This window comes from Oncorhynchus tshawytscha, linkage group LG10 (genome assembly GCF_018296145.1).
Source record: "Oncorhynchus tshawytscha isolate Ot180627B linkage group LG10, Otsh_v2.0, whole genome shotgun sequence".
Taxonomy (NCBI): Eukaryota; Metazoa; Chordata; class Actinopteri; order Salmoniformes; family Salmonidae; genus Oncorhynchus; species Oncorhynchus tshawytscha.
In genome coordinates, this window is record NC_056438.1 from 16,464,550 (window position 1) to 16,536,638 (window position 72,089).

The 72,089-nt window shown below is 45.4% G+C and overlaps 1 protein-coding gene and 1 pseudogene across 2 annotated transcripts; both read left to right on the forward strand.

Moving 5' to 3' along the window:
* Positions 1 to 26,055: 26,055 nt before the first annotated feature.
* LOC121847423 lies at positions 26,056 to 38,782 on the forward strand (annotated as a pseudogene).
* Positions 38,783 to 61,199: 22,417 nt separating this feature from the next.
* LOC112259882 lies at positions 61,200 to 70,128 on the forward strand. Of its 2 annotated transcripts, none has more exons than XM_042328215.1 (5): positions 61,200 to 61,608; positions 61,754 to 62,050; positions 63,654 to 63,914; positions 64,133 to 64,290; positions 69,068 to 70,126. In XM_042328215.1, exons 1-5 carry the CDS (start codon positions 61,560 to 61,562, stop codon positions 69,482 to 69,484), a joined length of 1,182 nt encoding a protein of 393 aa, XP_042184149.1. In that variant the 5' UTR covers positions 61,200 to 61,559; the 3' UTR covers positions 69,485 to 70,126. The 2 variants fall into 2 exon arrangements, with proteins under 2 accessions (XP_042184149.1, XP_042184150.1); XM_042328216.1 differs by having other exon boundaries at positions 61,201 to 61,608; positions 63,817 to 63,914; positions 69,068 to 70,128.
* The last annotated feature ends 1,961 nt before the right edge of the window (positions 70,129 to 72,089 follow it).

The following is a 72,089-nucleotide window of genomic DNA, read 5'->3' on the forward strand; positions in this document are numbered from 1 at the left end:
CCTGTCCTCTCCCTGTCCTTTCCCTATTCTCCCTGTCCTCTCCCTGTCCTTTCCCTATTCTCTCCTGTTCTCTCCCTGTCCTCTCCCCCTATTCTCTCCTGTCCTCTCCCTGTTCTCTCCCTGTCTCTCCCTGTCCTCTCCCTGTTCTCTCCCTATTCTCTCCCTGTCCTCTCCCTGTTCTCTCCCTATTCTCTCCCTGTCCTCTCCCTGTCCTCTCCTGTCCTTTCCCTATTCTCTACTGTCCTCTCCCTGTCCTTTCCCTATTCTCTACTGTCCTCTCCCTGTCCTTTCCCTATTCTCTCCTGTTCTCTCCCTGTCCTCTCCCTATTCTCTCCTGTCCTCTCCCTATTCTCTCCCTGTCCTCTCCCTGTCCTCTCCCTGTCCTCTCCCTGTTTCTCCCTATTCTCTCCCTGTCCTCTCCCTGTTCTCTCCCTGTTCTCTCCCTGTCCTCTCCCTGTCCTCTCCCTGTCCTTTCCCTATTCTCTACTGTCCTCTCCTGTCCTTTCCCTATTCTCTCCTGTTCTCTCCTGTCCTCTCCCTATTCTCTCCTGTCCTCTCCCTATTCTCTCCCTGTTCTCTCCCTATTCTCTCCCTGTCCTCTCCCTGTCCTCTCCATGTTCTCTCCCTATTCTCTCCCTGTTCTCTCCCTATTCTCTCCCTGTCCTCTCCCTATTCTCTCCCTGTCCTCTCCCTGTCCTCTCCCTGTTCTCTCCCTATTCTCTCCCTGTTCTCTCCCTATTCTCTCCCTGTCCTCTCCCTATTCTCTCCCTGTTCTCTCCCTGTTCTCTCCCTGTCCTCTCCCTGTTCTCTCCCTATTCTCTCCCTGTCCTCTCCCTGTTCTCTCCCTGTTCTCTCCTGTCCTCTCCCTATTCTCTCCCTGTTCTCTCCCTGTTCTCTCCCTGTTCTCTCCCTGTTCTCTCCCTATTCTCTCCCTGTTCTCTCCCTGTCCTCTCCCTGTTCTCTCCCTGTTCTCTCCCTATTCTCTCCTGTTCTCTCCCTGTCCTCTCCCTATTCTCTCCTGTTCTCTCCCTGTCCTCTCCCTATTCTCTCCCTGTTCTCTCCCTGTTCTCTCCCTGTCCTCTCCCTATTCTCTCCCTGTTCTCTCCTGTCCTCTCCCTATTCTCTACTGTCCTCTCCCTGTCCTTCCCTATTCTCTCCTGTTCTCTCCCTGTCCTCTCCCTGTCCTCTCCCTGTTCTCTCCCTGCCCTCTCCCTGTCCTCTCCCTATTCTCTCCTGTTCTCTCCCTGTCCTCTCCCTATTCTCTACTGTCCTCTCCCTGTCCTTTCCCTATTCTCTCCTGTTCTCTCCCTGTCCTCTCCCTGTCCTCTCCTGTTCTCTCCCTGTCCTCTCCCTATTCTCTCCTGTTCTCTCCCTGTCCTCTCCCTATTCTCTCCTGTTCTCTCCCTGTCCTCTCCTATTCTCTCCTGTTCTCTCCCTGTCCTCTCCCTATTCTCTCCTGTTCTCTCCCTGTCCTCTCCCTATTCTCTCCTGTTCTCTCCCTGTCCTCTCCTATTCTCCCTGTTCTCTCCCTGTCCTCTCCCTATTCTCTCCTGTTCTCTCCCTGTCCTCTCCCTATTCTCTCCTGTTCTCTCCCTGTCCTCTCCCTATTCTCTCCTGTTCTCTCCTGTCCTCTCCCTGTTCTCTCCCTGTTCTCTCCCTGTCCTCTCCCTGTCCTTTCCCTATTCTCTCCTGTTCTCTCCCTGTCCTCTCCCTGTCCTCTCCCTGTTCTCTCCCTGTCCTCTCCCTATTTCTCTCCTGTTCTCTCCCTGTCCTCTCCCTATTCTCTCCTGTTCTCTCCCTGTCCTCTCCCTATTCTCTCCCTATTCTCTCCCTGTCTCTCCCTATTCTCTCCTGTTCTCTCCCTGTCCTCTCCCTGTTCTCTCCCTGTTCTCTCCCTGTCCTCTCCCTATTCTCTCCCTATTCTCTCCTGTTCTCTCCCTGTCCTCTCCCTGTTCTCTCCCTGTCCTCTCCCTGTCCTTCCCTATTCTCTCCTGTTCTCTCCCTGTCCTCTCCCTGTCCTCTCCCTGTCCTTTCCCTATTCTCTCCTGTTCTCTCCCTGTTCTCTCCCTGTCCTCTCCCTGTCCTCTCCCTGTCCTCTCCCTGTCCTCTCCCTGTCCTCTCCCTGTCCTTTCCCTGTCCTCTCCTGTTCTCTCCCTGTCCTCTCCCTGTCCTCTCCCTGTCCTCTCCCTGTTCTCTCCCTGTCCTCTCACTATTCTCTCCTGTTCTCTCCCTGTCCTCTCCCTATTCTCTCCTGTTCTCTCCTGTCCTCTCCCTATTCTCTCCCTGTTCTCTCCCTGTTCTCTCCCTATTCTCTCCCTGTTCTCTCCCTGTTCTCTCCCTGTTCTCTCCCTGTTCTCTCCCTGTTCTCTCCCTGTTCTCTCCTGTTCTCTCCTATTCTCTCCCTGTTCTCTCCCTATTCTCTCCCTATTCTCTCCCTGTTCTCTCCCTGTTCTCTCCCTATTCTCTCCCTGTTCTCTCCCTATTCTCTCCTATTCTCTCCCTGTTCTCTCCTATTCTCTCCCTATTCTCTCCCTATTCTCTCCCTGTTCTCTCCCTATTCTCTCCCTGTTCTCTCCCTATTCTCTCCTATTCTCTCCCTGTTCTCTCCTGTTCTCTCCTGTTCTCTCCCTATTCTCTCCCTGTTCTCTCCCTATTCTCTCCCTATTCTCTCCCTGTTCTCTCCTGTTCTCTCCCTATTCTCTCCTGTTCTCTCCCTATTCTCTCCCTATTCTCTCCCTGTTCTCTCCCTATTCTCTCCCTATTCTCTCCCTGTTCTCTCCTGTTCTCTCCTATTCTCTCCCTGTTCTCTCCCTGTTCTCTCCCTGTTCTCTCCCTATTCTCTCCTATTCTCTCCCTATTGTATTCTCCCTGTTCTCTCCCTATTCTCTCCCTATTCTCTCCTATTCTCTCCCTGTTCTCTCCTATTCTCTCCTGTTCTCTCCTGTTCTCTCCCTGTTCTCTCCCTATTCTCTCCCTATTCTCTCCCTATTCTCTCCCTGTTCTCTCCCTATTCTCTCCCTATTCTCTCCTGTTCTCTCCCTATTCTCTCCTATTCTCTCCCTATTCTCTCCCTATTCTCTCCTGTTCTCTCCCTATTCTCTCCTGTTCTCTCCCTATTCTCTCCCTGTTCTCTCCCTATTCTCTCCCTGTTCTCTCCCTATTCTCTCCTATTCTCTCCCTGTTCTCTCCCTGTTCTCTCCCTGTTCTCTCCTATTCTCTCCCTATTCTCTCCCTATTCTCTCCCTATTCTCTCCCTGTCCTCTCCCTATTCTCTCCCTGTTCTCTCCCTGTTCTCTCCCTATTCTCTCCCTGTCCTCTCCCTGTTCTCTCCCTGTCCTCTCCTGTTCTCTCCCTATTCTCTCCCTGTTCTCTCCCTGTTCTCTCCCTGTCCTCTCCCTATTCTCTCCCTGTTCTCTCCTGTCCACTCTCCTGTCCTCTCCCTGTTCTCTCCCTATTCTCTCCATGTCCTCTCCCTGTTCTCTCCCTGTTCTCTCCCTGTCCTCTCCTGTTCTCTCCCTATTCTCTCCCTGTCCTCTCCTGTTCTCTCCCTATTCTCTCCCTGTCCTCTCCCTGTTCTCTCCCTATTCTCTCCCTGTCCTCTCCTGTTCTCTCCTATTCTCTCCCTGTCCTCTCCTGTTCTCTCCCTATTCTCTCCCTGTCCTCTCCTGTTCTCTCCTATTCTCTCCCTGTTCTCTCCCTATTCTCTCCTGTTCTCTCCCTATTCTCTCCCTGTTCTCTCCCTATTCTCTCCCTGTTCTCTCCCTGTTCTCTCCTATTCTCTCCCTATTCTCTCCCTATTCTCTCCCTGTCCTCTCCCTGTCCTCTCCCTATTCTCTCCCTGTTCTCTCCCTGTTCTCTCCCTATTCTCTCCCTGTCCTCTCCCTGTTCTCTCCCTGTCCTCTCCCTGTTCTCTCTCTATTCTCTCCCTGTTCTCTCCTGTCCTCTCCCTGTCCTCTCCCTATTCTCTCCCTGTTCTCTCCCTGTCCACTCCTGTCCTCTCCCTGTTCTCTCCCTATTCTCTCCCTGTCCTCTCCCTGTTCTCTCCCTGTTCTCTCCTGTCCTCTCCCTGTTCTCTCCCTATTCTCTCCCTGTCCTCTCCCTGTTCTCTCCCTATTCTCTCCCTGTCCTCTCCCTGTTCTCTCCTATTCTCTCCTGTTCTCTCCCTGTCCTCTCCCTATTCTCTCCTATTCTCTCCCTGTTCTCTCCCTGTTCTCTCCCTGTTCTCTCCCTGTTCTCTCCCTGTCCTCTCCCTGTTCTCTCCCTGTCCTCTCCTATTCTCTCCTGTTCTCTCCCTGTCCTCTCCCTGTTCTCTCCCTATTCTCTCCCTGTCCTCTCCCTGTTCTCTCCTGTTCTCTCCCTGTCCTCTCCCTGTCCTCTCCCTGTTCTCTCCCTGTTCTCTCCCTGTCCTCTCCCTGTTCTCTCCTGTTCTCTCCTGTCCTCTCCCTGTCCTCTCCTGTTCTCTCCCTGTCCTCTCCCTATTCTCTCCCTGTTCTCTCCCTGTCCTCTCCCTGTTCTCTCCCTGTCCTCTCCTATTCTCTCCCTGTTCTCTCCTGTCCTCTCCCTGTTCTCTCCTATTCTCTCCCTATTCTCTCCCTGTTCTCTCCTGTCCTCTCCCTGTTCTCTCCCTATTCTCTCCCTGTCCTCTCCCTGTTCTCTCCCTGTTCTCTCCCTGTCCTCTCCCTGTTCTCTCCCTGTCCTCTCCCTGTTCTCTCCCTGTTCTCTCCCTATTCTCTCCCTATTCTCTCCCTGTCCTCTCCCTGTTCTCTCCCTGTCCTCTCCCTGTTCTCTCCCTATTCTCTCCCTGTTCTCTCCCTGTCCTCTCCCTTCTCTCCCTATTCTCTCCCTGTTCTCTCCCTGTTCTCTCCCTGTTCTCTCCCTGTTCTCTCCCTGTTCTCTCCCTGTCCTCTCCCTGTTCTCTCCCTGTCCTCTCCCTATTCTCTCCCTGTTCTCTCCCTGTTCTCTCCCTGTTCTCTCCCTGTCCTCTCCCTGTTCTCTCCCTGTCCTCTCCCTATTCTCTCCTGTTCTCTCCCTGTCCTCTCCCTGTCCTCTCCCTGTCCTCTCCCTGTCCTTTCCCTATTTTCTACTGTCCTCTCCCTGTCCTTTCCCTATTCTCTCCTGTTCTCTCCCTGTCCTCTCCCTGTCCTCTCCCTGTTCTCTCCCTGTTCTCTCCCTGTCCTCTCCCTGTACTCTCCTGTTCTCTCCCTGTCCTCTCCCTGTTCTCTCCCTGTCCTCTCCCTGTTCTCTCCCTGTTCTCTCCCTGTTCTCTCCCTGTTCTCTCCCTGTCCTCTCCCTGTTCTCTCCCTGTCCTCTCCCTGTTCTCTCCCTATTCTCTCCCTGTCCTCTCCCTGTTCTCTCCCTATTCTCTCCCTATTCTCTCCCTATTCTCTCCCTGTCCTCTCCCTATTCTCTCCCTGTTCTCTCCCTGTTCTCTCCCTATTCTCTCCCTGTCCTCTCCCTATTCTCTCCTGTTCTCTCCCTATTCTCTCCTATTCTCTCCCTGTTCTCTCCCTATTCTCTCCCTATTCTCTCCCTATTCTCTCCCTGTTCTCTCCCTATTCTCTCCCTGTTCTCTCCCTATTCTCTCCCTGTTCTCTCCCTATTCTCTCCCTGTTCTCTCCCTGTTCTCTCCTATTCTCTCCTATTCAATCCTATTCTCTCCTGTCCTCTCCCTATTCTCTCCCTGTTCTCTCCTGTTCTCTCCCTATTCTCTCCCTGTCCTCTCCCTGTTCTCTCCCTGTCCTCTCCCTGTTCTCTCCCTATTCTCTCCCTGTTCTCTCCCTGTTCTCTCCCTGTCCTCTCCCTATTCTCTCCCTGTTCTCTCCTGTCCTCTCCCTGTCCTCTCCCTGTTCTCTCCCTATTCTCTCCCTGTCCTCTCCCTGTTCTCTCCCTATTCTCTCCCTGTCCTCTCCCTGTTCTCTCCCTATTCTCTCCCTGTCCTCTCCCTGTTCTCTCCCTATTCTCTCCCTGTCCTCTCCCTGTTCTCTCCCTATTCTCTCCCTGTTCTCTCCTGTCCTCTCCCTATTCTCTCCCTGTTCTCTCCCTGTTCTCTCCCTGTTCTCTCCCTGTTCTCTCCCTGTCCTCTCCCTATTCTCTCCTATTCTCTCCCTGTCCTCTCCCTATTCTCTCCCTGTTCTCTCCCTATTCTCTCCCTATTCTCTCCCTGTTCTCTCCCTATTCTCTCCCTATCTCTCCCTATTCTCTCCTGTTCTCTCCCTATTCTCTCCTGTTCTCTCCCTATTCTCTCCCTGTTCTCTCCCTATTCTCTCCCTGTTCTCTCCCTATTCTCTCCTATTCTCTCCCTATTCTCTCCTGTCCTCTCCCTATTCTCTCCCCTGTTCTCTCCTGTTCTCTCCCTATTCTCTCCTGTCCTCTCCCTGTTCTCTCCCTGTCCTCTCCCTGTTCTCTCCTATTCTCTCCCTGTTCTCTCCCTGTCCTCTCCCTATTCTCTCCCTGTTCTCTCCTGTCCTCTCCCTGTTCTCTCCCTGTTCTCTCCCTATTCTCTCTCCTGTCCTCTCCCTGTTCTCTCCCTATTCTCTCCCTGTCCTCTCCCTGTTCTCTCCCTGTTCTCTCCCTGTTCTCTCCTGTCCTCTCCCTATTCTCTCCCTGTTCTCTCCCTGTTCTCTCCCTGTCCTCTCCCTGATCTCTCCCTGTCCTCTCCCTATTCTCTCCTGTTCTCTCCCTGTTCTCCTGTTCTCTCCCTATTCTCTCCCTGTCCTCTCCCTGTTCTCTCCCTGTTCTCTCCCTGTTCTCTCCCTGTCCTCTCCCTATTCTCTCCTGTCCTCTCCCTGTCCTCTCCCTGTTCTCTCCCTGTTCTCTCCCTGTCCTCTCCCTTGTTCTCTCCCTGTTCTCTCCCTGTCCTCTCCCTGTTCTCTCCCTGTTCTCTCCCTGTCCTCTCCCTGTTCTCTCCCTATTCTGTCCTATTCTCTCCCTATTCTCTCCTGTCCTCTCCTGTCCTCTCCTGTTCTCTCCCTATTCTCTCCTGTTCTCTCCCTGTTCTCTCCTGTTCTCTCCCTATTCTCTCCCTGTTCTCTCCCTGTCCTCTCCCTGTCCTCTCCCTGTTCTCTCCCTGTTCTCTCCCTGTTCTCTCCTGTTCTCTCCCTGTTCTCTCCTGTCCTCTCCCTATTCTCTCCCTGTCCTCTCCCTGTTCTCTCCCTATTCTCTCCCTGTTCTCTCCCTGTTTTCTCCCTATTCTCTCCCTGTCCTCTCCCTGTTCTCTCCTGTTCTCTCCCTATTCTCTCCTGTCCTCTCCCTGTTCTCTCCCTGTCTCTCTCCTGTTCTCTCCCTGTCCTCTCCCTATTCTCTCCTGTCCTCTCCCTGTCCTTTCCCTATTCTCTACTGTCCTCTCCTGTCCTTTCCCTATTCTCTCCTGTTCTCTCCCTGTCCTCTCCCTGTTCTCTCCCTGTTCTCTCCCTGTCCTCTCCCTATTCTCTCCCTGTCCTCTCCCTATTCTCTCCCTGTCCTCTCCCTATTCTCTCCCTGTCCTCTCCCTATTCTCTCCCTGTTCTCTCCCTATTCTCTACTGTCCTCTCCCTGTCATCTCCCTATTCTCTACTGTTCTCCCCCTGTCATCTCCCTATTCTCTACTGTTCTCTCCCTGTCATCTCCCTATTCTCTACTGTTCTCTCCCTATTCTCTACTGTCCTCTCCCTGTCCTCTCCCTATTCTCTACTGTTCTCTCCCTATTCTCTACTGTTCTCTCCCTGTCCTCTCCCTATTCTCTACTGTTCTCTCCCTGTCATCTCCCTATTCTCTACTGTTCTCTCCCTATTCTCTACTGTTCTCTCCCTATTCTCCTGTCCTCTCCCTATTCTCTACTGTTCTCTCCCTATTCTCTACTGTTCTCTCCCTATTCTCTACTGTTCTCTCCCCTGTCCTCTCCCTATTCTCTACTGTTCTCTCCCTGTCATCTCCCTATTCTCTACTGTTCTCTCCCTATTCTCTACTGTTCTCTCCCTATTCTCTACTGTCCTCTCCCTATTCTCTACTGTTCTCTCCCTATTCTCTACTGTTCTCTCCCTGTTCTCTCCCTGTCCTCTCCCTATTCTCTACTGTTCTCTCCCTATTCTCTACTGTTCTCTCCCTATTCTCTTCTGTTCTCTCCCTATTCTCTACTGTTCTCTCCCTATTCTCTACTGTCCTCTCCCTGTCCTCTCCCTATTCTCTACTGTCCTCTCCCTGTCCTCTCCCTATTCTCTACTGTCCTCTCCCTGTTCTCTCCCTATTCTCTACTGTCCTCTCCCTGTCATCTCCCTATTCTCTACTGTCCTCTCCCTGTTCTCTCCCTATTCTCTACTGTCCTCTCCCTGTCCTCTCCCTATTCTCTACTGTCCTCTCCCTGTTCTCTCCCTATTCTCTACTGTCCTCTCCCTGTCATCTCCCTATTCTCTACTGTTCTCTCCCTATTCTCTACTGTCCTCTCCCTGTCCTCTCCCTATTCTCTACTGTTCTCTCCCTGTCATCTCCCTATTCTCTCCTGTTCTCTCCCTGTCCTTTCCCTATTCTCTCCTGTTCTCTCCTTATCTCTCCTGATCTCTCCCTATTCTCTCCTGTTCTCTCCTTATCTCTCCTGATCTCTCCCTATTCTCTCCTGTTCTCTCCTTATCTCTCCTGATCTCTCCCTATTCTCTCCTGTCCTCTCCCTGTCCTTTCCCTATTCTCTCCTGTTCTCTCCTTATCTCTCCTGATCTCTCCCTATTCTCTCCTGTCCTCTCCCTGTCCTTTCCCTATTCTCTCCTGTTCTCTCCTTATCTCTCCTGATCTCTCCCTATTCTCTCCTGTTCTTGCCGTCAATTGCTGACCCCTGTAACATAGTTTTCTTAAAACAGAGACACGTGCGCTAAGCATTCTAAAAATCTCGCACTGCGGAGAGAGGGAACATTCAGATTTAAGTCAAAACTGTAACTCGGCCACTCAGAAACATTCACTCTCTTCTTGGTAAGGAACTCCAGTGTATATTTGGCCTTGTGTTTTAGGTTATTGTCCTGCTGGAAGGTGAGTTGTTCTCCCAGTGTCTGGTGGAAAACAGACTGAACCAGGTTTTGCTCTAGGATTTTCCCAGTGGTTCCGTTTCTTTATTATACTGAAAAACTCCCCAGTCCTTAATGATTACAAGCATACACATAACATGCTGCAGCCACCACTATGCTTGAAAATATGGAGAGTGGTACTCATTTGCCCCAAACATAACATATTCAGGACAAAAACTTAATTGCTTTTCAATATTACTTTCGTACCTTGTTGCAAACAGGATGCAATTGAGTTAGGAAGGACGCTTGTATCTTTGTAGTGACTGCGTGTATTGATACACCATCCAAAGTGTAATTAATAACTTCACTACGATCAAAGAGCTATTCAGTGCCCATTTTTCAGTGCCTATCTACCAATAGGTGCCCTTCTTTGCGAGACATTGGAAAACCTCCCAGGTCTTTGTAGTTAAATCTGTGCTTGAAATTCACTGCTCGACTGAGGGACCTTACAGATCATTTTTATGTGTGGGGTACAGAGCTGAGGTATCATTCAAAAATCATGTTAAACACTATTATTGCAACTATCCATGCAACTTACTATGTGACTAAGGGCTTGAATACTTATTGACTCAAGACATTGCAGCTTTTTATTTTGTAATAATTTGTAAACATTTCGAAAAAAAAAATATTGCACATAATTCCACTTTGACATTAAAATCTAAATTTAAACAATTTTAAATTCAGGCTGTAGCACAACAAAATATGGAAAAAGTCAAGGGGTTTGAATCATTTCTGAAGGCGGTGTATATTTGTCGTTATGCACCATCCCCACCAGGCTGTAACCTTGGACAAGGACTCTCCCCTGGACACACACACACACACACACACACACACATGCACGCACGCGCGCACACACACACACACCTTCAGGTGCCCGTGCACAGATGAGGGAACAACTCTCAGCGGGACCGGAGACTACAGGATGGAACATCACGCGCTGGCGGGTGGGTGGGTCTGTGAGATTGATGTTCGTGTGAAAAAGGTCCAGCAAATATCGTGCAACTCAGGTTTATTCATGCATCTGCCTCCCACCATGGTCGCTCCACTGGGGCGGCTGTAAATCCAGCTCCCGCCAAAACAAACTTCACATGGGGTCTTTCATCAAGTTATCCTTTTATATTTTCCAATTAACCTGATTCTATAAGATAAGTTATAGGCATTGATATTAACTGTAACAAGACATGGAGGTTATAGCTTTTTCATTGTTCTGGGTAGACCTAACTGTCCAGTGATCTTGTTTTTCTTCTTCAATCATTATTCAGGACAGTTCCTGTGATGTCTGTCGCGGCGGGAGCACGTGTATAGCGTTTCTCTCCTTGCAGGCGGACATGGCATGGCCTCACAGAGCGAAGCCGACATTATTCAGTCAAACTGTTGGCCAACTTTGCCGACGCAAAATTGCGAGGAGCCAAGTCCAGAATAAAGTGTCTGTTGTTCATTCTGATTTGTAAATAGGCTACCTCCACGCGTTCTAACAGTGAAATAACTTCCAGGCGTGTATCTTAACCATCAGACATTTACATGAGAAAGTTGACAATGGCTGAACAGTCGGGGAACCCTTAACAAGGGACCCATTTACAGTGAACAGGGTGAGAGAGAGAGAGAGAGAGAGAGAGAGAGAGAGAGAGGAGAGAGAGAGAGAGAGAGAGAGAGAGAGAGAGAGAGAGAGAGAGAGAGAGAGAGAGAGAGAGAGAGAGAGCGAGGGAGAGAGAGAGAGAGGGAGAGAGAGAGAGAGAGAGAGAGAGAGAGAGAGAGAGAGGAGAGAGAGAGGGAGAGAGAGAGAGAGATAGAGAGAGAAAGGGTGGGAGGAGAAGCTGGGAGGAGAGTTGAATTAATGAATTAAAATGTCCTGGGTCCAGTTGAGTGACTGAACAGGCTACTTTTTCATTTATAAGGAGAGACAAGTGTAAACTTGAGAGAAGAGGACAATTCAACTTCTACATGAACCTGCGAACCATCACAGCTCGAGATGCAACGGGGGACATTGCAACTATTTTATTACATAATAACTCTGTAATGTTCAACCGGAACCGGTACAGACTGACACTTCAGTCTTAGAGAAACCATTGATTTGCCTTTGGTAAATTCGGGATTAGATTCGTAGGCTACAGAAACTTGTTGATTTTAACAGTTTGTAAAAATGGTTTTATTGTCAGGCATGTTAGAATTATAATGGCAATATCTCAAACTACAATCAGGATGGAAATCTGTAGACAATGAAAGTTGGGTGTCTCGTGCTCATGCGTGTGAGAGAACTGTCAACAAGTGCGCATTCCTCCAATCCATGACGTCGCACTGAGTAAAAAGTCAACAAATAGGCAAATTGATCATAACATACATTTTTTAAATGTGTTTTGGGGGATACAAACACTTTTAAAAGTCTCAAAATTGCATTCAACAATTGCAACAAAAGGTAAGTGATGACACACACATTCTAATTCATGTGCCTACATTCAGTTTGCTTTCATTAGCTTACTAGATCATCAACAATGATTTGATTATTGTTATCTTACAGAATACGTATGAGTTGTTAGCAGCAAAGCTAATTGGTGATTGTTCACCTGAGAGACGGCAGGGAGTTACATCGATCTGGTGGAATATAAAAGGGCCAGAGCTTGATTAAAAGTTACACCTATTAAGTTACAAAAGAGAACAGGATGAGAACGCTATTTAGCTTAGTACGCAAAGAGGACAAGGGCAGAGAGCACAGGTGCCCCCCACACACAGAGAACAGGATGAGAACGCTATTTGGCTTAGTACGCAAAGAGGACATGGGCACAGAGCACAGGTGCCCCCTACACACAGAGAACAGGATGAGAACGCTATTTCGCTTAGTACGCAAAGAGGACAAGGGCAGAGAGCACAGGTGCCCCCACACACAGAGAACAGGATGAGAACGCTATTTGGCTTAGTACGCAAAGAGGACATGGGCACAGAGCACAGGTGCCCCCACACACAGAAAACAGGATGAGAACGCTATTTGGCTTAGTACGCAAAGAGGACATGGGCACAGAGCACAGGTGCCCCCACACACAGAGAACAGGATGAGAACGCTATTTAGCTTAGTACGCAAAGAGGACAGGGGCAGAGAGCACAGGTGCCCCCTACACACAGAGAACAGGATGAGAACGCTATTTGGCTTAGTACGCAAAGAGGACATGGGCACAGAGCACAGGTGCCCCCCACACACAGAGAACAGGATGAGAACGCTATTTAGCTTAGTACGCAAAGAGGACATGGGCACAGAGCACAGGTGCCCCCTACACACAGAGAACAGGATGAGAACGCTATTTGGCTTAGTACGCAAAGAGGACATGGGCACAGAGCACAGGTGCCCCCCACACACAGAGAACAGGATGAGAACGCTATTTGGCTTAGTACGCAAAGAGGACATGGGCAGAGAGTACAGGTGCCCCCTACACACAGAGAACAGGATGAGAACGCTATTTGGCTTAGTACGCAAAGAGGACATGGGCACAGAGCACAGGTGCCCCCACACACAGAGAACAGGATGAGAACGCTATTTGCCTTATTACGCAAAGAGGACATGAGCACAGAGCACAGGTGCCCCCACACACAGAGAACAGGATGAGAACGCTATTTGCCTTAGTACGCAAAGAGGACATGGGCAGAGAGCACAGGTGCCCCCACACACAGAGAACAGGATGAGAACGCTATTTGGCTTAGTACGCAAAGAGGACATGAGCACAGAGCACAGGTGCCCCCACACACAGAGAACAGGTGCCCCCACACACAGAGAACAGGATGAGTAGCCTATCAGTGCTTTTACAGTACTGGTTGCTGCCCACTGTGCGTGTGGCACTAATAAGTGGAGCTGGAGTTTGTGGACACCTGTATGTGACTAAAATGACCGTTTAGATTAGAGATGCTGGAATCATGTTTCTTCCTTTCCCCCACCCCCCATCACACCTTGTAAAATAATAGTGGGACATCATCTCAAGGGAAGTTTTCTTGTGACCGTTATTACGTTTTCAACACACTCTGCATTTTCAATCAATAAAAATGTAAGTATTTAGTAACAGTACTTGATTAGAATTGTATCATTTTGATTTAATTGTAACCTTGATTATTCATTCTCTTCTGGTTCCACTTTACATGAAGTACAAATGATAAAGGCTGTAAAATTGCAAAAGGCTTCATAAGTACGACATAAATGCTACACATATCATCTATAAGCACATGTCAAACTCTATAAATGGTGTATAAAGGGTGACATAACCATTCCCACTGTAGGCTGAATTGCCAAAGACATAAGGCATTATGCATGTTTATACACCCTTTATAGAGTATGACATAAACGTATAGATGATTTGTGAAGTATTTAAGTAGTGTTTACGAAGCCTTTACGTCCACTGTAAAATAAATCCTGTTGTTTTTTGTTAACTTACTGGCACCTGTAACTTACTGTAAAAATAAGTACAGTACGTTAATGTACTTTTACGGTCTCTTTGGAAATTACAGTAACATACAGTACCTTTATTACGGTAATGTACAGGTAGCTGGCTGCAACTAAACTCCCGTAAAAACTTATAGACATATTTTTACAGTGTATGCTGTATAAAAGCTTTAGAATCTGTAACGGTTTTCTAGTGGTGATGAAAGAGAGTCGGACCAAACTGCAGCGTGTCGATTGCGATCCATGTTTAATATAACAAAGAAACACGAACTTACAAAAAAACAATAAACGAAACCGAAACAGCCTATCTGGTGCAAACTAACAACGAGTACACATAGGACACTAAGGACAATCACCCACGACAAACTCAAAGAATATGGCTGCCTAAATATGGTTCCCAATCAGAGACAACGATAAGCACCTGCCTCTGATTGAGAACCACTCCAGACAGCCATAGACCTTGCTAGACAACCCACTAAGCTACAATCCCAATACCACCACCAAAACCCCAAGACAAACACACCACAATTACAAAAACCCCATGCCACACCCTGGCCTGACCAAATACATAAAGATAAACACAAAATACTTTGACCAGGGCGTGACAGAACCCCCCTAAGGTGCGGACTCCCGAACGCACCTCAAAACAATAGGGAGGGTCCGGGTGGGCGTCTGTCCATGGTGGCGGCTCCGGCGCGGGGACGTGGACCCCACTCCTTTAATGTCTTAGTCCCCTCTCCCTTCGTCCCTGGATAGTCCACCCTCGCCGCCGACCATGGCCTAGTAGTCCTCACCCAGAAACCCACTGGACTGAGGAACAGATCGGGACTGAAGGACAGCTCGGGACCGAGGCAGCTCGGGACTGAGGGGAAGCTCGGGAGTGAGAGAAAGCTCAGGAGTGAGAGAAAGCTCAGGAGTGAGAGAAAGCTCAGGAGTGAGAGAAAGCTCAGGAGTGAGAGGAAGCTCAGGAGTGAGAGGAAGCTCAGGAGTGAGAGGAAGCTCAGGAGTGAGAGGAAGCTCAGGCAGGTAGATAGATCTACCAGATCCTGGCTGGCTGGTGGTTTCAGCAGATCCTGGCTGACTGGCAGATCCTGGCTGACTGGCAGATCTGGAAGAGTCTGGTTGACTGGCAGGTCTGGAAGAGTCTGGTTGACTGGCAGATCTGGAAGAGTCTGGCTGACTGGAAGAGTCTGGCTGACTGGCAGACCGGCGGCGCCGGGCAGACCGGCGGCGCTAAGCAGACTGGCGACGCTGGGCAGACTGGCGACGCTGGGCAGACTGGCGGCGCTGGGCAGACTGGCGACGCTGGGCAGACTGGCGACGCTGGGCAGACACGACGCTGGGCAGACTGGCGGTGCTGGGCAGACTGGCGATGCTGGGCAGACTGGCGATGCTGGGCAGACTGGCGATGCTGGGCAGACTGGCGATGCTGGGCAGACTGATGGCGCTGGGCAGACTGGCGATGCTGGGCAGACTGGGGGCACTGGCGGCGCTGGGCAGAATGGCGGCACTAGCTGCTCCATATAGGCTGACAGCTCTGGCGGCTTCTTACAGACTGACCGCTCTGGCGGCTCCGTGCTGACTGGCAGCTCCTTGCAGACTGGCAGCTCCTTGCAGACTGGCAGCTCCTTACAGACTGACAGCTCCGTGCAGACTGACAGCTCCGTGCAGACTGACAGCTCCATGCAGACTGGCTGCTCCATGCAGACTGGCTGCTCCATGCAGACTGACAGCTCTGGCTGCTTCATGCAGACTGACAGCTCTGGCTGCTCCATGTAGACTGGCTGCTTCATGCAGACTGGCAGCTCGGGCTGCTTCATGTAGACTGACAGCTCTGGCTGCTCCATGCGGACTGACAGCTCTGGCTGCTCCATGTAGACTGACTGCTTCATGCAGACTGGCAGCTCGGGCTGCTTCATGTAGACTGACAGCTCTGGCTCCTCCATGCAGACTGACAGCTCTGACTGCTCCATGCAGACTGACAGCTCTGGCTGCTTCATGCAGACTGGCAGCTCTGGCTGCTCTATGTAGACTGGCTGCTTCATGCAGACTGGCAGCTCGGGCTGCTTCATGTAGACTGACAGCTCTGGCTGCTCCATGCGGACTGACAGCTCTGGCTGCTCCATGCAGACTGACAGCTCTGGCTGCTCCATGCGGACTGACAGCTCTGGCTGCTCCATGCGGACTGACAGCTCTGGCTGCTCCATGTAGACTGGCTGCTTCATGCAGACTGGCAGCTCGGGCTGCTTCATGTAGACTGACAGCTCTGGCTGCTCCATGTAGACTGGCTGCTTCATGCAGACTGGCAGCTCGGGCTGCTCATGTAGACTGACAGCTCTGGCTGCTCCATGCAGACTGACAGCTCTGACTGCTCCATGCAGACTGACAGCTCTGACTGCTCCATGCAGACTGACAGCTCTGGCTGCTTCATGCAGACTGGCAGCTCTGGCTGCGCTGAACAGGCGGGAGACTCCTGCAGCGCTGTGTCGGAGGAAGGCTCTGGCTGCGCTAAACAGGCGGAAGACTCCGGCAGCGCTGGAGATGAGGAAAGCTCTAACAGCGCTAGATAGGCGTGAGACTCTGGCAGCGCAGGAGAGGAGAAAGGCTCTGGCTGCGCTAAACAGGCGGGAGGCTCCGGCAGCGCTGTAGAGGAGGAAGGCTCTGGCTGCGCTGAACAGGCGGGAGGCTCCGGCAGCGCTGTAGAGGAGAAAGGCTCTGGCTGCGCTGAACAGGCGGGAGGCTCCGGCAGCGCTGTAGAGGAGGAAGGCTCTGGCTGCGTTAAACAGGCGGGAGACTCCAGCAGCGCAGGAGAGGAGAAAAGCGCTGGCTGCGCTGAACAGGCGAGGCACACTGAAGGCCTGGTGCGTGGTGCTGGAACTGGTGGTACTGGATCGAGGACACGCACAGGAAGCCTGGTGCGGGGAGCTGCTACCGGAGGGCTGGGGTGTGGAGGTGGTACTGGATAGACCGGACCGTGCAGGCGCACTGGAGCTCTTGAGCACCGAGCCTGCCCAACCTTACCTGGTTGAATGCTCTCGGTTGCCCTGCCAGTGCGGCGAGGTGGAATAGCCTGCACTGGGCTATGCAGGCGAACCGGAAACACCGAGCGCAAGGCTGGTGCCATGTAAGCCGGCCCAAGGAGACGCACTGGGGACCAGATGCGTAGAGCCGGCTTCATGGCATTTGGCTCGACGCTCAATCTAGCCCGGCCGATACGCGGAGCTGGAATATACCGAACCGGGCTGTGCACCCGTACTGGAGACACCGTGCGCTCCACAGCATAACACGGTGCCTGCCCGGTCTCTCCAGCCCTCCGGTAAGCACAGGGAGCTTGCGCAGGTCTCCTACCTGGCATAGCCATACTCCCTGTGAGCCCCCAAGAAATTTTTGGGGCTGACTCTCGGGCTTCCATCCGCTCTGCCGTGCTAGCTCCTCATAATGCCGCCTCTCTGCTTTTGCTGCCTCCAGCTCGGCTTTGGGGCGACAATAATCTCCAGGCTCATTCCAGGGTCCTTTACCGTCCAATTCCTCCTCCCATGTCCATAACTCCAGGTGGTGCAACCTCTCCCACTGTAGCTGCTGCTGCTCCTGCTGCTGCTGCCTCTGTTGCCTCTTCTCCTGTTGCTCCTTTGGGCGGCTACACTCCCCTGGTTTAGCCCAGGGTCCTCTCCCGTCGAAGATCTCCTCCCATGACCAGAAATCCTTGGTGAGCATCTCCTTTTCGGCTGCTCCTGCCTGTTGACACGCCGCTTGGTCCGTTGGTGGTGGGTGATTCTGTAACGGTTTTCTAGTGGTGATGAAAGAGAGTCGGACCAAACTGCAGCGTGTCGATTGCGATCCATGTTTAATATAACAAAGAAACACAAACTTACAAAAAAACAATAAACGAAACCGAAACAGCCTATCTGGTGCAAACTAACAACGAGTACACATAGGACACTAAGGACAATCACCCACGACAAACTCAAAGAATATGGCTGCCTAAATATGGTTCCCAATCAGAGACAACGATAAGCACCTGCCTCTGATTGAGAACCACTCCAGACAGCCATAGACCTTGCTAGACAACCCACTAAGCTACAATCCCAATACCACCACCAAAACCCCAAGACAAACACACCACAATTACAAAAACCCCATGCCACACCCTGGCCTGACCAAATACATAAAGATAAACACAAAATACTTTGACCAGGGCGTGACAGAATCTGTACTTTGTTTAAATCAAATGGCATTTTATTGGTCACATACACATGGTTAGCAGATGTTATTGGTCACATACACATGGTTAGCAGATGTTATTGGTCACATACACACGGTTAGCAGATGTTATTGGTCACATACACATGGTTAGCAGATGTTATTGGTCACATACACACGGTTAGCAGATGTTATTGGTCACATACACATGGTTAGCAGATGTTATTGGTCACATACACACGGTTAGCAGATGTTATTGGTCACATACACACGGTTAGCAGATGTTATTGGTCACATACACATGGTTAGCAGATGTTATTGGTCACATACACATGGTTAGCAGATGTTATTGGTCACATACACATGGTTAGCAGATGTTATTGGTCACATACACATGGTTAGCAGATGTTATTGGTCACATACACATGGTTAGCAGATGTTATTGGTCACATACACATGGTTAGCAGATGTTATTGGTCACATACACACGGTTAGCAGATGTTATTGGTCACATACACATGGTTAGCAGATGTTATTGGTCACATACACATGGTTAGCAGATGTTATTGGTCACATACACACGGTTAGCAGATGTTATTGGTCACATACACATGGTTAGCAGATGTTATTGGTCACATACACACGGTTAGCAGATGTTATTGGTCACATACACACGGTTAGCAGATGTTATTGGTCACATACACATGGTTAGCAGATGTTATTGGTCACATACACATGGTTAGCAGATGTTATTGGTCACATACACACGGTTAGCAGATGTTATTGGTCACATACACACGGTTAGCAGATGTTATTGGTCACATACACACGGTTAGCAGATGTTATTGGTCACATACACACGGTTAGCAGAGATGTTATTGGTCACATACACACGGTTAGCAGATGTTATTGGTCACATACACATGGTTAGCAGATGTTATTGGTCACATACACACGGTTAGCAGATGTTATTGGTCACATACACACGGTTAGCAGATGTTATTGGTCACATACACATGGTTAGCAGATGTTATTGGTCACATACACATGGTTAGCAGATGTTATTGGTCACATACACATGGTTAGCAGATGTTATTGGTCACATACACACGGTTAGCAGATGTTATTGGTCACATACACACGGTTAGCAGATGTTATTGGTCACATACACACGGTTAGCAGATGTTATTGGTCACATACACACGGTTAGCAGATGTTATTGGTCACATACACACGGTTAGCAGATGTTATTGGTCACATACACACGGTTAGCAGATGTTATTGGTCACATACACACGGTTAGCAGATGTTATTGGTCACATACACACGGTTAGCAGATGTTATTGGTCACATACACACGGTTAGCAGATGTTATTGGTCACATACACACGGTTAGCAGATGTTATTGGTCACATACACACGGTTAGCAGATGTTATTGGTCACATACACACGGTTAGCAGATGTTATTGGTCACATACACACGGTTAGCAGATGTTATTGGTCACATACACACGGTTAGCAGATGTTATTGGTCACATACACACGGTTAGCAGATGTTATTGGTCACATACACACGGTTAGCAGATGTTATTGGTCACATACACATGGTACACATGGTTACAGATGTTATTGGTCACATACACACGGTTAGCAGATGTTATTGGTCACATACACACGGTTAGCAGATGTTATTGGTCACATACACACGGTTAGCAGATGTTATTGGTCACATACACACGGTTAGCAGATGTTATTGGTCACACGGTTAGCAGATGTTATTGGTCACATACACATGGTTAGCAGATGTTATTGGTCACATACACACGGTTAGCAGATGTTATTGGTCACATACACACGGTTAGCAGATGTTATTGGTCACATACACACGGTTAGCAGATGTTATTGGTCACATACACACGGTTAGCAGATGTTATTGGTCACATACACATGGTTAGCAGATGTTATTGGTCACATACACATGGTTAGCAGATGTTATTGGTCACATACACATGGTTAGCAGATGTTATTGGTCACATACACACGGTTAGCAGATGTTATTGGTCACATACACACGGTTAGCAGATGTTATTGGTCACATACACATGGTTAGCAGATGTTATTGGTCACATACACATGGTTAGCAGATGTTATTGGTCACATACACACGGTTAGCAGATGTTATTGGTCACATACACATGGTTAGCAGATGTTATTGGTCACATACACATGGTTAGCAGATGTTATTGGTCACATACACACGGTTAGCAGATGTTATTGGGAGTGTAGTGAAATGCTTGTGCTTCTAGTTCCGACAGTGCAGCAATATCACAATATCTAACATGTAATCTAACAACTACCCAATACACAAACATCGAAGTAAAGGAATGGAATACAAATATATACATATAAATATATGGGTGAGCAACGACAGAGCGGCATAGGAAAGATGCAATAGATGGTATGAAATACAGTATGTACATATGAGATGAGTAATGCAACATATGTAAACATTATTAGAGTGGCCAATGATTTCAAGTTCAAAGTGGGACCTCAGTTCCTCTCGGTCTAAAACTGCAGAAGAATGAAGGAGTAAAAACACGTGGCTGTAGACTGTATTCGTGTTGATAAGGGTTCTAACACACACCTGTAGGAAGGCAACCTGACCCGGGACACATTGAGGACGATCACCATGGATACTGGGCGGGTGCCGACAAAATGACCTCTGGCACCAACTCTGGCACTATAACATCAATCTCCTCTCTGGCACAATGATTAGCGTTTAAATTGGACATTCCAGAACACTCCCTGGCTGCTGTTTACAAGTCAAGTCTACAATGTGTAAAATGGACCCTAAAGAGATGTCAAAATTGAAGTTGGGATGCATTAAACGAGTTAGATACAGTTCAGCTGTTTGGTTTACTCCCTCTGCTCTTGTTGTTGAAAGGCTGGCACGGGTCTACTAAAACGATTCAATGTATCTTGAATGTAGGGAACACACAGTTTGTGTAAGTAGTGAGGCCTAGGTAGCCTAGCGGTTAAGAGCTAGTAACCGAAAGGTTGCTGGTTCGAATCCCCCAGCCGACTAGGTGAACAATCTGTCAATCTGACCTTGAGCATGGCACTTAACGGTCTGGATAAGAGCGCCTGCTAAAACGTAAATGTCCCTGAGTTACCCCGTACAGGTACAGTGTGCAAGATGGGCTTGCTTCTCAACTGTCAATTTGTGGGTAGTTTGAGTACCAGGAACACAAATAGTTTGGTTAATGAAGAAGTTGTGCCAGTGCTTGTTTGCAGAGGCTGTGTGGGGATTTGTACACCTTATACTGTTCATGTGTAATATACAAGACTTGATTGTTGCTTGAATCTGTCCGTTAGAGGTACTCAAGTGTTATAGAGCGGTGGTTGAGTGAATATGTAGGGTACGTACATCACCCCAACTGGAGCACAGGGCAGCAGCAAAGTTTCTCCACTTCACACCTGGCTGGTTGAAAAGTAGTTTTTCTGTTTGCAGGGTCCTTTTAGTGTTGTGGGGCAATTTTTGGAGTGTTTTCATGGGTTGCTTGGAGGTGGTTGGAGTGTTGTGCAGAGGTTGTTTGGAGGTGGTTGGAGTATTGTGCAGAGTTTGTTTAGAGGTGGTTGGAGTGTTGTGCAGAGGTTGTTTGGAGGTGGTTGGAGTGTTGTGCAGAGGTTGTTTGGAGGTGGTTGGAGTATTGTGCAGAGTTTGTTTAGAGGTGGTTGGAGTGTTGTGCAGAGGTTGTTTGGAGGTGGTTGGAGTGTTGTGCAGAGGTTGTTTGGAGGTGGTTGGAGTGTTGTGCAGAGGTTGTTTGGAGGTGGTTGGAGTGTTGTGCAGAGGTTGTTTGGAGGTGGTTGGAGTGTTGTGCAGAGGTTGTTTGGAGGTGGTTGGAGTGTTGTGCAGAGGTTGTTTGGAGGTGGTTGGAGTGTTGTGCAGAGGTTGTTTGGAGTGTTGTGCAGAGGTTGTTTGGAGGTGGTTGGAGTGTTGTGCAGAGGTTGTTTGGAGGTGGTTGGAGTGTTGTGCAGAGGTTGTTTGGAGGTGGTTGGAGTGTTGTGCAGAGGTTGTTTGGAGGTGGTTGGAGTGTTGTGCAGAGGTTGTTTGGAGGTGGTTGGAGTGTTGTGCAGAGGTTGTTTGGAGGTGGTTGGAGTGTTGTGCAGAGGTTGTTTGGAGGTGGTTGGAGTGTTGTGCAGAGGTTGTTTGGAGGTGGTTGGAGTGTTGTGCAGAGGTTGTTTGGAGGTGGTTGGAGTGTTGTGCAGAGGTTGTTTGGAGTGTTGTGCAGAGGTTGTTTGGAGGTGGTTGGAGTGTTGTGCAGAGGTTGTTTGGAGGTGGTTGGAGTGTTGTGCAGAGGTTGTTTGGAGGTGGTTGGAGTGTTGTGCAGAGGTTGTTTGGAGGTGGTTGGAGTGTTGTGCAGAGGTTGTTTGGAGGTGGTTGGAGTGTTGTGCAGAGGTTGTTTGGAGGTGGTTGGAGTGTTGTGCAGAGGTTGTTTGGAGTGTTGTGCAGAGGTTGTTTGGAGGTGGTTGGAGTGTTGTGCAGAGGTTGTTTGGAGGTGGTTGGAGTGTTGTGCAGAGGTTGTTTGGGGAATTGGAAGGGTGCACACAGAGAGACAGGAAGGAGTACGGTGGATCACACTGCTCAGGAATACTAATGAGTATCTTTTGTCATCAATCTGTCTCTATATACCCCCTCTCTCTCTCTCTCTCTCTCTCTCTCTCTACCTCTCTCTCTCTCTCTCTCTCTTTCCTCTTAATCCAAGTCCTCTTTCCCCTTCTCTGCCCCCTCACACACTTGAACACATACTCACATAGGATCACTCGGTCACACAAGCCAATGCGCGCTCACACACACACACTTTCTCCCTCTCTCTCACTCAGTCGTATTTTTCAATGGTGGCTTTTGTCCCTTTCATCTCTCTAAACAAAGGATTCTTGTGCACACAGGACAGAGTGAGAGAGAGATGGCGAGAGGGAGAAAGGGAGGGAAGGGAAGGGAAAGGGGGGATACCTAGTCAGTTGTACAACTGAATGCCTTCAACTGAAATGTGTCTTCCGCATTTAACCCAACCCCTCTTAATCACCACACGAAATCCGGATTGGACTTGACATGACATTTTAAGGCAGGATGGTAACAAACCTATGTAAATTGAGTCAACAAATCTTTTTGTTACAGTGCATACTTTGATTCAAAAGGAGAGAGAATATAGCAGAGAGGAAGACACAGAAGTGTTAAAAGGAATACTAAACAAAGGGAAAATAATAATAATAATAATAATAATAGTAAGTGTTGTTTGGGAAAGATCAACATTGATATATTGAGACGGCCGTGTTGTGTATGTCGCTGTACATGTGAATGTGTATTTACTGTATGTGTGGGCGAGGCCTCAGTAGGGTTCAGAGGGCAGCTGTGAATGTACTCGGCCTATCACACTCGCCTATCCGAAACCCTGCCTCCTTAACCCCCCGCCCCCCATTTAGTATTCTGAGCACAGAAATCTACACAGATCCCTATTCATACTCACAGTGTGAGCTTCAGCACCAGAGAGATGAAGGGAGAGAGGGAGGAAGGGGGGAGGAAAGAGGGGGAGAGAGAATAGAGTAAGCGAGTGGGGACACAGAGAGAAAGGTCAGAAAGTAGAGAGCGTATCAGATCGCCTAGTTCTCTGCCTTTTGTTTTAGTTGGTTATTTTTTTATTGGTCTGGAAAGCAGAGGCAGGCAGAGACAAAAGGACCATTTAGCCAAGGAGAGAGAGGGAGAGAGGGAGAGAGAGAGAGAGAGAGAGAGAGAGAGAGAGAGGGGGAGAGAGAGATGGAGAGAGCGAGATAGAGAGATTGAGAGAGATAGATAGAGAGATAGAGAGAGAGAGAAGGAGAAATAAATATATATATACAGAGAGATAGAGAGATAGATAGAGAGATAGAGAGATAGAGAGTTAGAGAGCGAGATAGAGAAAGTCCAGATGAGGATACAGAACAAAGTCTAGAAGGATGCTCGGGCCAAAGTTACACACAAACAGCAAGTCTCCATATCCCCAAGGAGAAAAAGAGGCATCTTGGCCCTGATAGATAGCAAACAGAGGGTAGTGCGTACGTCCCAGTACATCACTGGGGCCAAGCTTCCTGCTACCCAGGACCTCTGTACCAGGCCGTATCAGGAAGGCCCTAAAAATGGTCAAAGACTCCAGCAACCCAAAGGCTCCTTAACAGCTTCTACCCCCAAGACATAAGAGTTCTGAACAATGAATCAAATGGCTACCTGGAATATTTGGATTTTTTTATACTGCTGCTTCTAACTGTTTATTATCTATGCATAGTCACTTTACCCTACATATTACCTCAATTACCTGGACTAACCTGTACCCCGCACATTGACTCGGTACCGGGGCTCCCTGTATATAGCCTCCACATCGACTCCCGGTACCATTGGGGCTCCCTGTATATAGCCTCCACATTGACTCGGTACCGGGGCTCCCTGTATATAGCCTCCACATTGACTCGGTACCGGGGCTCCCTGTATATAGCCTCCACATTGACTCGGTACCAGGCCTCCCTGTATATAGCCTCCACATTGACTCGGTACCGGGCCTCCCTGTATATAGCCTCCACATTGAGTCGGTACCGGGCCTCCCTGTATATAGCCTCCACATTGACTCGGTACCAGGCCTCCCTGTATATAGCCTCGCTACTGTTATTTTATTATGTTACTTTTTTAACTTTAGTAAATATTTTCTTAACTCTTATGTTCTTAAAACTGCGTTGTTGGTTAAGGGCTTGTAAGTAAGTGTATCTACACCCGTTGTATCTACACCCGTTGTATCTACACCCATTGTATCTACACCCGTTGTATTCGGCACATGTGACAAATAACATTTGATTTGATTTGGACAAGCTCTATTCTCCTGCTGTACTGCGTCCACAAACCACACCGCGTAATTCTCTGACACAGAAAAACATTTATTGGATGGTGAAAATTAGATCATGTTGGAGCTGCACATGGTAGTAGACTACTAGGGCTGTATGGGGCTAATCATCAACGTGGTGAAGTCATAGTTTGAACTCTAAGTGTAAAGCAGTACCACTACGTGTAAGGCAGTAAGACGATTTTATTTCATTAGGGAAAAAGGGATAATGAAAGAGAAGTAGATTGTGTCAGGGATCAAAGCCCATTCATACATGGTTGATCCAGACCAGTGGAGGCTGCAGAGGGGAGGACGGCTCATAATAATGTCTGGAATGGAGTAAATGGAATGGCATCAAACACAAGGAAACCATGAGGAAACCATGAGGAAACCATGTGGAAACCATGTGGAAACCATGAGGAAACCATGTGGAAACCATGAGGAAACCATTTGGAAACCATGTGGAAACCATGAGGAAACCATGAGGAAACCATGAGGAAACCATGTGGAAACCATGTGGAAACCATGAGGAAACCATGTGGAAACCATGAGGAAACCATGTGGAAACCATGTGGAAACCATGAGGAAACCATGTGGAAACCATGTGGAAACCATGAGGAAACCATGAGGAAACCATGTGGAAACCATGTGGAAACCATGAGGAAACCATGTGGAAACCATGAGGAAACCATGAGGAAACCATGTGGAAACCATGTGGAAACCATGAGGAAACCATGTGGAAACCATGTGTTTGATGTATTTGATACCATTCCACCGATGCCGCTCCAACCATTACCACGAGCCCGTCCCCAATTAAGTTACCACCATCCTCCTGTGCTCCAGATACTAGGCTACATGTGGCTTTTCTGTTCCTGGTTTCGGATGGGGAATAAGTCAGCCTTGTTTCGGTCCCTCTTGATCCAGCCAGCGTGATGCGCTGCAGACACATCTGAGCGCCTTAGCATTATAGAGGGGCTTTTAAAAGGAAAAGACAGCTGTGACTTTGCACTGAAAGGGGGCTTTTACTTTGAAAGGGCAGCTGCTGCTCTGTCTGAAAAGAAAAGGATGAAGAGAGAGAGTGACAGAGAGTTTGGAGCACATTGACAGCCACAGACCTGCATCTGTCCACTTGAAAAAGTGTGTCCCATTTATAATGTCCCTCTCTTTCTATCCCTTTCTTCATGTCTTCCTCCCCCCACACCCCGAATGTTCTACTCCTGTCACCTCTTCCATTCTTCCCGTTAACAACCTCTCTCTTCCTTTCCTCTTCTCTCCTTTCTTACAAAATCTTTTGAACTTGTTTTTCATCAACTTTGACTTTGCACAATATTTATCTCTTCCTCTCCCTCTTCATCTTTCTCCAGTTTCACTCCTCTTTTTCTTCATCTCTCTCCCGTTTCACTCCTCTCCCTCCTCACCCCTCCTTCTCCTCACCCCTCTCCCTCCTCACTCCTCACTCCTCTCCCTCCACACCCCTCTCCCTCTCCCTCCCTCTCCCTCCTCACCCCTCTACCTCCTCACCCCTCACCCTCACTCCTCTCCCTCTCACCTCTCTCCCTCTTCATCTCTCTCCCTCACTCTAATTTCCACCGTCAAGTCCTTTCCCATTTATCCATTCTATCCCCCTTCACCCCCGACCTCACTCCTCCATCATCAACTCCCCTCCCACCATCCCTCCCTTCTTCCCCTGATAAAGCTGCAGCCATGACGTCGGCCACTCCCCCTCCTCGCACGGCTCCTCCCCCAGAAGGAGTGTCACTCCATGACACAGACGGAGGTTCTGAAGCCGCTGCTGGGGGCAGGGGGCGGAAGGGGTGGGGGTGGCAACTGCGGCAGGGGGGCAGCAACGGCAGGGGGCAGCGACGGCAGGGGGGGCAGCGACGGCAGGGGGGGCAGCGACAGCGGTCTGTGCACTCCGACGGAGACGGCGCGTTCTCTCCAAGGACGGGCACAGCAACGTGCACATCGAGCATGTGAGCGGGCGTGGGGCGATGTACCTGCGTGACATCTGGACGACCTTCCTGGACATGCAGTGGCGCTACAAGCTCTTCCTGTTCTCGGCCACCTTCGCCGGGACCTGGTTCCTGTTCGGGGTTCTGTGGTACCTAGTGGCGCTGGTGCACGGAGACCTGCTAGGTGAGGATGGAGGATGGAGGAAGGGGAGAGAGAGGGAGAGAGGGATGGGGGAGAGAAGGTGGGAGGGGAGGGGTTCTGTGGTACCTAGTGGCACTGGTGCACGGAGACCTGCTAGGTGAGGATGGAGGAAGGGGAGAGAGAGGGAGAGAGGGATGGGGGAGAGCAGGTGGGAGGGGAGGGGTTCTGTGGTACCTGGTGGCGCTGGTGCACAGAGACCTGCTAGGTGAGGATGGAGGAAGGGGAGAGAGAGGGAGAGAGGGATGGGGGGACAGAAGGTGGGAGGGGAGGGGTTCTGTGGTACCTGGTGGTGCTGGTGCATGGAGACCTGCTGGGTGAGGATGGAGGGAAGGGAAAGAGAGGGAGAGACAGAATTCTAAGGCATTTGAGAGCAATGATACCTCAAAATACCAATACAATCAGTTGTACCTCCCCTATAATCTTGGTACTTTTTGCTTTCCATGTCAATCTCACAACCTTGCCTCTCTCCCTGTGCCTCCCTTCTCCACCCCTCCCTCTAGAGTTTGACCCTCCGTCCAACCACACCCCGTGTGTGATGCAGGTGCAGACTCTGACGGGGGCGTTCCTCTTCTCACTGGAGTCGCAGACCACAATTGGCTACGGTTTCCGTTGCATCACAGAGGAATGTCCCGCCGCCATCATCCTCCTCATCCTCCAGCTGGTCATCACCATGGTGCTTGAGATCTTCATCACTGGAACCTTCCTCGCCAAGGTACCTCACCCTTCCCCTGGGCAGAACGATAAGATGTTCACTTTACCATCCATCACATTCATTGATAAAGTAAACCACCACTAAACAGTATGGATATACAGTATTTCACTGAAAAATCTGGATCTACACATCACGTCAAATTTTCAGTGCCATAATATGTGACTGACCACCTGGATTCGGTCTTATGTAGCAAAATGTGAAATGGTGTTTTTACATTGGATAAAAGTAGAGACTCTGAGCTACAAAATGATATATCACTGCATTTGAGGAACAATGGGAAAGTAATTCTTCTTTGAAAGTTGATCAACTTGTAAATTCACTTTTGAGAAAATCGCCTTTGAATATTTTGGTGTCAAGTGAAGAGCTCTTTTTTGTCTACATCCAATCAGCATCGTTCACACCCTCTTAAGCTTTAGCCCCACACATCTTGTTTCGCTCTCAAAGCGCACACTTGACGCTCTGGCCGATGATTTGTTTACCCATGGATAACATGAAAACAGCCTAACCAGCTCTGCTGACAACAATTTCATTACGCTTTTTTTGCAGTCTTTTACTGACACCGGCCATATTCAACGAGTGTTGTACAGTACACATGTCACGTAACGTCAGCTAATGAGCCAGCCAGCTAACGTTAGCTAGTTAAAACAACAATGAACAAAGTGCCAGCAATACCTAACATTAGGCTCTAACTACAAAAGCAAACAGCTCTGGGAAATGAATAATAGCGTCCTCTAGGGAGCAGTTAACGTTAGCTAGCTAACAGTAGACTTTAGCTTAAGACATATAGCTAGCTGGGTAAACAATGAACCTAGCTAGGTAAACAACGTTTAAGATCACACACATCGCATAACGTTCGCTAACGTGCCAGCCAGCAAACGTTAGCTAGATAAGCAACAATTAACAAAGTGGCAACAACAGCTATGGGAAACGAATAATAACATCAGCTAGGGAGCCAGTCACCTAACGTTAGCTAACAGTTAGCTAACAGTACACTTTAGCTTGAAATGAAACCACTTTGTCAAAATTAGAAACATATAATATCACAAAATGTAGCTAGCTAACGCTAGACTATCTTACTTGTCTACATGATTTCAAAACTTAATCCTCCAGAAAATGGAGAGCAACACTTATGCAGCTCCACTACATAGTACATTTTTAAAAAGGCGTGTTCGACAGGATTACCTACACAGACTGACGAGCTCAAATAAACAGAAGCCTTCTATATGGCAGACCAATCCTCTCTCCTATCTCGGCATGTCCAGCCCGCTCATTATCTCAGCCAATCATGGCTAGTGGGAAGGTTGCTCACTTTTTTTGTGGCTTAACCAACATGGCTCGTAATTTAACAATTTTATTTGTATTTACAGATGGCATACAAGTTTGTTATGAAAGTTCACATGTTCGAGAAAGCATTTCTGCAAAAAAAACGCATTTTGATTAAAAAAAAGAAGATTTATATTCAAATGGCTCTGCTGTGAAGTCGTGACTAGTTTCCTAAATCGGGTCACATATGCACTGCATCCATCCATAGTCAACACATACATCAGTGTTTACTATCCAGCTCCCCCCCTCTCTCTTTCCCCCGCTCTCTCTCTTCCTCCCCACTCTCTCTCTCCCTCTCTTTCTCCCCCTCTCTCTTGCTCTCCCCCTCTCTCTCTCCCACTCTCACTCTCCCCTCTCTCCCCCTCTCTCTGCTCTTCCCCTCTCTCCCTCTCTCTCCCCCTCCCATTTCTCTCTCCTCTCTATCTCTCCCCCTCTCTCTCTCTCTCTCTCTCTCCTCTCTCTCTCTCTCTCTCCCCCCCTCTCTCTCTCCCTCTCCCCTTCTCTCTCTCTCTCCCCTCTCCCCCTCTCTCTCTCTCCCCTCTCCCCTCTCTCTCTCTCTCTCTCCCCTCTCTCTCTCCCCCCTCTCTCTCTCTCTCTCTCCCCCTCTCCCCCCTCTCTCTCCGTGCAGCACAATACTATTTACTCAAACCGGATATGTTCCAGAGAGCATTGTGGGTAGTGGAGTTCATCATGCTACACTGTGTGGCTCTGACACACTCTTCCCCATTGTCCTCAGGTGGCGCGGCCCAAGAAGAGAGGAGAGACAGTGAAGTTCAGTCAGTACGCTGTGGTGTCCAATCACGAGGGCCGACCCTGCCTCATGATTCGTGTGGCTAACATGCGCAAGAGCCTGCTGCTGGGCTGCTCGGTAGAGACACAGTGTGTGTGTGTGTGTGTGTGTGTGTGTGTGTGTGTGTGTGTGTGTGTGTGTGTGAGAATGAAGCAGTTGTCATTTTCCATCAACGCTCCTCTTTTCAGAATCCACATGTCCCCTAACCAGAATCTACATGTCCCCTAACCAGAATCCTTGCACATGCCACCTAACCAGAATCCTTGCACATGTCCCCTAACCAGAATCCACATGTCCCCTAACCAGAATCCTTGCACATGTCCCCTAACCAGAATCCACATGTCCCCTAACCAGAATCCTTGCACATGTCCCCTAACCAGAATCCTTGCACATGTCCCCTAACCAGAATCCTTGCACATGTCCCCTAACCAGAATCCTTGCACATGTCCCCTAACCAGAATCCACATGTCCCCTAACCAGAATCCTTGCACATGTCCCCTAACCAGAATCCTTGCACATGTCCCCTAACCAGAATCCTTGCACATGTCCCCTAACCAGAATCCTTGCACATGTCCCCTAACCAGAATCCTTGCACATGTCCCCTAACCAGAATCCTTGCACATGTCCCCTAACCAGAATCCTTCCACATGTCCCCTAACCAGAATCCTTCCACATGTCCCCTAACCAGAATCCTTCCACATGTCCCCTAACCAGAATCCTTCCACATGTCCCCTAACCAGAATCCTTCCACATGTCCCCTAACCAGAATCCTTCCACATGTCCCCTAACCAGAATCCTTCCACATGTCCCCTAACCAGAATCCTTCCACATGTCCCCTAACCAGAATCCTTGCACATGTCCCCTAACCAGAATCCTTGCACATGTCCCCTAACCAAATGACTCCATTTGGCTCCTAGGTGACGGGGAAGTTGCTCCAGACGTCCCAGACCAAGGAGGGGGAGACGATGCGTCTGGACCAGAGGAACGTTCCCTTCCAGGTGGACACGTCCAGCGACAGCCCCTTCCTCATCCTCCCCCTCACCTTCTACCACATCATAGACGACAGCAGCCCGCTCAGAGCCTGGGCTGCCAAGGGTAGGAATGATTACACACAGTAGCTTAATGTTCACATTGTCAGTTATTTGTGTTGTGTGTTCTCCTTCAATTGGTCCTATTTCATGACCTAAAACTTGAAGGTTACCAGTTCCATAGGCAGGTATAGTGTAGTTACGGTCTAGTGTTCTTGTCCTATTGGTCCAATTTGATATTACTGTAAGTGGCCTAAGAGATGGTAGTAAAATAGACAGGCAGGTTCAGTGTTCTGCTGTAGTAGTGGTGTAGTGAACTACAGTACCTTACAGTCTGTGTAAAGGAGGTGAAGTTGTTGCTATAGTTGACCATGTCCCATGTCTTAATCACCAGCAGGACGAGAGGGCCAGCCGGGGTGTGGGAACGGAAAGCCATCCGTGTGGAGAGAAAGAGAAGGGTGAATTTAGGAGATTAAAGGTCACTGCTGTGATGGACAGAGGGCATTTGTAACAGAGCCAGGACAGTAGAGGGATGAGGGGGGGGAGTGTAGGGTGGATGGTAGGGAACATCATTCTAGTAATTTGTACACTGCAAATTGACCACAACTATGCCAAAAAAGTTATTGTATTTGAAAATAACCTTTTTGCCTATCCCTGTTGTAGAGGGGTGTGTGTTTGCGTACGTGCGTGCATACTGTATATGTGAATGCGTGTACACAGCAAATTGGCCAGTGTCGATTCAGAAGTTAAAATCACTCTGTAAGAGTGACATTAGAACTCAGCGGTGTAAAAGAAGCCCCAGTGTTGATGTTAATAGTCAGAGTTATTGTTTTACACTGTGGAGAGTAAAACAGTCCAATCAAAACCACACCCATCATTATCAGATTTCCCAGAATGCACTACTGTGTTTTTTGCATGTACATTGACTGATTGAATGATGTTATGCTTCACAAAGATAACATATATTTTTCTAAACTAATCCAATTAATTAATTCGATTTATTGCACCTGTTATTGAAATGGTTGTTCCAGTTTAAATGGTTTAGGTAGTCTCCTTTATCAATTTCCATTATCCCGACAGTCTTTCTGAATGAGGGTTGAGGGTGAATAAAGATTCCAACTGTTGGATATCCTAGCTCTGTCTGGATTCCTGTAGGAATTACACATTTATCACTTTGCAAGCCAGCATAATGTGACTTGCAGGCCTGATGTGGCCTGTAAACCAGGAGTTTCCTACCACCACTGTGCTAGGGTAAAGCTAAGCAATCAAAGCAAGGCCTTATGATATATGTAAGTACTATATATTGCCAAAGTTGAATTTTAATTATAACATTTGCCTAGGAACTTACTAGGTGAAACCCACAGGCCTTAAAAAAAAGGAAAGAATTCAACAACCATGTCTGTGTCACTAACAAATACAGTCATGGGTGGTAAATTCGACAATTCACTCAAAAAGAAAATATACCCTGGGAAAAATGCAAATGAGACTTTACACCATGCACCATTTAATTATAGTTCACACCAGCGTAGAGTGAAATACCTATTAGTTCACTACATTGTAGTCACATTTTTGGGGTCTGGGGGATGACACCGGGAGAGGGGTCTCTCTCTCTCCATCTCTGTGTGTATGTCAGTGGAATGTGTGTGAGTGGGTGCCAGGGTTTCTCATTAAAAGACAATGGGGTACAGTCTGATAACACAGCTGGGGGGGATCCTCTTACAGGAGGGCAGGCCTCTCATCACCACTAACCACAAAGCTATTACTGACCCATACTGATCCCTGATCTACCTCTCTACTCCTTTACTGCTGTCTCTCCTCTCTCTCTCTCTCTCTCGCTCTCTCCCCCAACCTCTCTCTCTCTCTCTCTCTCTCTCTCTCTCTCTCTCTCTCTCTCTCCCCCTTCTCTCTCTCTCTATAATGGGTCTCTATGTAGTTGAGCCCCAAACTCCTCCTGTTAAATTGACTGTGGTCAGATTGTACGGCATTGTGTTACTGTACATGTAATATGTTTATTTAATGATGCCTGATCCCAGAGAACACTCCATTTGGCTTTTGGCTTCACACTGTGTACCTTGAAAATGTAAGTAATATCTGCAAAAATCGTAATACTATCTTAAAGTATCCTAATACTTTTACTAGAAGAATCAAACTACTAACAGTACATAATGCTACGACAATAGCCCCTGCACTATCTATGAATCTGTCTTCTAATCTGGCCTCCTCTCACGGCAGCTCTCAAATTCTCATGATGCATTTCTGTGGAAATATTTGCAGCTCTTTGGGGGCACACGGACGGGGAGTTGGGGATTTTGCCAAAAACGGTGGGACACTGTCAGGAGTTTCAGTAAGGGGTTACAATGAGTGCACGAACGTGAATCCCCTCAGTACACTGTAGTTGTTAACAGGAGTGAGAAGAGAGGAGCAGAGAGGTTGTAAAGGCTGTTCAGAAGAGCACAGTCAGAACTGCTCAAACCAGTAGTCAAGAACAACATTAGAGACTGAATAGACTAGACAGTGTGTGTGTGTGCTTGTGTGCATACGTGTGTGTGATATTTGTAAGTGCGCATTTGTATGTGTGTGCGTGTGTTACGAAGTGAGAGCAGTACATGGAAGGTGCAAAAATGTTTCATTAAATGTATTTGAGTGTTTACCAGCATTTGTAACTTGAGTCTGATAATGATCTCTACAAAACAGTTAATCTCATAAAAACATAAAAAATACTTGCTTGATATATGTTTTACAGTTTCTTGAAATACTTTGCAAAGGCAAGTTATTTCTACGTGAAAACTGAAATGGTCTATTCATTCTTTTTAGTAGACACAGTGGTGAGTGCATATATTTTCATACTTTTTTGTACTGGTCCCCTGTGGGATTTGAACCCACAACCCTGGTGTTCCAAGTACAATGCTCTACCAGCTGAGCCACATCATCACAAACCACTTGACGTCTCAATGTACTCAGTTACTGTATTGAACATTGTTTTTCTTCATGGTGGTGGAAAGTCCACAGGTTCTAACCTAGATGACCAGCCTATATACAATACAGTAATGCACATTTACATTAAGTGGTTTGTAAGGATGGTAAATGTTTTCCATGTTATTTCATCAAGACAAATATTAATTTGATGTGGATGTTTTGGATCTTTGCCCATAACTTTGCAATTTTTGATGTAAATGTTTGAGGACAGGGTTTTGTTCTATCTGGATTGAGGGATGTTAGGAGCCAATATACACAGGCAGTTAGGAAAGCTAAGGCTAGCTTTTTCAAGCAGAAATTTTCATCCTGTAGCACAAACTCCAAAAAGTTCTGGGAAACTGTAAAGTCCATGGAGAATAAGAGCACATCCTCCCAGCTGGCCACTGCACTGAGGCTAGGAAACACTGTCACAACTGATAAATCCACAATAATTGAGAGTTTCAATAAGCATTTCTCTACGGCTGGCCATGCTTTCCACCTGGCTAACCCTACCCTGGTCAACAGCCCTCCACCCCCGACAGCAACTCGCCCAATCCTCCCCATTTCTACTTCACCCAAATCCAGATAGCTGATGTTCTGAAAGAGCTGCAAAATCTGGACCCCTACAAATCAGCCGGGCTAGACAATCTGGACCCTCTCTTTCTAAAATGATCTGCTGAAATTGATGCAACCCCTATTACTAGCCTGTTCAACCTCTCGTTTGTATCGTCTGAGAATCCAAAGATTGGAAAGCTGTCGCGGTCATCCCCCTCTTCAAAGGGGGAGATACTCTAGATCCAAACTGCTACAGACCTATATCTATCCTGCCCTGCCTTTCTAAGGTCTTCGGAAGCCAAGTTAACAAACAGATCACCGACCATTTCGAATCCCACCATACCTTCTCCGCTATGCAATCTGGTTTCAGAGCTGGTCATGGGTGCACCTCAGCCACGCTCAAGGTCCTAAATGATATAACAGCCATCGATAAGAGACATTACTGTGCAGCCGTATTCAATCGACCCGGCCAAGGTTTTCGACTCTGTCAATTACCACATTCATATTGGCAGACTCGACAGCCTTGGTTTCTCAAATGATTGCCTTGCCTGGTTTACCAACTACTTCTCTGATAGAGTTCAGTGTGTCAAATCGGAGGGCCTGTTGTCCGGAACTCTGGCAGTCTCTATGGGGGTACCACAGGGTTCAATTCCCGGGCCGACCCTTTTCTCTGTATACATCAATGATGTTGCTCTTGCTGCTGGTGATTCTTTGATCCACCTCTAAGCGACGACACCATTATGTTTACCTCTGGTCTTTGGAAACTGTATTAACTATCCTCCAGACGAGCTTCAATGCCATACAACTCTCTTTCTGTGGCCTCGAACTGCTCTTAAATGCAAGTAAAGCTAAATGCATGCTATTCAACCGATCGCTGCCCACATTGCCCACTTTGGCATTGTAATTTACAAAATAGCCACCAACAATCTACTCAACAAATTGGATGCAGTCTATCACAGTGCCATCTGTTTTGTCACCAAAGTGACCTGTACGCTCTCGTTGGCTGGCCCTCGCTTCATACTCGCCGCCAAACCCACTGGCTCCCGGTCATCTACAAGTCTCTGCTAGGTAAAGCCCCACCTTATCTCAGCTCACTGGTCACCATAGCAGCACCCAACCGTAGCACTTGCTCCAGCATGTATATCTCACTGGTCACCCCCAAAGCCAATTCTTACTTTGGCTGCCTTTCCTTACAGTTCTCTGCTGCCAATGACTGGAACGAACTGCCAAAATCACTGAAGCTGGAGACCAGATATCTCCCTCACTAGCTTTAAGTACCAGCTGTCAGAGCAGCTTACAGATCACTGCACCTGTACAGCCCATCTGTAAATAGCCCATCCAACTACCTCATCTCCATACTGTATTTATTTATCTTGCTCCTTTGCACCCCAGTATCTCTACTTGCACATTCATCTTCTGCACATCTACCATTCCAATGTTTAATTGCTATATTGTAATTACTTCTCCACCATGGCCTGTTTATTGCCTTACCTCCCTTATCCTACCTCAATTGCACACACTGTATATAGACTTTTTCTACTGTATTATTGAAAAATACAGTTATTATTGTTTGTTTATTCCATCTGTGTTGTTGTATGTGTCGAACTGCTTTGCTTTATCTTGGCCAGGTCGCAGTTGTAAATGAGAACTTGTTCTCAACTAGCCTAACTGGTTAAATAAAATAAAATAAAAAAATTCCATTAGAATGATGATTGCAGAGAAAGCAAAAGGGCAACAACTCTTACAATTCCAACTATTGAATCCTGCAACATACTGTTCTTAATTATACCTTTTTTTTGTTGCCAAAACAGAGATGCTGAAATGTTTTTATTGGGCAGCTAATACATCCTGTAAAGGCCCAGTGCACTACTTTTGTGAACAAATATATATGTTTGAAAATAATATTTTTGCTATAATTTATTTTTTAAATTCAGATTTTTAAGAGGGTGCAGCACCCTCAGCATCCCTACTTCCTGCGGATATGGGATCGTGTATGTGTGCCATTCTGAGTGTGAATGGAACACGTTCGACACCTTGTAGAGTCCATGTCCTGACGTATTGAGGCTGTTCTGAGGGAAAAAGGGGGTGTAACTCAAGGCAGCAGCGACTCCTCTTGGGGTCTGGCAAAATGAAGGCAGTTGTGCAGTGTGCTTGAAGGGGGTGGGCATCTTTACTGCTTGTGTGCTTGATGTTCGTTATCAACCTATTTAGGCCTTTGTGGTGCAGCTATTTGTGCGTACAATAAGTGTGTGGGGTGTGTTTTGTGTTTGAGAGAGTGTCCATGTATGTGGTAAAAGGCTTCTGTCAATGGACTCTGTTTATATCTCCACTTTAACTTGGGTTTTACGCTCGGAAGTGAGCACAGAACTTAGTCAATCTATTTTGTGATCTGGATTTAGTAGCGAAATCGGTCTATGTTGGAAAGTGAAGATGATCATTTTATTGCTATTATCCCATTCTTGCTTTTAGTGATAATGGATATGTATCTCTTTCATTCTGTCTGTGTCCGATGCTTGGAAGTGACCGTGGAATTTAGAATAAATCTGTTTTGTGATCTGGATTCAGTAGAGAAATCAGACGGTATCTTTAGAAATAGCGTTTAGCCTTTTATTGTTATATCCAAATGTTTTTTTCTTATGGATCTCTAGTGCTAAATTTGTATCTTTCATTCACTCTACCTGTGTTCTAGGAGGGGGATGGACGGATCCGGATCTGGCAGACTTTGAGCTGCTGGTGATCATGAGTGCCACGGTGGAGCCCACCTCTGCCACCTGCCAGGTGCGCACCTCCTACCTGCCTGATGAGATCCTGTGGGGGTATGAGTTCCCCCCCGTGGTCTCCCTGTCCCCGTCTGGGAAGTATGTGGCGGACTTCACCTTCTTCGACAAGGTGGACAAAACGAAAACCCCGCCCCTCTTCAAACAGGCCCCCCCCCCAAGTCCGGCCATGCACTCGTCCCGCAGCAGCAGAGGGGGCGCAGAGGAAGGGGCGGACCCAGAGAAGATTAAACTAGAGGAGAGCTATCGAGGGGAGGAGAGGGGGAGGGGCAGGGGGAGGGGCAGGGGGAGGGGGAGAGACAGTAGCCCCCTCAGTGTCCGTATCAGTAATGTATAGAGAGAGAGAGAGGATGAGAGAGAGAGAGAGAGAGAGAGAGAGAGAGAGAGAGAGAGAGAGAGAGCATGAATGAGATGGAATGAGAGAGTTACGAGAAACGAGAAAAGAGAGCAGACTGTATGGAGATTGATAACTTAAGTGAGAATAAAAAGTTGAAGGAATGAGAGATGAGCTGCTCCTCTGTTGGGAAATGTGAACACACACACACACGCAGACACACACACACGCTCCTTTTTTGGACATTATGCGTTTGTATCGCCCCTTGTAAGGATTCAACAGGTGATGTCCTTCAAAGGAACAAAATACGTCCCATTTGGGTCTACTGTCCTGTAATCAAAGATGGACCAAGAAAGCTTTTTAAACTTAATTTGTCTGTATTTTTTATAAGAAGACTTGTGTGACTGGAAAGGTCAAGGTTGACTGGTTTACCAGGACAAAACATGGTTCACGAGGACATAATCAAAGGAACCATGTAGTGGAGGCTGCTGAGGGGAGGACGGCTCATAATAATGTCTGGAACAGAGTAAATGGATTGGCATCAAACACATGGAAACCATGTGTTTGATGTATTCGATAACATTCCACTTATTCCACTCCAACCATTACCACAAGCCCATCCTCCTCAATTAAGGTACCACCATCCTCCTGTGGAATCATTGTACTGTTACTGTTTTTAACACAGAAAGGTACTCTGTCTGCAGGACATGAGAGTGGTAATACTGGATAAAAAATGTTTAAACGTTTTTTTTTTAAGGATTTTGATTGAATATATGATATCGTATGTATACTGTATGTATCTGTCCCTAACGATGCGATATCCAGCAGTACTTATTCATCTGAGTATATGCTTAGCAGGGTTGGGGTCCATTCCATTTAAATTCCGGTAAATTCAGAAAGTAAACCAAATTCCAATTCCAAATTTTCATTGTCACTCATTGAAAAGCACTGAAGAGAAATTAAATTGGAATTGGAATTTCAGTGTACTTCCTGAATTGACTAGAATTGAAATGTAATTAATTCCAACCCTGATGTTTAGTGTTTCTGTTATTTTTTATTTTATTTTTCACTGGAAAATATGTATGTTAACAATACTAAAAGCACTTTAACTTGATGGTGTTTGTGTACACAAGCATATTTATACGTTTCAGTCAATGTGCGTGCGAGACTGCATGTATGTGTGTTTTAACATATGCATGTTCATATGCATGTACTTGTTATTCCTCCTGTACTTCAATACCTGATCACTCCTGTGGTCATTCTAAAACGTGCCACTAAACTGTGCCTTTTGATGTGCCAGTGTCTGTGCAGTCGAGCATCAGATTTCAATATCATATGGTGTGGTTAGCTGATATGTTAAACACCTATCCACTCGTTGTGAGATCTGGCAGGCGTCTGCAATGAAGTCAGGCAAGAATGCTACCATTGCCTGTGATTGGTTATAATGTGTTGGCCAGGCCAGGTCCCATCTGTAATACTGCAACCTCATCACCCTAACACATAATATACTATGAAGTGTTGCCCAGGCCAGGTCCCATCTCTAATACTGGAACAGATAATATACAATGAAATGTCTGTTTTTAATAAAAGTGCAGATTTACAACAGCTCTGTATTGGCCCATCTCTGTCAAACGAACCTCCCCACACCTGTGTGGGTTTCCGTGAAACCAGCACTATAGGAAACATGCACTAAAGATATACCACATGGTTTTTGTTGCTGTACACTTGCACAATGCACTCTTAATCCCAGAGTGCTGCAGGTAGGGGAGAACTGGGACGAAAGTAAAAATTGTCATTTTTTCCCTATAGAGAACGATGGAGCTAGAGCTCTCAACGTTTTAGCATGAGAGCTACTCATTTTATTCTAGCTTTCAAATAGGCACAGTCTCCTCTTCTCTTCTCCCCTGCAACTCTTCCCTGTGTCCTTAGTGTACAAGAGAAAGTAGTGCACTATGTTTTCTGTCAATATACCTGGTAAATAATGGTTAATAAACAACTCTAATGGAGGTCCTGTAAAATCTGTGATTTCTTTCCCAAATTTAGTTTCCACAGTAGTAGTTGTCCTGGTTTTAGAATATATATTTTTTTCACTCTCAAAAATACAATTGTTCATAGAGAAACAACGGAATTGGATGTTCTGAGTCCATGTCAATGCTTAAACCACACCAGAAGAGACATTTTGTAGGCCTGTAAGAAAACTAAAACATTTGGAGTGTAATTCCCATCTGGGTCGTTAATTGCGCATCTAGTGTGCCATCTAGTGTGCCATCTAGTGTGCCATCTAGTGTGCCATCTAATTTGCCATCTAATGTGCAGGTCTTGATATGGTTTTGTACTGCTGCTGTTCATTTAAATGCAAAGTTTGCTACTAATAAATAATATATACAAATGATATGCTTACTTCTACCAGGTAAGCAGGCTTTGCAGTTAAAGTTTAATTGACAAGGTTTTGGGGAAAGTATTTCTGTCAGCCCACAAGATGGTTATCACATTACAGTGGCAATTTTACAATGTCAATCTTGGTTGGGCAAACAACCCATTTTTCTTTTACATGCATGTCAGCGAAGCCACTACACAACTCTAAACAATACATGAAATGCACTATAACTGTGACAGACGGTGCCCACAAACGTTCAGGGTCTACATCAAGCTGCCCAGAGAGTGGAGCTTATGGCTGACATGCTTTAAAAAAATGGTTTCTGTTGACACCTTGGTGATTTGTGTAACTGGGTAAGAACATCATTCTCCTTCAATAATAATGAACGTCAACATGAGTTTTGACTTTGAACCATACACAAACATTATTACATTCATGTTCAGTAAATTCACAATGTTTGTTCTCATATAAATAACACTTAGCTCTAAGTATAAGCAAGTGCACGCAAACAAGCTGCGATGAGGTTGGCCCATTCGTTCAGCTATTTCGAAATGGATAGCGACAGAAATTCAGATGTTAGTTCAGATAAATTCAGCAATTCAGCCTCAACTTTATTATTCTTTAAGTCACCACAGAGAGAGAGCGAGAGAGCGACCAGCGGTTAGCCTACCATTTGAAATATTTCATTAGGTCTATGTGGTCTAAAAAGGTAGAACAATACAATCACGAGGATCAACTTTTATAGACAATAAACAGACGCACTGACAGCGCATTGAGCAAAAAAAACAACAACCATCGCAATATGGACTGTAATTACATGGGTCTAACACTGAACTTTTTGTTGAACAAAAATATTTGAATTAGGAAGAGACTGTCACTGGCAAACACGGTTACGAGGAGGGGATACAATAATATGTTGTTGGATATATAACTTACCACCCTCCTTGTGGAGAAAAGGACCAGAGATCATTATAACACACTAAGTAAGAAAAACAATTAAAAGCATCATTCTAGCATTGCCTAAAATTATTAATAAGATACAAATGAGATAGACCTATATAAGCAACACAACAATGCAGGTGTACAAACTATGGCATATATGACGATAAGCTGTTAAGAGGCAAGCCGTAATTTCGATTAAGACATGAGCAAGCTGACACGGATGTAGGCACATAAAGCAGACAATGAAAGCTCTTACAATGGGGGCATGTAAGTAGACTATTAAAGCTGTTAAAACATTCTAAGATGAGATTTCTCTAAAACAGGCAATAGGCTACATGTGCACCACCAACTCAGAACAGTAGGCTAAGTTCTAAGGGAGAAAGGGACCACATTCTCAGGATGAGAAACATAGGCTACTAACAGCTTACTACACAACATACACTTAGTATTACTTTCTTAGCTACAGTATACACTCCTCCCTGGCATATTACATCATTTATGCAGCAGCTTACTAGACATATTTATGGACTCACCATTGTTGTGATGTGCTCACTTGAACAGGAATTTGGCACGGCAGTCCTTCTTGTGGGCAAAATTCTCAATGACTTTGTCATCAAAGTCTGGCATTCTCTGGATGAAGTCATGCTGGATTGACAGAATGGACATTTAACCTTGTCTGGCCCACGGTGGAAACGTTTCTCTCTGACTCTGCGGTTGTCATCGGAGTGGTTTGATTTTAAGAAGAGAGACCGTATCAGATAAGTGATCCTGCAGGTTGTTCTTGTAGAGTGATTTCAATAAAGAAAGCGCTGTCTTTCTTTGCAGCTCAGGATGCCGGTAGAAAGTGGACAGCTCTGTTTTCCACGTCTCCTGGTTTCCCACAGGCCATAGCCTGGTAGCACATTGGAGGTCTGCGGTGGGAAAATTAGGTACATAAGTCGGGAAAAATGAGATGTCCATCAACTTTGCTGCAATTAAGTGGTCCCTTTCAGAAAACCTTTGTTGCACATGAGCAGCGAGCCTCCTTCATCACGGGTGTCGTGTTAGGTTTTCTCCACCTTGGTTCAGTGGCATCCCTAATGGCCATTGCATCACTAATAGCCAGTGCATCACTAATAGCCATTGCATCACTAATATCCAGTGCATCACTAATATCCAGTGCATCACTAATAGCCATTGCATCACTAATATCCAGGGCATCACTAATATCCAGTGCATCACTAATAGCCAGTGCATCACTAATAGCCAGTGCATCACTAATGGCCAGTGCATCACTAATAGCCAGTGCATCACTAATGGCCAGTGCATCACTAATAGCCAGTGCATCACTAATGGCCAGTACATTAGTTTTTCTCGCAAATGTTTTAATGTTCACCTTGAAGTTGCTGATTGCTCCAGCGATTCCTGCTGCATCAATGGTTCGTTTCTACATTATGTTGTACAAAACATCCACCTCTGGCATGACCAAGGAAAAGAACTCGAACAGTTGCAGAAATGTGGGATCCTTGAGTTTCATGGACAAGGTCATAAGCCTCGCTTACATACAATCCAAAAGTTTGTTTTGGATCGTGCTTGATGTACACTTAACATTTGGTTGGTCGTCATAATGCCTTTGTAGCCTGTAATCTCCTTCACGCATGGTTTTAAAAAACACCTGAAAACGCCTGGGTTCAAGGAGTCGGCCGACTCGTTATGGCCCTGCAGTGCTGTCTCAAATAGTGATTGGCCACTGACACACAATTTAATGTGTGCTATTATTGTGTCAAGCACGTACCTATTAACCTCAATTTGTTGGTTGTGAAGGTCGATGGCTCATCTATACGCCTAGCCGAGCCAGTAATCCCAGTTTAACAGCGTTGTCTATACGTGATGCACAATTCTCATGTTTTGAGACACTTTCAGACAGATGTTTTAAATCCTTAAATCCAGACTTGGACCACACACCCTCTCTACTGAATAGCAGGCAGGGGAAGCAAAATAGTGATTGGCCACTGCTACCTATCAAAACAATCAGGGTTGAATTAGCGATTTCCGACTTGTTGTGTAATGTGTATGTCCAATGACCGATCAGCACCGAGACGTTTTATCCCTAATTGTTCTTCCAATGACAAGAATTGAAAAAGATTTGCCAGTAGATTGTTGACTTTATTCATGATGATGACTGCTAGCTTGATAACTAAGATTTTGAAGGTATGATGTTGACATGATCAGTCCAATCAAAGCTACTGTAGATATAACGTGATTTGACTTAATTTTATCTGTGGCCAATGACCTTGAACCTTCTTGAACGGCAATTTCTAATGTGACTCTACAGAGCAAATTTGAAAGTGTTAATTTAACACCAGGCATGCTCATTTTAACACTTGTCCAGTGTTTATATAGGTCCACTCTCAGTGTTAATTTAACACTTTTTGTAGTGGTAATATTGAAACAGTCTCTGAGTGTCAAGATATAACACTTCAGCTGTTGATAGAATTACCCACGGGAGTGTTTTTTCAACACTCATTAACACTCATTAACACTTTTGGTAGTGTTCATATTGAAACACTTGGGAGTGTTTTTTCAACATCCTCAGTATTAAGCAGCAACCCTTTTCAGTGTTGAGGATCATCTCCTACATCCTATATGACACCAGGAAGTGCTTAATATTCACACTTGGAATTTTTTTGTTGTCTGGTTCTCTCACACTCATAAATCAAGCCTGCAAGTTGTAGGTGACTTAAACAGGAGCAATACATGATTCCTTACAAGAGTAGAAACTCTGCTTTGTTTAATTTATTTAGGCCAAAGTGAAACAGTGCATCACATGCCTATTAAAATGAAAAATGTGCATCACAGGCACGTTCAATTAAATCACTGCATCACAGGTGCATCAGAATGAAAACAGTGCGTCACATACAGTTGAAGTCGAAGTTTACATACACCTTAGCCAAATACACTTAAACTCAGTTTTTCACAATTCCTGACATTTAATCCAAGTAAAACCTCCCTGTCTTAGGTCAGTTAGGATCACCACTTTATGTTAAGAATGTGAAATGTCAGAATGATAGTAGAGAGAATAATTTTTTTCAGCTTTCTTTCATCACATTCCCAGTGGGTCAGAAGTTTACATACACTCAATTAGTATTTGGTAGCATTGCCTTTAAATTGTTTAACTTTGGTCAAACGTTTCTGTTAGCCTTCCACAAGCTTCCCACAATAATTTGGTGAATTTTGTCCCATTCCTCCTGACAGAGCTGTTGTAACTGAGTCAGGTTTTCTAGGCCTTCTTGCTCGCACACACTTTTTCAGTTCTCTCACAAATGTTCTATAGGATTAAGGTCAGGGCTTTGTGATGGCCACTCCAATACCTTGATTTTGTTGTCCTTAAGCCATTTTGCCACAACTTTGGAAGTATGCTTGGGGTCATTGTCCATTTGGAAGACCCATTTCGACCAAGCTTTAACTTCCTGACTGATGTCTTGAGATATTGTTTCAATATATCCACATGGTTTTCCCCCCTCATGATGCTATCTATTTTGTGAAGTGCACCAGTCTCTCCTGCAGCAAAGCACCCCCACAAATGATGTTGCCACCCCCATGCTTCACGGGTGGGATGGTGTTCTTCGGCTTGCAACCCTTCCCCTTTTCCCCCCATACATAACAATGGTCATTATGGCCAAACAGTTCTATTTTGTTTCATCAGTCCAAAGGATATTTCTCCAAAAAGTAAGATCTTTGTCCCCATGTGCAGTTGTAAACCGTAGTCTGGCTTTTTTATGGCAGTTTTGGAGCAGTGGCTTCTTCCTTGCTGAGCGGCCTTTCAGGTTTTGTCGATATAGTACTCGTTTTACTGTGGATACAGATACTTTTGTACCTGTTTTCTCCAGCATCTTCACAAGGTCCTTTGCTGTTGTTCTGGGATTGATTTGCACTTTTCGCACCAAAGTACATTCATCTCTAGGAGACAGAACGCGTCTCCTTCCTGAGCGCTATGACGTCTGCGTGGTCCCATGGTGTTTATACTAGCATACTATTGTTTGTACAGATGAACATGGTACCTTCAGGCGTTTGGAATTTGCTCCCAATGATGAACCAGACTTGTGGAGATCTCCAATGTTTTTTCTGAGGTCTTGGCTGATTTCTTTATATTTTCCCAAGATGTCAAGGAAAAAGGCACTGAGTTTGAAGGTAGGCCTTGAAATACATCCATGGGTACACCTCCAATTGACCCAAACGAGAAGCCACCCTTTTCTGGAATTTTCAAAGCTGTCAACGTAGTGCATGTAAACTTCTGACCCACTGGGATTGTGATACAGTGAATTATAAGTGAAATAATCTGTAAACAATTGTTGGAAAAATTACTTATGTCATGCACAAAGTAGATGTCCTAACCGACTATCCAAAACTATAGTTTGTTAACAAGAAATTTCTGGAGTGGTTGAAAAACAAGTTTTAATGACTCCAACCTAAGTGTATGTCAGACTTCAACTGTATGTACCGAGGCACCCATCACAGTGAAAACAGTGCATCACAGCCGCAACAGAATGAAATCAGTGCATCAGGATGAAATCAGTGCATCAGAATGAAAACAGTGCATCAGAATGGAAACAGTGCATCAGAATGAATTCAGTGCGTCAGAATGAATTCAGTGCGTCAGAATGAATTCAGTTCGTCAGTGTTACGGTTTTCTTCCGTTGAAGGAGAGGAGGCCCAAAATACAGCAGTGGTTAGAGTTCAGCATAATTAATCAAGACCATACACGAGAACACTACAAAATACAGAACAACAAATGTGAAAACCGAAACAGTCCTATCTGGTACAATGACACAAAGACAGAAGACAACCACCCACCAAGTACCCATAGAATATGGCTGCCTAAATATGGTTCCCAATCAGAGACAATGATAGACAGTTCCCTCTAATTGAGAACCAATCTAGGCAACCATAGACATGCAAACTACCTACAAAGGAAACAGCCTCATAAACATACAAAAAACCCTAGACCAGGCAAACACATAAATCCCCCATGTCACACCCTGACCTAACCAAAATAATAAAGAAAACAAAGATAACTAAGGCCAGGGCGTGACAGTACCCCCTACCCCAAAGGTGCGGACTCCCGGCCGCACACCGAAATCCATAGGGTGGGCGTCTGTCCACGGTGGCGGCTCTGGCGCGGGACGTGGACCCCACTCCACCATAGTCTTGTCCGCTTTAGTCTCTTCCCAGGAACAGCGTCCCTCGCTGCAGTGCAGGATCCTGGCTGACTGGCGGCTCTGGCGCATCCTGGCTGACTGGCGGCTCTGGCGGATCCTGGCGGATCCTGGCTGACTGGCGGCTCTGGCGGATCCTGCCTGACTGGCGGCTAATTATAGATCACCTGTTCTCCACACACAGAGACGCGTACAAAGCTCTCCCTCGCCCTCCATTTGGTAAATCCGACCACAACTCTATCCTCCTGATTCCTGCTTACAAGCAAAAATTAAAGCAGGACGCACCAGTGACTCGGTCTATAAAAAAGTTGTCAGATGAAGCAGATGCTAAACTACATGACTGTTTTGCTATCACAGACTGGAACATGTTCCGGGATTCTTCCGATGGCATTGTGCATGGTGGACGTCGTCCCCACAGTGACTGTACATACATACCCCAACCAGAAGCCATGGATTACAGGCAACATTCGCACTGAGCTAAAGGGTAGAGCTGCCGCTTTCAAGGTGCGGGACTCTAACCAGGAAGCTTACAAGAAATCCTGCTATGGCCTGCGATGAACCATCAAACAGGCAAAGCGTCAATACAGGGCTGAGATTGAGTCATACTACACCGGCTCCCTCGCTCGTCTTATGTGGCAGGGCTTGCAAACTATTACAGACTACAAAGGGAGCTGCCCAGAGCCTACAAGACGAGCTAAATCACTTCTATGCTTGCTTCGAGGCAAGCAACACTGAGGCATGCATGAGAGCATCAGCTGTTCCGGACGACTGTGTGATCACGCTCTCCGTAGCCGATGTGAGTAAGACCTTTAAACAGGTTAACATACACAAGGTTGCGGGGTCAGACGGATTACCAGGACGTGTGCTCCGGGCATGTGCTGACCAACTGGCAAGTGTCTTCACTAACATTTTCAACAGTTCGACACATACAACGACACAGAGTTACACATGGAGTAAAACAAACATACAGTCAATAATAGAGTATAAACAAGTCTATATACGATGTGAGCAAATGAGGTGAGATAAGAGAGGTAAAGGCAAAAAAAGGCCATGGTGGCAAAGTAAATACAATATAGCAAGTAAAACACTGGAATGGTAGATTTGCAATGGAAGAATGTGCAAAGTAGAAATAAAAATAATGGGGTGCAAAGGAGCAAAATAAATAAATTAATTAAATACAGTAGGGAAAGAGGTAGTTGTTTGGGCTAAATTATAGGTGGGCTATGTACAGGTGCAGTAATATGTGAGGTGCTCTGACAGTTGGTGCTTAAAGCTAGTGAGGGAGATAAGTGTTTCCAGTTTCAGAGATTTTTGTAGTTCGTTCCAGTCATTGGCAGCAGAGAACTGGAAGGAGAGGCGGCCAAAGAAAGAATTGGTTTTGGGGGTGACTAGAGAGATATACCTGCTGGAGCGTGTGCTACAGGTGGGAGATGCTATGGTGACCAGCGAGCTGAGATAAGGAGGGACTTTACCTAGCAGGGTCTTGTAGATGACATGGAGCCAGTGGGTTAGGCGACGAGTATGAAGCGAGGGTCAGCCAACGAGAGCGTACAGGTCGCAATGGTGGGTAGTATATGGGGCTTTGATGACAAAATGGATTGCACTGTGATAGACTGCATCCAATTTGTTGAATAGGGTATTGGAGGCTATTTTGCAAATGACATCGCCAAAGTCGAGGATTGGTAGAATGGTCAGTTTTACAAGGGTATGTTTGGCAGCATGAATGAAGGATGCTTTGTTGCGAAATAGGAAGCCAATTCTAGATTTAACTTTGGATTGGAGATGTTTGATATGGATCTGGAAGGAGAGTTTACAGTCTAACCAGACACCTGAGTATTTGTAGTTGTCCACGTATTCTAAGTCAGAGCCGTCCAGAGTAGTGATGTTGGACAGGCGGGCAGGTGCAGGTAGTGATCGGTTGAAGAGCATGCATTTAGTTTTACTTGTATTTAAGAGCAATTGGAGGACACTGAAGGAGAGTTGTATGGCATTGAAGCTTGCCTGGAGGGTTGTTAACACAGTGTCCAAAAAAGGGCCAGAAGTATACAGAATGGTGTCGTCTGCGTAGAGGTGGATCAGAGACTCACCAGCAGCAAGAGCGACCTCATTGATGTATACAGAGAAGCGAGTCGGTCCAAGAATTGAACCCTGTGGCACCCCCATAGAGACTGCCAGAGGTCCGGACAGCAGACCCTCCGATTTGACACACTGAACTCTATCAGAGAAGTAGTTGGTGAACCAGGCGAGGCAATCATTTGAGAAACCAAGGCTGTCGAGTCTGCCGATGAGGATGTGGTGATTGACAGAGTCGAAAGCCTTGGCCAGATCAATGAATACACAGTAATGTTTCTTATCGATGGCGGTTAAGATATCGTTTAGGACCTTGAGCGTGGCTGAGGTGCACCCATGACCAGCTCTGAAACCAGATTGCATAGCAGAGAAGGTGTGGTGAGATTCGAAATGGTCGTGAATCTGTTTGTTGACTTGGCTTTCGAAGACCTTAGAAAGGCATGGTAGGATAGATATAGGTCTGTAGCAGTTTGGGTCAAGAGTGTCCCCCCCTTTGAAGAGGGGGATGACCGCAGCTGCTTTCCAATCTTTGGGAATCTCAGACGACACGAAAGAAAGGTTGAACAGGCTAGTAATAGGGGTGGCAACAATTTCGGCAGATAATTTTAGAAAGAAAGGGTCCAGATTGTCTAGCCCGGCTGATTTGTAGGGGTCCAGATTTTGCAGCTCTTTCAGAACATCAGCTGAACGGATTTGGGAGAAGGAGAAATGGGGAAGGCTTGGGCGAGTTGCTGTGGGGGGTGCAGTGCTGTTGACCGGGGTAGGAGTAGCCAGGTGGAAAGCATGGCCAGCCGTAGAGAAATGCTTATTGAAATTCTCAATTATGGTGGATTTATCAGTGGTGACAGTGTTTCCTGTCTTCAGTGCAGTGGGCAGCTGGAAGGAGGTGTTCTTATTCTCCATGGACTTTACAGTGTCCCAGAACTTTTTTGAGTTCGTGTTGCAAGGAAGCAAATTTCTGCTTGAAAAAGCTAACCTTGGCTTTTCTAACTGCCTGTGTATAATTGTTTCTAGCTTCCCTGAACAGCTGCATATCACGGGGGCTGTTCGATGCTAATGCAGAACGCCATAGGATGATTTTGTGTTGGTTAAGGGCAGTCAGGTCTGGGGAGAACCAAGGGCTATATCTGTTCCTGGTTCTAAATTTCTTGAATGGGGCATGTTTATTTAAGATGGTTAGGAAGGCATTTAAAAAAAATATCCAGGCATCCTCTACTGACAGGATGAGATCAATATCCTTCCAGGATACCCCGGCCAGGTCGATTAGAAAGGCCTGCTCGCTGAAGTGTTTCAGGGAGCGTTTGACAGTGATGAGTGGAGGTCGTTTGACCGCTGACCCATTACGGATGCAGGCAATGAGGCAGTGATCGCTGAGATCTTGGTTGAAGACAGCAGAGGTGTATTTAGAGGGCAAGTTGGTTAGGATGATATCTATGAGGGTGCCCGTGTTTAAGGCTTTGGGGAGGTACCTGGTAGGTTCATTGATAATTTGTGTGAGATTGAGGGCATCAAGTTTAGATTGTAGGATGGCTGGGGTGTTAAGCATGTTCCAGTTTAGGTCGCCTAGCAGCACGAGCTCTGAAGATAGATGGGGGGCAATCAGTTCACATATGGTGTCCAGAGCACAGCTGGGGGCAGAGGGTGGTCTATAGCAGGCGGCAACAGTGAGAGACTTGTTTTTAGAGAGGTGGATTTTTAAAAGTAGAAGTTCAAATTGTTTGGGTACAGACCTGGATAGTAGGACAGAACTCTGCAGGCTATCTTTGCAGTAGATTGCAACACCGCCCCCTTTGGCAGTTCTATCTTGTCTGAAAATGTTGTAGTTTGGGATTAAAATTTCAGAATTTTGGGTGGTCTTCCTAAGCCAGGATTCAGACACAGCTAGAACATCCGGGTTGGCAGAGTGTGCTAAAGCAGTGAATAGAACAAACTTAGGGAGGAGGCTTCTAATGTTAACATGCATGAATCCAAGGCTATTACGGTTACAGAAGTTGTCAAAAGAGAGCGCCTGGGGAATAGGAGTGGAGCTAGGCACTGCAGGGCCTGGATTCACCTCTACATCGCCAGAGGAACAGAGGAGGAGTAGAATAAGGGTACGGCTAAAAGCAATAAGAATTGGTCGTCAAGAACGTCTGGAACAGAGAGTAAAAGGAGGTTTCTGGGGGCGATAAAATAGCATCAAGGTATAATGTACAGACAAAGGTATGGTAGAATGTATATACAGTGGAGGTAAACCTAGGTATTGAGTGATCAAGAGAGAGATATTGTCTCTAGAAACATCATTGAAACCAGGAGATGTCATTGCATGTGTGGGTGGTGGAACTAATAGGTTGGATAAGGTATAGTGAGCAGGACTAGAGGCTCTACAGTGAAATAAGCCAATAAACACTAACCAGAACAGCAATGGACAAGGCATATTGACATTAAGGAGAGGCATGCTTAGTCGAGTGATCAAAAGTGTCCAGTGAGTAGAGAGGTTGGTTGGGGGTCACGGCGATTTAGACAGCTAGCCAGGCCATCGGTAGCAAGCTAGCATAGGATGGAGGTCTGTTATTAGCCACCTCTTGCGTTCCGTCAGTAGATTAGTGGGGTTCCGTGTGGTAGAGGGGATTAATCCAAATCACACAAAAAAAACAATAGATATAGTTATAGAGGCCCAAGAAGAAAATAAATAAATAATAATTATAAAAATAAATAAATAAATTGTTCGATTGTCTATTCAGATAGCAGCCGATAAGACAGCTAACGGTTAGCGGGCAGATGGGCGTTCAGGTAACGTCGTGACGGAGGAGCCAGCCGGATAACTCCTTCGGGTAGATAACGTCGGCAGTCCAGTTGTGAAGGTCCGGTGGGGCTCCGCGTAGGCAGTAAAACGGGTCCGGATAGGTGATTGTAGCCCAGGAGTGATTGATGGAACTCTTCAGCTGGCTAGCTCCGGAATAATTCATGTTTGCTCCGGAATCGACGAAAGCCGATAGTCACACGGATAGCAGCTAGCTAGCTGTGAGATCCAGGTGAATGTCCAGAATGTCAGGGACAGAGAAAAATAGACTAGTACAAAACTGGCGATAGATTTTCGAGCTAAAGGATAGCTGATGACCACAAACCGTGGTTAGCTGAATACTAACGATTAGCCAGTAAAGAAGCTAACTAGCTTCTGATTAGCTTCTGATTAGCTTCTGGATTAGCTTCTGGCTAGCTCCTGACTAGCTTCTGGCTAGTTTCTGGCTAGCTTCTTGGAGGATTACAGATTTGAGGTAAATAATTATGTTTTTATAAATATAAATTGGTGAGGCGGGTTGCAGGAGAGTGTTTTGAAGATGAGTTCATGGAAAATTAAAAAATATATATAAAAAGGTATGTGAAAAAAGTTGTAAATATATATATATATACGGGACACGATAAGACGAGGACAAAAGGCGTCTGAACTGCTATGCCATCTTGGATTGATGATGCAATCGCTATTGACCTCCACACTGCCCTTTCCCACCTGGACAAAAGGAACCCTTATGTGAGAATGCTATTCATTGACAACAGCTCAGCATTCAACACCATAGTTCATCACTAAGCTAAGGATCCTGGGACTAAACACCTCCCTCTGCAACTGGATCCTGGACTTCCTGACGGGCCGCCCGCAGGTGGTGAGGTTAGGTAGTAACACATCTGCCACGCTGATCCTCAACACTGGAGCTCCCCAGGGGTGCATGCTCAGTGTGCGTGCTCAGTCCCCTCCGGTACTCCTTGTTCACCCACGACTGCATGGCCAGGCATGACTCCAACACCATCATTAACGACGAGACAGCCTATAGGGAGGACGTCAGAGACTTGGCTGGGTGGTGCCAGAATAACAACCTATCCCTCAACGTAACCAAGACTAAGGAGATTATTGTGGACTACAGGAAAAGGAGGAGTGAGCATGCACCCATTCTCATCGATGGGGCTGTAGTGGAGCAGGTTGAGAGCTTCAAGTTCCTTGGTGTCCACTTCAACAACAAACTAGAATGGTCCAAACACACCAAGACAGTTGTGAAGAGGGCACGACAAAGCCTATTCCCCCTCAGGAAACAAAATTTTTCTGGGCATGGGTCCTGAGATCCTCAAAAGGTTCTACAGCTGAAACATTGAGAGCCTCCTGACTAGTTGCATCACTGCCTGGTACGGCAATTGCTCAGCCTCTGACCGCAAGGCACTACAGAGGGTAGTGTGTACGGCCCAGTTCATCACTGGGGCTAAGCTGCATTTCCATCCAGGACCTCTACAACAGGCTGTGTCAGAGGAAGGCCCTAAAACTGTCAAAGACCCCAGCCACCCCAGTCATAGACTGTTCTCTCTACCGGAGTGCCAAGTCTAGGACAAAAAGGCTTCTCAACAGTTTTTACCCCCAAGCCATAAGACTCAAATGGCTACCCGGACTATTCGCATTGCGTCCCCCCCCAACACCTCTTTTTACGCTGCTGCTTCTCTCTGTTTATCATATATGCATAGTCACTTTAACTATACATTCATGTACATACTACCTCAATTGGGCCGACCAACCAGTGCTCCCGCACATTGGCTAACCGGGCTATCTGCATTGTGTCCCACCCACCACCCGCCAACCCCTCTTTTACGCTACTGCTACACTCTGTTCATCATATATGCATAGTCACTTTAACCATATCTACATATACATTCTACCTCGATCAGCCTGACTAACCGGTGTCTGTATGTAGCCTCGCTACTGTATATAGCCTGTCTACTGTATATAGCCTGTCTACTGTTTATAGCCTGTCTTTTTACTGTTGTTTTATGTCTTTACCTACCTATTGTTCACCTAATTCCTTTTTTGCACTTTAGGTTAGAGCCTGTAAGTAAGCATTTCACTGTAAGGTCTACTACTACTACTGTAAGGTTGTATTCAGCGCACGTGACAAATAAACTTTTACTTGATTTGACATGGTAATGTTCACTGAAATGATAAGGATACATCTTGTTCACCAATAGGTATACAATATTGTCAACCACAATGATCTTAGCTATTTTACAAAAGACTGGCATTTCATGCTCCATCTTACTGCAAACAGTCCCTCTCTGTACTCGGTGCCATTCATCTTAACCCAGCTGGTAGAGTAAATGGCTTTCTGCATAATGACCTGAAGTGACACTGCCAACTCATCACCACCAGTAAAATCACTCAGGGAAATGCTTTCATCGGTCCATACTCAGTATGTCACAATGGTGATGTCTCCCAGTGATGGCCTGTAGCAAATTGGTGTTTTTTGGCAAGGGACTTAGTAATGTTCTGGAAGTTTTTGAGGGTGTTCTTAATGAGTTTGTGCTTAGCCTCAAACATCATGCTCCACATACTGTATGTAATAAAGGTCAGATTTGTCTTAAGCATGCTGGGTAATGTATCATAAAGTGGTGTTTGGGTATCACGTTTTCATGTGGGTACAACTGTTTGAAAAGTGTGTGACGTTCAATGATCAAATGCTTCAGATACACAGTCATGCCCTGGATAAGAAAAGAGGAAAAAACAAGGTTGATTATTTGCAGTAAGAGGAGCAGCAAATTCCAGTTTTCATTTCCTGGTGGAACAACATCACCCAAAATCAAGGGAACATTTCTCACAAGACAGAGTTTGAATTAAATTAAGTGCTGTGCTATTCCACTGTTCTCTAGGTTGACTTTAGTTGGATGGTTTTTGCGCTCCAAGTACCCATAGTCAAATGAGTAGATTCTAGAGAGAAGCGCACGTTTCGAAAATACATTTTCAGAGACATATTCAAACAACAATTTTAACTCAAACTGAGCCACCCTTCAAGAATGTTATGCATTATGTACTCAGAAAAATTACTACAAACATGGAAGTGCTGCAAACTATTGAGTTTAGAATTTGTCTTTACACCACACACAGGTGGGAACTGTAGGTCTGATTGCAACGGATTCAAATGCATTTCAAATTGATCTTTACCACGCAAGACAATCTTAGGGTCCTTACTGTAAACCGTCTGAGCATTAGACTTTTCTATCAAACTGAACCAGCAAAAGTAATGACCACTGAAGGACTCTGTCACGCCCTGACCTTAGTTCCTTGTTTATGTCTCTATTTTGGTTTGGTCGGGAGTGAGTTGGGTTGGGCATTCTGTTGTTTTTCTATGTTTTCTTTTCTATGTGTTTGGCCTGATATGGTTCCCAATCAGAGGCAGCTGTCTATCGTTGTCACTGATTGAGAACCATACTTAGGTAGCCTTTTCCCACCTGGTGTTTGTGGGTAGTTGTTTCCTGTTGTGTGTTTTCACCTTTCAGGAATGTTTCGATTTTCATTTCTTACATTCACTTTGTTATTTTGTATTTTCGTGTTCGGTGTTAATAAATTATCATGGACACTTACCACGCTGCGTTTTAGTCCGATCCTTCCTACTCCTTCATCCGATGAAGACGAAGATCGTTACAGAACTACCCACCACCATTGGACCAAGCAGCGTCATAAGGAGGAGTAGAGGGTTCGGGACTCCTGGACTTGGGAGGAGATATTAGACGGTAAGGGACCCTGGAGTCAGGCTGGGGAATATCGCCACCCAAAAGCTGAACTGGAGGCGGCGAAAGCAGAGAGGCATTGATATGAGGTAAGGCAGCACAGCAGGCATGAGAGGCAGCCCCAAAACATTTTTTGGGGGGGCACACGGGGAGATTGGCAGAGTCAGGCGATAGACCTGAGACAACTCCCTGTGCTTACCGGAAGCAGCGTAGTACTGGTCAGGCACCGTGTTATGCGGTGAAGCGCACGGTGTCGCTAGTGCGTGCTCATAGCCCGGAGCGCTATAGGCCAGTCCTCCGCAAGTGCCATGCGAGAGTAGGCATCCAGCCCAGCGTGTTTGGTCTCCGGTGCGCCGTTTCGGCCCAGGGTATCCTGCGCCGGTTCTGCGTACCGTTTCTCCGGGGAGCTGGGAGGGTGCTGTTCGTCCTATGCCTGCACTCCGCCCGTGCCGGGCGAAAGTGGGCATTGAGCCTAATGGAGAGGTGCGAGTTGTAAGCACCAGATCACCAGCCAGTGCTCCCCCACAGGCCGGATCGACCTGTGCCTGCACTCTGGAGGGGCCGGGCTAAAGTGGGCATTCAGCCTGGAGGAGTGGTGCCAAGGCTATGCACCAGAGCTCCAGTGCTCCTCCACAGCCCAGTTTATCTGGTGCCTCCTCTACGCACCAGGCCTCCTGTAGGTCTCCCCAGCCTGGTGGGCCCTGTGGCAGCCCCACGCACCAGGCTTTCTCTGCGCCTTCTCCTTCCAGAGTCTCGGCACCGGACAGGCGGGCGGCTCTGGCAGCTCCAGACTGACGGGCGGCTCTGGCAGCTCCGGACTGACGGGCGGCTCTGGCGGCTCGGGACTGACGGGCGGCTCTGGCGGCTCCGGACAGGAGGGAGACTCTGGAGGGTGCACGGACTCTGGAGGGAGACTCCGGACTGATGGGCAGCTCTGGCAGCTCTGGACAGGAGGGAGACTCTGGAGGGTGCACGGAGCTGGCGAGAAGTGCACAATATCTGTCTTATTTCCATGTTTCTGGTTTGTAATGCTCCTTTGAACAAATGTACTATCAGCCATCATTTCATGTTTGTGTCGATTTGAATAATTAATGCTATATGTTCCACGAAAATGAACCATCCTCAATATCTCAAGGTTGAGCAAACACAATATTTTGCCTTGCAATATTAATCGGACTAAAAGAGATCATGTCTATATTAACCATACTTTTTTCATCTCACTTGAATGGAAATGTAGTAGGAGATGTTTTCATTGGTTTAATGACTATTCATGCTTAGCCCTACCAATCAGGTGTGCTCCAGCTGTCCTTGTCATTTGAGCTGCTCATGTCCTGAAAGAATAAACATCTTTATTCTCTTCACAAACAGCAAACTAATCATACTAAACTAACCATGGCTTGACATAAGGTAATTGACCCCCAGAATCATAAATATACATATGTTTAACCACTGACCTAAAAGAAGCAGACATCAATTGATTAAGGCATGATTCTAATGTCACATGTAATGTTCAAACAGTCAGTCACCTGTTGATATTTTGCTAACATTATAAAAGCAATATGAACTAGAGGAGACAAATGGCCCGTGCTTAAACTTGACTTTATTGCAGGTCATCAGTTCAGTGTAATAAGGGGTCCATTACTTCAGTCCTTCTTTAGTTTTCACTTCTTGTTACCTGGTAAATAACCAACAACAATAAGGTGAGAAAACCGTCCATGTCAGCCAGCCCAATCTTTTTAAAGAAACACCATTTATTTCAATCTCTAGTTCAGTAAAATAAGTAGTTTAGTTCTGGTTAGAAAATAATCCAGAAAATGGTGGTGAACAGTGCCACACTCAGGCAGTAAACGGAATGTTATATTCTCAGACAGACCCATATTTTCTAAGAAAACACAGTTGAATTATATCTCTATTTGAGCAGAGTAAACAGTAGAATAAGTAGCGTGCGTAAAATCACTGAGGAAGCCATACCAAGTCAGTAAACAAGCCATATTACAACAATTTTTCGAATATTGTGTTGTTTGCTCTATAACCCAATCGTTCATACGCCAACGTCAAATACAATAAGGCTGTGACAACAACAAAGATACATATGTTTAGTCAGTATGCCAATTGCACGCTCCCTCAATACTTGAGACATCTGTGGCATTGTATTGTGTGACAAAGCTGCACATGTTAGGGTGGCCTTTTGTTGTCCCCAGCACAAGGTGCACCTGTGTAATGATCATGCTGTCTAATCAGCTTCTTAATATGCCACACCGGTCAGGTGGATAGATTATCTTGACAAAGGATAAAATGCTCAGTAACAGGAATGTAAACACATTTGTTCCCCAAATTTGAGTGAAATAAGCTTTTTGTGCGTATGGATAATTTTGGGGATCTTTTACTTCAGCTCATGAAACATGCGAACAACACTTTAGATGTTGCGTTTATATTTTTGTTCGGTGTATCTACGTGCTCTCCTCCTCTTACCATTTCACCTCACTTGTGAAATTCAGTGAAAAACACATCAGCTGTCTGTGACCAGGTGAAAAAACCTTTCCAAGCCAAACCTTCATATCCTGACCCCTAAGCACTTCACACAGCCTACATCATTGTCACGTCATGGTGAACATACTAGAACTAATGCGTTAGTAACCCTCTACAATTATGCCATACAGTGTACAGTCCGAAAACAGGTTAGCAGTTACACTGGCAGACACCGGTGGCAATAAATGAATACAATCAAAAGCTTACCTTGACTTGGAAGAGTTCCGGTGTTGGATAGCCAGAGCCAGCTAGCTAACATAGCATCCCTCTCTGTTTAAGCCGGGTGCTTGAGTAGGATAAACTAGGTAGCTATATTTGCTTGCTAAGTGAAAGTTTAAAAAGAAATACAACCAAATATAGCTAGCTCTCTGTCTCTCTCTCTCTCTTTCTCTCTCTCTTATCTCCTTAATTTTGGAAGAAATACATTTGTTGAAAACTGTTAAACTATTGTCTTTCTCTCTCTTTGAGTCCACTTCTTACCACATTGTATGCACTGCAGTGCTATCTAGCTGTAGCTTATGCTTTCAGTGCTAAATTCCTTCTCTGATCCTGTGATTGGGTGGACAACATGCCATTTCACGCTGCAAGAGCTCTGATAGGTTGAAGAACGTCCCCCGGAAGTTGTCATTATTACTGTATACGTCTATGGAAGGGGGAGAGATCCATGAGCCTCCTAGGTTTTGTATTGAAGTCAATGTATCCAGAAGAGGACAAAATCTAGCTTTCCTCTGGCTACACTATGGTGCTACCCTACAGAGTGCTGCTGAGGCTACTGTAGACCTTTGCAAAACAGTGAGTTTTAATCATTTATTTGGTGACTTGAAAACATTTAGTACAGTTTTATCTAAAAATGTTTCACTGTTTTTATTTTTCTGAAATTCACTGTGGAGTATGGTCCTCCACTTCCTCCTCTGAGGAGCCTCCACTGCTCCATGGTACTGATATTCCAAGTAAAACTACAAATGTGGACTCACTCTACTTTTAGACGAACTGAATGCCAATGCCATCCTCGTATCTTTCATGTTGGCAAAACGGTCTATGGCTCTGTAATACAGTACACTTACAAATGTTGTTGTCATAGACTACCTAGCTAAAATTCTTGCTTGGCATTCATGAATACATGCCACTGAAAATAAGTCGTTTTGTTGTGATCACAAGAATAAAATCCAAACAATTCGGGTAAAGAACGCCAGTCAGGCAGAAAAGTGAAAACAATTAGTTTCCCTGGCAGATATATCTGCTACTTAGAAATACTATAGCATTACATTAATAGATGTCCTTACCTTTAACAAATACATCTCAGTGTGAAAAGGCGTCCCATTTCTTAGTTTTGTCAACGAACTCAATATATTCCAAACACTGGTTGTAACCAGATGACCCAAATAATTTAGGTAGCCTAGTAAACCATGCCCTCCTTTGGTATGTTCTATTGCGAACTATCTGGGACTCGTTTCCCTGTTCACGATATTGTACTTATTAAATGAAAGACCAAATTAACTGCAATATACTGGATTCAAATATAATAGCATAACCAGTCTACACAAAACCACAGCAGGCCCGTAGTAAAATTAGATGTTTTTTTGTATTAAAACGTTTCCCAGTGCAACATGCATAGCTCCGCCCACTGTGGCGTGGTTTACGGAGTGTTTTTTATTTTAAATTAGCGCTCGAATCACCGTGCTTCAACCGACGGAGTTATCCCCGACTCTCTCCGACCATTTCAATTGTTTTTTCGTAACCTTTTTTGCTTTAGACCTGCGAGACCAAGTAGGTGTAATTCAGACCATCACTAGCTAGGTTTCAATCCAATTGGAGACATATTTTCATGCTAATATTCTAAAATCCTTCAAATTGACTCGTCGCAGATAAAAAGGCTGTGCACGTAGTGCAAATAAAAATTACATTTTGCGGTTAAACTCACATGTACCGAATAAAATATATAAATTAAATGGGTTGCCATCTCATTTTCAACTCTACTGGAGGTTTTCTCACAAAAAATGTTGCCATATGTAATCTGAAATTGGCTCGTGCGCTCTATCTGTACACTGTTGGCTAGAGCGAACGTATAGCCTACAACATCATGAGATCATTATTATTATGGACAAAAGACGGTTAATTTATTTTTATTTGTAAAACGGCAGCCAAGCATCGATTATCATGTTTCCAGAATAATACACTCGATATTTATTGGAAAGGAGCATCAAGCTCATCACCTTGCACTTTCACCACGCTTTGAAGTTCATCATAAATGATTTCTTCTGTAGCCTGATCAACTGCATGCTTTCCCGACGAGTGGGAGTGTGAGGACTACACAACTAGAGTGACCACATTTAAAATACACAAATGCGAGACAACAGCATGGTTTTGCGGGACAATGTAGTCTACATCAATAAAAAGGTTTGAATAAAAACGGTCTGGAGAGCAATAATATGGTAAATGACGTCATTTTTTCCCAAGTTTGTACCGTTATTGAATATCACTATAGAATATGCATACAATTGCAGACACATTTTTAATACCCTCAAATACCCTCAAATACCTCATTTCAAAATAGGGCATGGCATCATAACTGTCGATCGTGGATGATAATTCTTCACGTTTTGCCAGTGAAGTGTTCAAACCGTGTCTGCATTCCAATCATTTGATCTCAATAAGATTCATGGAAATTTGCATTGAGATCTTCTTGAGTTACTGTTTCATGAAACATTTGAGCAGATGGTGTTAATATATATAGCCTTCTTGTATTTTGTTTCATTCAACGCACATTCCGCCGTGTGAGGCGCGCTGTTGAGTTCTGGCCGCATTATGCTTTTTTCGGACCATTCAGCTAACCCTCCTAAAATCTCATGACAAATTAGGTGGTGTTTTGGTGTAATTGTATCGTTACACTGTGCTGTTGTATTCTTTTCTATTATTTAGAATTACTCATTCACGAATCATCATGTGATCTCCCAAGACATGGATTCAGCTGTTATCTAACTTTACTAGTGAGAAGTGACTGAGCGACGCTCGGGTGTGCTCTGACAGCAGTAGACCCCTGCAATCCGCTGTGCTGAACGAGCACACAGTTCGATGATGCAGAAACGATTGGCTTACGTTTCGTTTTGCGCTGCGCAGAATATAAGATTGGAGAAGTGTTTAACATCCCCATGGCTTAGGCTACCACATTTTTATAATAGCCTATATATATTTTCATAATCTCAAAGTGACTCCAAGACAGGTTGGAATGTCTGACTGAAATACGTTATACATCTATGTTTTTTTCGATGTTTTTTTTTCTATTGTTTGAATGTGTTGACAACATGCGGGACACGATTGTTTGGTTGCTGGACACTGGACCAAGGGACAAAATGCGGGACTGTCCCGAGCAATCCGGGATATGTGGTCACCCTTCACACATGTCATCGCGTGACTCAAGTTACTTATATGATGGTTATTATATCAATATTTGTTCACAAGGTCATTTCCACCGACATTTCTGGCTTAGTTAATTTTACAGACAGAAACATACTTCCTTGTCTAGCTTATTTTGTTTTGTCGACATTTGTAAAGTTTACCGAAAACGTTTCTGTTTCCATCAGGACTGTCATAAACATTTTTATTAGACATGTAACTTACTTTCCTCGCATAAACAGGTTGGATGGAAATCTGGTTACTGATCAATTCATTAAGTTAGGGAGATGGGTATGGTGCATGGTTGGAATGTTTCAGTTTTCCCCCAATTGTGTCATACAGTAAACTTTCGGTGGCTGTTATAAAGATGGACATCCCATGGAAATTCAGTAGTGCCCTGACACACACAGAGAACCCAAGTAGGAAATATACTGAAACAACTCTTCTCGGAAGATAACTTGTCAACAGGAACCTAGCTGGTTTTGAACTGCGGCCTCGTAGTTACAATAATACATATCGTTCTGATAAGAACTGTACTTCTCATTGTCAGATGATCCCAAAAGAGGAACCAAGGAACCAAATGCATCTCAATATGCAAATAAGTGTTCTCAGATGCATATACGATAATATCTAGCCTGGATACCAGTCTGTTTGTGCTAATATGGCACTCTTGTACTTCGTGTCATGTGACAAATATAAGGGGTGGAATGTTAGCACAAAACAGTTCTGGATTAATGAAATGGCCACCAGACTATTTACATTGACCCCCCTCCATTTGTTATGTACACTGCTGCTACTCGTTGTTTACTATATATGCAGTCACTTTACTACATGTACAAATTGCCGCACACTAACTCGGTACCGGTATCCCCTGTATATATCCTCGTTATTGTTATTTATTGTGTTAATTTGTATTATTTTTTTCTTTAGTTTATTTGGTAAAATTTTTCTTAACTGTTCTTGAACTGCACTGCTGGTTAAGGGCTTGTAAGTAAGCATTTCACGGTAAGGTCTAGGCTTGGTGTATTCGGCGCATGTGACAAAGTTTGATTTGATTTCAGACTAACGGAGACCATGCTGTTCCAGATAATAACAGAACATTGCCCACATCTGTTCATGCAAAAAGTATGTAGAGTAGATCATCTATTTATATAACTTGGGACATACTGTTGAAACCCCCATAGTTTCTTTCTAGAGTGGTAAAAGTGACGTGAGAGTCATACGCATGTGGGGGAAGTTGTGGGGTGTTTTTTCTCACGGTTGCGGGGAACTGCAACAGGTGTTAAATACTAGAGGGTTTAATTAAATATCACTTTGACAGAAGCCAAGAAGTCAGGCTTTTGATCTCTCAAACATTATGGATATTCTGGGTTCACTACTAATAATTTTGCTGGGTACCATCACAGGTACAGAATTCTACTCTATGATTTTTAAAATAATATGAATTATATTATGTGTAGGTATAAAGTACAGTATATCCCATTATTGGTATACCAAATAAATAAATAAATAAACTTTCAAAATGTGATCCTGCTGTTCCTTTGTCTTTAGGGACCAGGGCAGATGTCCATCCAATAGACAAATATGGGTTGAAGGGCGGTGCGGTGTGTTTGACAGTTAGAGAAAACCCTCTTCAAGAGATGGCGATGAAATGGATGACTGATAGCAATGTAATAGCTGTGAAGGAAAAAGTTTCTCCTCGATACAAGGAGAGGGTCGATTATAACTCCACAGACCACTCTCTTTGTCTCAGGAAACTGGAACAAACAGATACTGGAATCTACATTGCATATAATGTTGAGATATGGAAGGAGACACAAATGGTCAAATACAATTTGATGGTCCAAGGTAAGTTTTGTCAAGGCTTTTTTACATTCCACTCATTAGCTACGTTTCCATAAATTTGTCCTTTAATTTTGGTTGTCAACATTTAGAAAGTTCGCATATAAAATAGACAATTGCCTGCTACCAGTGGTGTAAAGTACTTAAGTAAAACTACTTTAAAGTACAAGTTAATATTTACTATTTACATTTTTGATAATTTTTACTTCACTAAATTCCTGAAGAAAATAATTTACTTTTTACTCCATATATTTTTCCTGACACCCAAAAGCATTCGTTACATTTTGAATGCTTAGCATGACAAGAAAATTGTCGCGCACTTATCAAGAGAACATCCCTGGTCATCTACTGCCTCTGATCTGGCGGACTCACTAAACACACAGGCTTCGTTTGTAAATTATGCCTGAGTGTTGGCGTGTGTCTCTGGCTAAAATGGTGCTGTCTGGTTTGCTTAATATAAGGAATTTGTTATAATTAATACTTTTACTTTGTACTTAAGAATATTTTAGCAATTAGATTGACTTTTGATACTTATTTAAAACCAAATACTTTTAGACTTTTACTCAAGTAGGATTTTACTGCGTGACTTTTACATGAGTCATTTTCTATGAAGGTATTTTTACTTTTACTCAAGTAAGACGATTGGGTACTTTTCCCACCACTGCCTGCTACCGTGCATTTTCATTGAACTGTCGATGACATCACACCTGAACAAATATAAATTCTACGCAAAAACCTAGTGTAGAATAAGAATGAAGTGGCTGCAGTGTTTCCAATATCCATTTAGACAAATTGCGCATGAATACATTGGCGACAGCCTGTATTCCCTACCACCTATCTGGTTCATGTCTCAGGTAGCCTGCAAAAGCCAGCATGGATAGGATGCAAGAATTTACTCATATTTGCCATATTCTAATAATTATCATGTGCCAACGTATCTCCACGGTCCGCGCCATGGGGAAACTTACACTCCTGTAGATCTGAAATAATGTAGTGGTTAAACTTGCATCCAGCCAACCAGGAAACCAAGGTTAAGAAATTCAGGCATTCTTCAAAAGTCAAGACAATCCTTTTCCTGCAAAGAAACATTATTTTATAGTTTAAAAGCAAGCAGTAGACATTTAGAATTAAATGTTATGTGATGACTATTACATAACAGGCTGAATCACAACCGGCGGTGATTGGCCTAGCGTCTTTCGGGTTTGGCCGGTGTAGGCCGTCATTGTAAATAATAATTTGTTCTTAAACTGACTTGCCTAGTTAAATAAAGATTACATAAACACATACTAATGACATCACTTGCCCGCTTGCCTTCAAAATTATTCGGCCATGATGATTTATATGAAAACACCGTTTCTGTCATCATTTGTTGCAAAAAATAAAAAATACATATCCATCCCTTTCGAAAGGATACAATTTCTGTCGATCTTTAGAATGTTTATCTCGTAGCTGCCTTTCCATTACACATGTGGCAATGTTTTTCTTTTGCTTTTGTCGAATAAACCTGAATCAATGCAAACGTGCCTACTGTCACCTGCTTGGTTTGATGAATGATCTTTTAGGACATCTTGACATTTTTGTAAACCCCTGATATTATCACTTATTTTAGAAGCTGTTTCCAAACCAGTCATGGAGGTGGTGTCGCTCTCCTCCAACTATAGTGATGGAATGTGTGACGTCACAGTGAACTGTTCAGTTACAGGTGTGTGGGTGTTGTCTGTCTGTGATGGAGGTCAGTGCACACTGTCACAGCAGTCTCTTTCACACACCAGAGTCAACATCATCATCTCCAATGACAACGGGACGATCCAGTGCACTGGCAAAAATAACTTCAGTGCAGAGACCAACTCACAACGCATGGAGGACATATGTAAGTCTAATTTACTAGCTTCCACCTTCTGTGCATACCATTGTACATTTGTTTATCAAGAACGTTTTAATATCATTGCAGTAATTATAATTATATTACAGTTATATTATTTCCCATAAAAAAACAGAATAACAAAATGTGTGTGTGTGTGTGTGTGTGTGTGTGTGTGTGTGTGTGTGTGTGTGTGTGTGTGTGTGTGTGTGTATGTAACCTCTCAGGTAAAGGTGAGAAGAAGGGGAGAGCTTCAACATTACCAGTTGGGACCATTATGGGCAGCGTTACTGCTCTTGTCTTCTTTGTTGGTGTGTTATTTGGTGTAGGATACATCATATTAACCAGAAGACGGCAATCCCCTAAAGATCAGCAGCCAATGCAGGTACCCGCTCTGTCAATCATGTTTAACCTCCTAAAGTCGATGTCTATGCCCCCATCAAAACCCGTATGTTTAAGCTAGATATATCTGGGGCGTATTCATTTCGCAGTAGCAAACGCAATGAAACAGGAGGCATCTACCTGAATTTGTCCAACAGAAACGTTTTCTGTTTGGCTAATGATTACACCCCTGCGTCTCAATCCACAACATCTGCCGAAGTCGGCCTTCCACAGCTGCGGTGGAAGGTGGCAGAGCTACAGCAGTGTTTGTCAGAGCAGGACACAACCTAAAAATTGGTCCAAAGCGTCCCAAAAGTTTGGGCTACACACTACTATCACCCCTCTGGAAAGATCACTCTCAAGAACACGATGGTGTTCTTCGGATTGCTCTAAGACCCCAACAAGCCTCAAAAGACTCATATAAAGGTAACCCAGTACCAATTTTAAAAAATCTATGGAAATATTTTTGTGCCCTTAAAAAAGGGGGGTACATTTTTTTTATCTCTCAGATCTGTTTTGCCATGTATGAATGTGTTATTCAATGCGTTTCTGAGGGATAATAGCAGTAACACCAAATTTCCTCAAATATTTTTTTTAGATAATTTTTTGATACATAAAGGGGTCCTAAAATTCAAAATGTAATTGCTAAATGATCCACGGTGTGAACATCTTAAAACAATTCAATATGTCAGCTTAGTAGAAACCTTGGCCCTTAGGGGACTTATGAGAATGCTACAGTCTTTGTGGCACAGCAGAAAGATCAGCGTATCCCAAAACCAGAGGTTGTGAGATTAAATCCCAGATGGGGTCATATTGAAAAGTCAGTATTAAGTAATCATGTCAAACGTAATTGTATTTTTGTTCAACTTTGAGCAGTTGTTTTGGGCCCTGTTCAGATTTTCTGAGGATAGCTACAGCTCATGTCTTTTTGGAAGTTGAACTCAAATCTTACTGCTGGCCTTGTCCTAAGAATCACACCACCCCGCCACCATCCAAAAAACAAACTCGATAACTTTAAAGGCCTGATTGCTTGGATCATTTTAAGATGTCCCCCCCTCCTCGAAGAAAAAAACATAAAAAATGGTACATGTCATTGTTTTTGGGCCTGCTGTATCTGTAGGCTCTGCAGTAGTCACATCGTCATCAGAATCACACATTTCTTACCTTTCTAACAGTACTAAGCGTGCATAGGAGTTATAGTTTTGAAACTGAAATGTACTTTATTAGGGTAGTATACAATATTATGTGATTTAGAAAATGCCACCAGAGAGCGTCAGTGTTTAAGAGACAAGATTTTTACAATATTTTAGCTGAATATAAATAAACCACATGCTGTTTAATTACTTCCCTTATGAAAATAAATCATGAAATTTGAGCTGATATTTTCACATGTGAAAACAAGAGACACATGGGAGGTCAGTTCACATGTGAAACCCTGTAACACCACCTTTTCATGTTATCAGCTCACATGTGAAACCCTGTAACACCACCTTTTCATGTTATCAGTTCACATGTGAAACCCTGTAACACCACCTTTTCATGTTATCAGTTCACATGTGAAACCCTGTAACACCACCTTTTCATGTTATCAGTTCACATGTGAAACCCTGTAACACCACCTTTTCATGTTATCAGCTCACATGTGAAACCCTGTAACACCACCTTTTCATGTTATCAGTTCACATGTGAAACCCTGTAACACCACCTTTTCATGTTATCAGCTCACATGTGAAACCCTGTAACACCACCTTTTCATGTTATCAGCTCACATGTGAAACCCTGTAACACCACCTTTTCATGTTATCAGTTCACATGTGAAACCCTGTAACACCACCTTTTCATGTTATCAGTTCACATGTGAAACCCTGTAACACCACCTTTTCATGTTATCAGTTCACATGTGAAACCCTGTAACACCACCTTTTCATGTTATCAGCTCACATGTGAAACCCTGTAACACCACCTTTTCATGTTATCAGCTCACATGTGAAACCCTGTAACACCACCTTTTCATGTTAGCAGCTCACATGAATGGCATGTTATCAGCTCACATGAATGACATGTTATCAGCTCACATGAATGACATGTTATCAGCTCACATGAATGACATGTTATCAGCTCACATGAATGACATGTTATCAGCTCACATGAATGACATGTTATCAGCTCACATGAATGACATGTTATCAGCTCACATGAATGACATGTTATCAGCTCACATGAATGACATGTTATCAGCTCACATGAATGGCATGTTATCAGCTCACATGAATGACATGTTATCAGCTCACATGAATGACATGTTATCAGCTCACATGAATTACATGTTATCAGCTCACATGAATGACATGTTATCAGCTCACATGAATGACATGTTATCAGCTCACATGAATGACATGTTATCAGCTCACATGAATGACATGTTATCAGCTCACATGAATTACATGTTATCAGCTCATATGAATGACATGTTATCAGCTCACATGAATGGCATGTTATCAGCTCACATGAATGACATGTTATCAGCTCACATGAATGGCATGTTATCAGCTCACATGAATGGCATGTTATCAGCTCACATGAATGACATGTTATCAGCTCACATGAATGACATGTTATCAGCTCACATGAATGACATGTTATCAGCTCACATGAATGACATGTTATCAGCTCACATGAATGGCATGTTATCAGCTCACATGAATGACATGTTATCAGCTCACATGAATGACATGTTATCAGCTCACATGAATGACATGTTATCAGCTCACATGAATGACATGTTATCAGCTCACATGAATGACATGTTATCAGCTCACATGAATGGCATGTTATCAGCTCACATGAATGGCATGTTATCAGCTCACATGAATGGCATGTTATCAGCTCACATGAATGACATGTTATCAGCTCACATGAATGACATGTTATCAGCTCACATGAATGACATGTTATCAGCTCACATGAATGACATGTTATCAGCTCACATGAATGGCATGTTATCAGCTCACATGAATGACATGTTATCAGCTCACATGAATGACATGTTATCAGCTCACATGAATGACATGTTATCAGCTCACATGAATGACATGTTATCAGCTCACATGAATGACATGTTATCAGCTCACATGAATGACATGTTATCAGCTCACATGAATGACATGTTATCAGCTCACATGAATGACATGTTATCAGCTCACATGAATGACATGTTATCAGCTCACATGAATGACATGTTATCAGCTCACATGAATGCAGATTCACATGTGGAATTTGCAGTTTGACATGTAAAACACGTATACATGTGAAAAACATTCAAATGTTATCAGGTGTAGTTAAAAAAAATGTTGCATCCCCATGTTTTTATATATATAGTTACATGTTGCTTTTACATGTCGTCACATGTTATCACATTAACTTCACATTCGATCACGTGAAATTCATGTGGTTTTTACGTAAGGGTAGAATACAGCATATACATGTAGAGTGGGTAAAACAGTATATAAACATAATTAAATTGACCAAATTACTATTTGCATAGAGCAGCAGTCTCTAAGGTGCAGGGTAGAGTACCGGGTGGTAGCCGGCTAGTGACAGTGTCTAAGGTTCAGGGCAGGGTACCTGGCGTAGGCCGGCTAGTGATGACTGTTTAACAGTCTGATGGCCTGGAGATAGAAGCTGTTTTTCAGTCTTTCGGGCCCAGCATTGATGCACCTGTACTGTCTCTGCCTTCTAGATGGTAGCTGGGTGAACAGGCCGTGACTAGGTTGCTGAGGTCTTTGACCTTCTTGGTCTTCCTGTTACTCCAGGTGCTGTGGTTGCGGGAGGTTCAGTTGCCGTACCAGGAGGTGATACAGCCCTACAGAATGCTTGCGATGGTGCATCTGCATCAGTCCACGTTCAGCTGCTTCGTTTTGTTGACGTTGAGGGAGAAGTTATTTTCCTGACACCACTCCGCCAGGGCTTTCACCTCCTCCCTGTAGGCTGTCTCATCATTGTTGGTAATCAGGCCTGTTGTGTCATCAGCAAACCTTGATGATTGAGTTGGAGATGTTCGTAGTCACGCAGTCATGGGTGAACAGGGAGTACAGGAGTGGGTTGAGTGCACACCCCTGTGGGGCCCCTGTGATGAGGATCAGCGTGGCGTATGTGTTGTTGCTTACCTTCACCACTTGGGGTTGGCCCGTCAGGAAGTCTAGGACACATTTGCACAGGGAGGGGTTCAGGCCCAGGGCCCTGAGCTTAGTTTTGAGCTTGGAGGGCACTATTGTGTTGAATGCTGAGCTGTAGTCGATAAACAGCATTCTCACATAGGTTTTCCTTTTGTCCAGGTGCCAAAGGGCAGTGTGCAGTGCTATGGCAATTGCGTCATCTGTGGACCTGTTGGGGTGGTATGCACATTGTAGTGTGTCTCGAGTGTCGGGTAAGGTGGAGGTGATATGATCCTCAACTAGCCCCTCAAAGCACTTCATAATGAGTGTTACGGGGCGATTTAGTTGTTACCTTTGCTTTCTTGCGTACAGGAACAATGGTGGACAAATTGAAGCAAGTGGGGACAACAGACTAGGAAAGGGAGAGATTGAATATGTCCGTAAACACTCCAGCCAGCTGGTCTGCACATGCTCTGAGGACTCGGCTTGGGATGCCGTCTGAGCCGGCAGCCTTGCAAGGGTCTTACTCAGGTCAGCCAGAGATATCAGGAGCACTCAATTCTGGTGAGCGGTCAGGGCCACATCAGCGACTCTGTGTTGTTTCTCACATTTCTCTTCTTCTAACAGGTCGTTATTACAGAAGTTGACAACACAGTGGCTGCTATACCAGGAAGACCAGAACTACCAAACACCCCTGGTTCTGAGGTGACATCTATCTATGTCACTGCAGGCAGACCAGGAGCAGTACCAGCATCAGCATTAGAAGAACACCACCCAGTGGACAAAGGGTACACTTTACCAGAAGAAAGTACAGAACCACCGGCAGAGGCACTCTACAGCACTGTGCAGCAACCAGCGGTAGAAGAGCGCCACCTAGTGGACAAAGTGGGCTGTCCAAAAAGACTGAGGCCAGGACCACATAGCCCTTCTGATGCAGATCCCACATCAATCTACAGCACAGCCAGCTATAGCCCAGCACCACACAGTGGACAAATGGACAAATATGGGAATAATGTCAACAAACCAGACAAACTACCTTACTAAACTACCCTTCCATTCCCCTGATGTTACATTGACTAAGACTTGACCCATAGACTTAGATACTGAAGAAAAACAGGGAAGTTACAAAGAGAATTTAGATAACTTATTTTTTTATATTGTTTATGTCTAATTTTAACCATATTTAAATTGGCAATCTGTGATTGCTACATCAATTTTGGAGACTTTTAAGTTAATTATATATAACTATTGATTAATATAACTTATGCTTGTTTAAACTCCATTGTTTGTAAACAATGTAATTCTAAACAGACACTGTATAGCTTCAAAACATAGTTATAAATGTAATTTTGATGTCGTGAATGGTCAGTCCATAGCATCCATAGCCTCATCTATGAATTTAAGTGGTTACATTTCTCCAGCCCCATCACTAAGCTGTTAACCTCAAAAAGGTGGCAGCATGACGGTATTCTTAGTATTTGAACTGCAGATGTCCCCTTCAATGATACATTGTTTTGCATAATGTGCTATTTTCTGTATTTGAAAATGATAAAACATGTTGATGAATACAGCAGCACTTTACATGCTTTAAAATAAATGTTATATACAAAACAGTTGGTTTTAAAATGCGGGGGCCCCTTCAATCAACTAATTGATGTATTGATTGGGCTTTCAATCAATCAAACAAGCAATCAACAGTCAATCAATCAATCAACCAACCATCTGAGTATGTCATTATTTTTCCACAATTATTTTTCTAATACATACTGTATATCTAATTGTTCATATTCTGAGATCACATTTACAAATATAACTATAAAAGGTATCCATCTATCCATTTCAGTAGCTGTCACATCCAGCTGGTTATGGGAAGGAACTACAGAGGTATGGCAGTCAATTATGGCTAAAAGCGGAAGAATTTGTCCTGTGAACACAATCTGAAATATCGGAGTGGCTGTGGTTCCAGATTTTCTGGATCCTGATTTGCCGTGGCTAAGATAGAGATTTCCAATTGCTGACTTTTTTTATGTAGCTGCTGCCCACTCCGCTGCTTACGTAGCTGCTACCCACTCCGCTGCCTACGTAGCTGCTGCCCACTCACCTGCCTACGTAGCTGCTGCCCACTCCGCTGCCTACGTAGCTGCTGCCTACGTAGCTGCTGCCCACTCCGCTGCCTACGTAGCTGCTGCCCACTACACTGCCTACGTAGCTGCTGCCCACTCCGCTGCCTACGTAGCTGCTGCCCACTCCGCTGCCTACGTAGCTGCTGCCCACTCCGCGGCCTACGTAGCTGCTGCCCACTCCGCTGCCTACGTAGCTGCTGCCCACTCTGCTGCCTACGTAGCTGCTGCCCACTCCGCTGCCTACGTAGCTGCTGCCCACTCCGCTGCCTACGTAGCTGCTGCCCACTCCGCTGCCTACGTAGCTGCTGCCCACTCCGCTGCCTACGTAGCTGCTGCCCACTCCGCGGCCTACGTAGCTGCTGCCCACTCCGCTGCCTACGTAGCTGCTGCCCACTCCGCGGCCTACGTAGCTGCTGCCCACTCCGCTGCCTACGTAGCTGCTGCCCACTCCGCTGCCTACGTAGCTGCTGCCCACTCTGCTGCCTACGTAGCTGCTGCCCACTCAGATGCCTACGTAGCTGCTGCCCACTCCGCTGCCTACGTAGCTGCTGCCCACTCCGCTGCCTACGTAGCTGCTGCCCACTCCGCTGCCTACGTAGCTGCTGCCCACTCCGCTGCCTACGTAGCTGCTGACCACTCCGCTGCCTACGTAGTTGCTGCCCACTCCGCTGCCTACGTAGCTGCTGCCCCTCCGCTGCCTACGTAGCTGCTGCCCACTCCGCTGCCTACGTAGCTGCTGCCCACTCCGCTGCCTACGTAGCTGCTGCCCACTCCGCTGCCTACGTAGCTGCTGCCCACTCCGCTGCCTACGTAGCTGCTGCCCACTCCGCTGCCTACGTAGCTGCTGCCCACTCCGCTGCCTACGTAGCTGCTGCCCACTCCGCTGCCTACGTAGCTGCTTCTCAGCGCTTCACTGCTGCTTCCTCTCCTTTATTGGCGATGATCGCCTTTGTCTAGTGTAGCCATAGAGATTGATAGAGAACTCATGTGCCCAAAAGGCCGTTTTAACATGGTCAGTGCCATTGAGGGCTTTCACCCTTTTGAAGTAGTCAGCTGGCTGGGACTTCTATGGGTTAAAACAGACAGAATGCTGTAACCTTCATAATGGCCTTGAATATTTATTCAAATTGACACGTTTATTATTTATTTCAGCTGTTCAGGAATATGAGGCATAGGCTACGTCAATATGGTTCTGAAGAGGGTGAATAATATAACACATTCGCAGAACGTCATCCGGATGCTTAGCTTTAAGAGGTTTTCAAAAAACTCTGTATTCGCAGCCACAGCCCTCAAATATAGCTTGGAGGCTACTCTGCGTTAAGATTCAAATCATACATCATGGGTCGGTTTTCCTGGACACACAATAAAAGCTATTCCTGCACTATTAACTACTTGAAATAGAGAATCTCCATGGGATCTTCTTCTTAGTCCGGAAGGTTTAAATCTGTGTCTAGGAAACTGGCCTTTTACGCTGTCCTACCCAACAATACGGTGCCTTGTGCTGGTTACTCATTCAATACACTGCA

What these genes read in the sequence shown, in the direction of transcription:
- LOC112259882 (XM_042328215.1), top strand. Translation starts at nt 61,560, where the DNA reads ATGGATATTCTGGGTTCACTACTAATAATTTTGCTGGGTACCATCACA. An exon ending in ATACAATTTGATGGTCCAAG is followed by an intron (nt 62,051 to 63,653) that starts GTAAGTTTTGTC and finishes CACTTATTTTAG; the next exon opens with AAGCTGTTTCCAAACCAGTC. An exon ending in ACAACGCATGGAGGACATAT is followed by an intron (nt 63,915 to 64,132) that starts GTAAGTCTAATT and finishes GTAACCTCTCAG; the next exon opens with GTAAAGGTGAGAAGAAGGGG.